This window comes from Thrips palmi, unplaced genomic scaffold (genome assembly GCF_012932325.1).
Source record: "Thrips palmi isolate BJ-2018 unplaced genomic scaffold, TpBJ-2018v1 HiC_scaffold_11, whole genome shotgun sequence".
Classification (NCBI taxonomy): Eukaryota; Metazoa; Arthropoda; class Insecta; order Thysanoptera; family Thripidae; genus Thrips; species Thrips palmi.
This window is the reverse complement of record NW_023144622.1, coordinates 7,381,856-7,450,993: the sequence shown is the minus strand read 5'-3', so window position 1 is coordinate 7,450,993 and position 69,138 is coordinate 7,381,856. Positions and strand designations below refer to the sequence as shown.

Sequence of the window (69,138 nt, the reverse complement as noted above, 5' to 3'; positions counted from 1 at the left end):
GTGTGAGAGAGAGAGAGAGAGAGAGAGAGAGAGAGAGAGAGAGAGAGAGAGAGAGAGAGAGAGAGCGGCCTACTGGTGTCGTGGGACTGTGTCCAGGATTTCCGCTGACCCCGTGCCTTCCTCCAGGGCTTAACCTCACTCCCGGGACAGGTGCCGCGGTGGAGGGGGGAGGAGTCCACCCCACCCCCTTAAAGGAGTCGTGGAAGTGCGAAGCAGCGAGCTCTGTCTCTCTCGCACTGACGCCAGGAATCCAGTACGCTAGGAATCCAGTACTCCAGGAATCCAGTACTCCAGGAATCCAGGACTCTAGAAGTCCAGGACCCAGGACTCCAGAACTCCAGGAATCCAGGACTCCAGGACTCAAGGACTCCAGGACTCAAGGACTCCAGGACGCCAGGACTCCAGGACTCCAGGAATCCAGGAATCCAGGACTCTAGGACTCCAGGAGGGCGCCACCCACCCCAGTGGGCCTGACGAGCCGTGATAAAGCAGGCCTAGGCTGAAGGAACGCGCCAAAAGGACCTCTTCCTTTTTCGGGCTGCCCTGGGGCCGTGCAGGGTGGGAGGGAGAGAGAGAGAAAGGGAAGCAGTCTTTTGTAGTGCCGCACACAGAGGATGTTATTACCATGCACCCCCGGGCCGGTATGGCTATGGGACACACTCACTCACACACACACGCACACACAAACATATACTCACACAGGGGAGGTGCAAAACGGCATATGCGACTTATCACGTCCGGACACACACACAAGCAACACACACACACACACACACACACACACATCAACAGCCAAACGGAGAGATGGCCCGGAGTAGCGAATTTGGGTTGAAAATAATCATCGGGCAGATGATTAATATTCGTAAAAACCACACCGTCAGAAAAAAAAACAGGCAAAAAAACTTATTGTCACTCCTTTAACCTGGATCTTTTGCTTTTGTCGGTTGAGACGGATGCTGCGATCAGTTGTGCGCGGGACGGCGACGAGACGCGAGGCGGGCTGGAGGCGGCCAGCTGAAGAGCGGTAACGAGTTGGAAACTGGCCGCTTCTTGATGGAGGCCCGGGCCGTCGGGCGGGGGCCTCATTAAGTGCTTCAACTAAACGTCATCGCCCGGGCCCGAGTCCCGGCGTCCCCGAGTCCGGGAGTCCCGTAGAACCAACGACAAGGCACGCGTTCCGGAATCGCCCAGCATGGAGTCGATGACGTCGCTCTGCCTCCCTCGCACTCTCAGGGCGTCCTGTATGGGTGCGAGAGAGACAGAGCAACGGGAACGACTCAGCCTGCTGCGCCGAGACCGCCAAAGCCCCAGCACCTCCTCCAGGTTTAACTCATTTTTGCCCGTTTTACAAGTTGTTGCTAAGTTGGTCCACGGGGTTCTCTTCCGCGGGAAAGGGCTAGCCAAGACGTGCGGTCAAGCTCCACGCAGTTGGCAGCGGTGCCGCGAAAAACGCGGCGCCAAGGTCGCGGTGGACTTCCGGCCTCCCCTTCCGGTCCCGCTGGCTGGCCGCTAGCCCCGCTAGCCTCGCTCCGGGCCCCGCGTCGTCCCGCCGCGTCCCGCGCCGCGTGCAACCCACTCGCGACGTAATTAACAACCTTGCCCAAGTTCACTACAACAAGTGTTTTGCTGTCGCCCTCTCGGAACACTGCTGCTGCGCCGAGAGAGAGAGAGAGAGAGAGAGAGAGAGGAGAGGGGGGGGGGATGGAGGGTTTTTGCCGAGGGTACCGCACCGTACAAAACGCAGGCCGAAACAATGTCGTCTTCAGAATTGTCACCAAGTTTAGAGCAACCCGCGCCGGCCCCCCTTCCCCCCTCCACGCTCCCTGCTCCAAGTTTACGATAGTTGGTCCAAGTTACGGCCCGGCGCTAGTAGCGCGACGCACCCTGCCCCCTAATACCCCCACCCCCTCCCCCTCCCCCTCCGGATCGGCCGCGCCCGAACCGCCACCGCCGGCCGGCCGTCAGCCGTCTCCGTCAGTCAGCAGCGGCGGGCAGCAGACTGACTGCGAGAGTCGTTTACGTCGCTCTGCCCCTCTCGCACTCCTGGGGCGTCCCGTACAGGTGCGAGGGAGACAGCTCTTTGAATCAGTGTAGGAAGGTGCGCGGTGTGTTCAGGCGCAGCCCGTGGGGGGGAGGGGGGGGCACGGGCGCCAATTGGAAGGGGGTGGGTGGGGGCACCACCGAGTTGGCTCGATGTGGATCGACGGTCCCTGATTGGCGCATTGATACGAAAACTAACGAGTCCTAATTGAGGCGGGCCGTGGCTGGCCTGGCTGGGCTGCCGAGCACCGCTGCCGCCGCTCCGCCAGGCCGCGGGTTCGAGTCCCGGCTGCGGCCGACCGTTTCCGGCATCGGCTTATCCAATCGACGACGAAGACGGATCGTTCGCGGCAAAGCGAAAAGGGAAGTAAAGGAAACAAAAGTGGTCGGTAGCGACCTCGCTGCCACGTTCGAAAATATTTAACAGTGCGCAGACGAGAAGCGCACAGGTACTGTCAGAGGAGTCACGTCGCCTCAGGCCGTCGTTCCGATTCGCCGTTACCTCTGACTTTTTTATTACTTTATTTTTTTTTGTTTCCTTTTCTTTCGTCCTTTTTATTGGATATGCTCATTCCAGGCGGATGGCGCTTCCTCTGCCACGTTGCCGCCTCCGCGACTCCACTCTAAATTGGGCCCGCCGGCGGGCCATATATATACACTACGCGTCTAAATTTACGTGTGTGTGTGTGTGTGGTGTGTGTGTGAACGCGTCATCGCCGCGACCTGCCCCTGGCCACGAGGGTTACCTCTGGCCGGGTCAGACAGACGTCGAGACCTGAAACACCCTCCTCTCACCCCGTCTCTTTTTCACCCCCCCCCCCCCGCCTTGTCACCGTGGCAGCGAGGGGCGGGAGAGGGAGGGGGTTGTTTGGGGGCCGCGCGACCAACATTAAACTCGAGAAGACCCTCCACAGACAGCAGCACCTCCCCCGCCCCGACTGCATACATGCTTACTGCAGCCCCACAACAGTCCACACACACACACACCTACACACACACACAAACACACACACCGGCAAGGACACCGAGCCGCGGCTCGGCGCGCGCGCGTTGCACTAGGCCGGTAGCGGCAGTGCTTTGTCCGTCTCGGCGTAAACCAGTGCATGACACGACGAAAAAAAAAACTGTCAATATTGCGCGCCGAAGCTTGCAGCCGGAGAGCCGTGCCGTTTTTCTTTCGAGCGCAAAATGGTTGTCAGCAACATTGCCTCCCAGTCACCAGCCTTCCAGCCTTCCAGTTTTGCTGCCTTCCAGCCTTCTAGCCTACCAGCCTTACAGCCTTCCAGCCTGCCAGCCCTCCAGCCCTCCAGCCCCTAACCTTCTAGCCCTCCATCCCTCCAGCCCTCCAGCCCTCCAGCCCTCCAGCCCTCCAGCCCTCCAGCCCCTAACCTTCTAGCCCTCCATCCCTCCAGCCCCTAACCTGCTAGCCCTCCAGCCCCTAACCTTCTAGCCCTCCAGCCCCTAACCTTCTAGCCCTCCAGCCCTCCAGCCCTCCAGCCCCTAACCTTCTAGCCCTCCAGCCCTCCAGCCCCTAACCTTCTAGCCCTCCAGCCCCTAACCTTCCAGCCCTCCAGCCCCTAACCTTCTAGCCCTCCAGCCCTCCAGCCCCTAACCTTCTAGCCCTCCAGCCCCTAACCTTCTAGCCCTCCAGCCCCTAACCTTCTAGCCCTCCAGTCCCTAACCTTCTAGCCCTCCAGCCCTCCAGCCCTCCAGCCCCTAACCTTCCAGCCCTCCAGCCCCTAACCTTCCAGCCCTCCAGCCCCCAACCTTTCAGCCTTCCAGCCTTCCAGCCTTCCAGCTGGAGCACGACAAGTCGGCTCACCCGGCTCGGGAAAGCAACGGCCCGTTTTCCCATTTTCCGACCAGTTTGGCGCAGGGCGGTGGCATGGCGGTGCCAGGGCGGTGCCAGGGCATGGCGGTGCATTGGATGCCGCACTGGCCGGTCAAGTTTGCGCAATAGACATGCAAATGCGACCAGCCCGCCCTTCTTCGGGGAGGCGGCAGTCTGTCTCTCTCTACGGCACGCCCCCCGAGCGCGAGTGAGACGGAGCGACGCGGCCTGTGGGCGCCCGCAGTGGCGCAGCCTACACACACGGCGACGGGGCCGTCTACCCCCGGAGGCTCCGTCTGCCAGACAGCTTCTACACTGCAAAAGCGGGGCGGCTGTGTGCACGGCGCACACACCGACGGACACACGGCCGCGTGCTTATGAGACTCGCTCACCGCGTGGGTGTGGCACGGCACCGCCATGGCGCGGCTCGCAGTGTACACGCTGTCTGCAGACTGTTTCCGAGAGTCGTTGCGCCCACACTCGTGGGAGGTGGAGGCCTGTGATTGGTCGAGGTTTTCCATGGACGTCGATGGTTGGTTTCCCTCCACCCGCTAACACAATTCTGTCGAGCCCTGCATACTGATTCCGAGAATCGTCGCTCTGTCTCTCTCGCACTGATGGGCCGTCACCTATAGGTGCGAGAGAGACAGAGCGACGAAGACGACTCTCGGAATCGGCCTGCTGTCCGGATTTCAGGGCTCCGAGCGCGGCTTCATACTTGCCCGCCAAAGTCTACCTTCTAGGCGCGCGGTGAGTGAGAGGCCGTATTTGCCACCGCCGCGCTCACTCCGCGGCTCGAGCCCTTCGTCGTGCCGTCTCTCTCACACTCGTGGGGCGGCCCGCTGGGGTGCGAGAGAGACGACTGAGAGCAGGCGGGGCCAAGATGGAGGGGACTCCATTTGCGAAGCGCCGCATCGGCTGCGCGCCGCACCAGCTGCACCCGCTAACTTCCCTGGAAAGCAGCCCGCCCTGGCCTAGCCTGCCTGCCCTGCCTGCCCTGCCTGCCCTGCCTGCCTTCGCTCGGAAACAATTCAATGAGTCGGGGATGCACCGCGCGCCAGAAGTGGCGACCGGAAGTGAGGGCCGTCCTCGCGAGTTTCCGGTGTGGCGGACGAGGGTGGACGCCGAAGCTCGAGGAATCGAGAGAGCACGAGGGAAACTGGAGGAAACAGGAGAAAGCACGACGGAGCACGAGGGAAGCACGCGAAACCACGAGGGAAGCACGAGAAAGCGCGAGGGAAGCACGAGAAAGCTCGCGACAGCACGAGAAAGCACGCGGAACCACGAGGAAGCAGAGCGGAACATCGCCGGATGCAAAGACGACGCAAAGAAAAGGGCGACGCGACTTTTATCTAGATCGGCGGATAGCGCGCGGGCCAGGCCAAGGGCCAGGCCCGAGGCCCCCACGCTTGGTTGGTGGCGTCAAAACAAGGCGATTCCCCGCCGCGATGCCAGGAGGCCGACCTCACTCGACTGTGGGGTCGCCCGGGTAAGGAGGCAGCGGCAGAAGATTAAAAGACTCGGAGTTTTCAAGGTTAAATTAGCTCCAGTGACAGCATGGGAAGAAAGGGGACGACCGGCTCCTGAATTAATTTCCTGGAATATTCATCTTCTTCTAAATTTCTTGGTTTTTGTTTAACGTACTCGAGGTTATACCCTTTTTCAAAATTGCAGATCAAAATTTTGAGCTGTCTTGATTGATTTTTCTCTGCTGAATTTCTTTTCTTTTTTTCAGACCGCTGACACTAAGTCAAACAGGCGCCCCTTTGCTGAATCACTCATAAAGACTTACGCACAAGTACCGCCTTTCGACCGAGTCTCTCGCCCCGAACGTACCTGAAACAAAGAGGAACGGCAATTGAGTCCAATTCATGTTGCCCCTTTGTTCTCCATTCGGGCCTCCCTTCGGGCTGACCATGCCCACGCGTCCTTTGAAGCCGACTCAACATGCCCAATCAGACTGCGCCCCGAGCGAGTCGTACTGGAACGGACCGACCAAACTTATTACTCTTTCTCTCTTCCTTTCCAGCCGAGCAGAAAAAAATCCGACGTATTTTCCTTGCCACTTCACTTTGGCTTACACACGCTTTTTTTCCCTTTCGCTGTCTTCGATTTCGCTTTTCATTTCCTTTGAATAACGCGGGAACCTCCTCGGCCTTGTCATAAATCTGCCGCCTGCGTCCTTCGTCCTCGCAGTCCTCGCCCCAATCCCTTTGTCTCCGGTCCATTCACGGCCTGAAGGTCCAGGAGGGTTTGCCCTAGAAGGTCGTAGAGGTTCTCTCAGGGTTCAGACGGAAGGTCCTGCAGGATTCTGACTGACCAGACATCTCATTTAACACGACCACTACGACCTCGTCGAAATCCAACGAGTCACAAACTATGCCAACCGACGTAGTAGTAAGATCCACCCCACGTCTCGCGCCGCCATCTTGGATCCTGCTGCCATCTAAGTACAAACCTTGTTTAAAAATATTTTCATACTTTTTATTTTGTAACATAAACAAACTAATTCATGAATTAGTTTGCGTTTGCGTTTGCAAGGTTAGGTTCAGCGAATCAGAAACGACGTATTGGGGGTATTCAATATGGCGGCGGGTGAGCGGACATCTCTTACTACTCATCGAAAATTCCCTGGGTGAAACTTCGTCTTTTGTACTTTCATCGGATACGTTATCTAGCTTTAGCTGGAATAAAAATGCCGTAGCCCATGCGAGAATTTTGGTGAGCGTGTGCATGCCAGGTTGCAGATACAATGAGAGGAGTGACGGTAGAGGGTTACGACCAGTGCGGCTGGAGAGGTCGCCGGGCGGCAGAGCCGGCACAGCCCTCGCGCTCCATTTTTCAGTACTAACGCGCACCGCACCGTACTTGTAAGTCTTAGCAGAGGGGTGGGGGTTTGGGGGGTGCGAGTGGGTGCGGATGGGGGGGGGGGGGGGGCGTCACACTGCTCCCACTCGGCCACAGGGGTTCCCATTTGAAAAATGCCTCCGGGTGAAAGCGTAAACAATGGGTCCGGCACATTTACGGGGAAGCCCCGCAGGGGGAAATGGCGGGTAACGAGAACGAGGAGGAGGAGGAGGGGGTGAGGGAAATAAAAAACACGCCCCGACAAACAAAGAGGCAAACACGGGATAAACACGGAGGCATTATCGCTGCATTCGCGCGGGCCCCTTGTGCAAAGGGAACTCCGGGGGGAACTCCGGCACCGCCCCGTGGGCCCAGGCACTAAACTCGGGGGCAAACCACTCACGTAATACCTGGGTCACCGATTCCTAGTATTCGACAAGACTAAGAAACTAGTCAAACAAAATTCGTGTGATTGTTGACATGTAGAGAGGGGGTCCATCCACCGGAACTCAAGCTGCACTGCGATGGATATGGGTTTGGATGAGCTAACAGTGGCCAAGCAGTCCTTCCAAGCAACTCGGGTCGGGGTGACAGGGTGGGAGTGCGACAGAGCTCTGTCTGCGAGACAGCCCGCGGTAAACCGGTTGCCCGGTTTAAGTTCCTGGTGGGGGGGGGGGGGGGGGCAGTAAAGAAAACGAGGCCGGCCGGCCAAGTACTGCCAAGCATTGCCGTCGGCTCGTTTCAAATTCAGCGCTCCGAATTTTTCATCACGCGAGGAGCTTTCTTTGGTGTTCCTTTCCCCTCCTGTGCCGCTTAAGGGGCAGTGCGCGACACTCGCTCGACGCGCCACCGCGCCGCGCACTTCGCTAGAACGCGCGTCTTTGGACGCAATGGTCGAGCAAGGCGAGGGCGAGGCGGGGGTCTTCAAACTGTGTTACCAAATAAATTTGCCGGGGTAACGGCTTGGGTCAGGCACAGCCGGGCGAGGCGCTCCCCCGCCCCTCCCCCGCGGCACTTCACATATTCGGTCGTCGTCGCCGCTGTACACTGGCACACTGTACACGCGCCAAAATCGCGGAGCCGCAGTCGTTGGAGCGCAGTAAGCGGGTGGACGTGCGAGGCCGGGTTACAACGTCCTGAACACGAGTAAACTGCAGGGAAGCCGGGTTAAAACGTCCTGAACACGAGTAAACTGTACGGAGGCCGGGTTAAAACGTCCTGAACACGAGTCAAAAGCACGGTGGTCGGGTTACAACGTTCTGGATACGAGTGAACAGCAAGGAGGCCGGGTTACAACGTCTTGAACACAAGTGAACAGCAAGGAGGCCGGGTTACATCGTCCTGAACACGACTAGCGCGGTCCGCCGTGCCCTCTGAACCGACTGCGAGCGGCGGCGCGGCGCAGGGTGGTCGGTGGGGGGCAGTCGGTGGGGGGTGATGGGTTTCGGGCGAGGGTGGGAAGTGGGAGGGATCTGGAGCTGGCCCGCCTGGGCCTGCCCTGGCTCATCGGCCGACTCGAGCAGCGGGGCGAGGCAAGCCGAGGCAAGGACCGCAAAGGCAGCTCGAGCGTCGCGCGTTCCTAGAGGGCTGACTAGGCTTCACTCGTCCGAGGGTAACGGTCGGGGAAAGAATGGAAGGAAGGCTGCGGCCCGGAGGGTCTGCCGGAGAGCTCCACCAGAGCGTCCCGCCAGAGGGCCCCGCAGAGGGCCCCGCCAGAGGGCCGCGCCAGAGGGCTCCGCCAGAGGGCCCCGCCAGAGGGCCCCGCCAGAGGGCCCCGCCAGAGGGCCCCGCCAGAGGGCCCCGCCAGAGGGCCCCGCCAGAGGGCCCCGCCAGAGGGCCCCGCCAGAGGGCCCCGCCAGAGGGCCCCGCCAGAGGGCCCCGCCAGAGGGCCCCGCCAGGGGGCCCCGCCAGAGGGCCCCGCCAGAGGGCCCCGCCAGAGGGCCCCGCCAGAGGGCTCCGCCAGAGGGCCCAGCCAGAGGACGTCTCGCCAGAGGACGGCTCCAAACGGCTGCGTCGCAGGTTGACAAAGAGCTTAGCCTTGACCGGGCCGGTGTACTCCGCTTCTCCCTGCCCCCCCCCCCTTTTGTCCGAATCCCCATTCTCTCTCTGTCTCTCTCTTGCTCTTCCTCCCCCTTCTCTCTCTCTCACTCTCACACACACAGCGACCGCTGAAGCTTCACGACTCACGCAACGCGACGGAAGGGAAGAGCGATAGTGGCTACAAAGTAGTGCGACAGAAGTGGCCCAGTTAAAGGCCTGTGCTGGCACTGCTGGCGCAGATACCCTGCAAAAAGGGGGAGGGGCAGGTGGCGGAGGCGGAGCGAGGCGGAGCGTGTGTCAGTTCCCCAAACTTGTTAGAGACGAGAATGCAAGTTATCTCGGCCCTTAATCAAAGGCGCCGTCTGCTTGGCACGAGTTCGTTACGAGGAGGGGCGAGAGGAAACAAAGAAAAAAAGATTGCGGATCTCGGTATTTGAACCCGCGACACGTGAGACGCGCGCTCGCGTCATCCGTCTCGATGATCCAGTGTGACGCGCCAAGGTCGGACTCGAAATACCGCGGCCACCGTGAATTCACAAAGACCCTCGTCACGGACGGCAGAACTTAATCCCGTTTCGCGGCGATAAAGTCAACAATAAAAGAGAAAAAGGGACGCGTAAAAAGAGACGGCCTATTTTTAGCCGGCCGGCCGCACGACGCGGCGCTTTCTCTAGGTCAGGGGCGGCGCGCTGCCGCCGAGGAGGGAGCTAGCGTGTCCGTCATGGCCGGCACGGACCCCGTCCAGTTTGTCTCTGTCCGCCGCGGTGCGAACTCCAAACAAAGAGGACTCAGGGAAAACGCGACAAAAACTGTGACACGTAACGGATTCGCGGATCGATGGCTGGGCGGATACACACGAGCTGCACTCCAAGCAGTACACCTGGCTGCCTGCCGCTGCGCAGTGGGTGGTCAGAAGACCGGCCCAGGTGGTCAAAACTCTACACGCGTTTCGAGCTCCAGAGTCACTAGGTGGGATTCAAACCTAACGTGTGACCCCAGCAATGGATTGCTCTCCGAACGAGGAACCCGTAGGTGGGGCCACATCGGCTTGAGTCCTATCTAGCGACCCTGGAGCTCAAAACGCGTCCGGGATTTTGACCGCCTCCACCGGTCCTCTGGCCCACTGTGCTGCAGCTGGCCGCACCTGCAGGTGTGTCGCTCCATTCATCGGTGGCTCGCAAACAAGCGGCGCGCTATTTATACGAGTGTTTGTCGGGCGGTGAGTGTTGTGGGCCTCCCGGCCGGGCGGACGTCTCAGTCCCTCTCTCTCTCTAGGTCAGGGACGCTAATTGGGGGAGGCGACCACCTCCCTCCCTCCCTCCCTCTCCTCCTCTCCCTCCCTCCCTCTCCTCCTCCCTCCCTCCCTCCTCCTCTCTCTCTCTCTCTCTCTCTCTCTCTCTCTCTCTCTCGCTCGCTCGCCCCCCGCCGGGACATGGCCAGGGGCCAGCAAAGTGCGAAGCCCACCAATGCACTGGCCCCGCCTGCGTTACGCGCGCGGGGCGACACAGCCCCACTTAACCCCTATGCCCGGCGCGCCCCGGCGTACAGTGTGCTGCCTCCTCGGCGTCCTCCAATCCGGCACCCCCACCGCCACTCAGTCATCCCCCCCCCCCCCCCCTCGCCCTTTCGGCCTGCCTCGCCTTCCTCGCGACTCCCGGGGGCTTCTAATGAGGTCCACTTTCCATTTCGCGGCACTGCTCAGTGTGTGTGTGTGTGTGTGTGTGTGTGTGTGTGTGTGTGTGTGTGTGTGTGTGTGTGTGTGTGTGTGTGTGTGTGGAAAGAGTGGGGGAAGCTGCAAGTAATATTTGCTGTGCGGCCGTGGCCGTGCTGCTTCGTTTCCGCATTTCCCCGCCGTCGTAGGGCTGCGTTCGGATAGGGCTGTCTTTCGCGACTGCTACACGCCAACTAGCTGCATCCCACACCGTAAACACGTGTGTGCCCTGCGGGGCGTCTCTCTCGCACCCACGGCCCCGTGGGTCGGATTGACTCATCGCCGGCAGAACCGGCAGCAGCGCCGGCAGCAGCGCCGGCAGCGTGGTGCAAATAGGGGGCGGCCGTCATTACGTCCACCTTTTCAGCAGCGCGCTCGTTCCAAAAGTCGTCTCATCCGTCTCTCCCACTCTCTCTCTCGCAATCCAAACAGCGTCCCGTATCGGTGCGGGAGAGACAGAGCGACGGAAGTGACTCTCGGAATCGGTCTGCAGCCTGAGAGCCGGAGAACCAGAGGGCCCCGCTAGGTGGATTCAGCCGCGTGTGCGAGCACTGTGAGCCTACCTGTGTTCGGTTGTCTGGGGCGTGGATGAGTGTGTCTGTCAGTGTGTGTGTGTGTCGGTGTGTGTGTGTGTGTGTGTGTGTGTGTGAGTGAGTGAAAGAGACGGAGGAGGGCCTGTTTGTGTGTGTGAGACGGAGAGAGAGAGCACTTGTCGGGATGCATGCATGTATGTATGCAAGGGCGCGTATTAGGTGCGTGTGTTTGTGAACGCTCGGTGTGTGTGCGTGGGAGTGAAGGGGAGGGGGGTTGTCCCTGCACTTGACGGGCCCATATGAAGGGCTCTAGGGAGCCTAGCATCACCGCTAGACGGATGGTCAGACCGCCAAGGCCACAGACGGACAGACGGACGACAGGCAGACTGCTAATTATTCACCGGGTAATATCGGAATCCGGGGTTCAGAACAATGGCCGCATCTTCCTCCAGAAAGGACAGTTAGAAAGCGGTCCTGCTGCACACGCCCCGTCGACAGAGGGGCGCGTGGCAGTGTCTGGCTGCCACCCCAGTCGGCCGCGTTGTCCCCCACCTCTTTTTCCAAGGCGCTCCAACATTCATGAATGCATACCTGCAGCGGTGCAGTCAATTCGCTACCCGCCCCACCTCTCCGCTCACTCCACCACCTGCCCGAGGGAGAGCCGCTTTTTTTCTCTCTCTCACTCGCTCTTTCTCTCCTTCTTCTTTACCCTTTTATTCCCGCATGATTGGATGGTACAATTCCCCCCCGAGATGAATATTTCATTACTCAAACGTGCGTTGTGTTTACACAAATTCCGGCTGGCTGGCAAGTTTCTGCTGGGAAGGAGGACGCCAGCGGATGAAAAGGGACAGGGTGGCGGGCGGGAGAGAGAGAGAGAGAGAGAGAGAGAGAGAGAGAGAGAGAGGATAGTGCAAGTGGAGGAGGGGGTAGGGTCCACGAGGCAGGAGAACTGCCCCCCCCCCTTTCCCCCAATCACCCCGGCAGCTACTTAACGCCCAGAATGTGAAAAGCCTGTCGTGTAGTGTGTGTGCACTGCAGTCAAGGCTGCATAAAAGAAACATTTAAACTTTTAACACACACACACCACACACACACACACAAACATGCATGAACATAGGGGAAAACTTCCATAGTATTAAAAAACTTAAAAGATTATCCCCACACAGTGACTGGGGCGGCCCGTCACCCCGCAGGAAGTTTCCCAACAACAGCAGCAACATCCACCACGGCGTTGTCTTCGGCGCCAGTGTCCTCGCTGCCGCGGCGTGGCGGCGTGGCGGCCTTCGCAGCGCCGGGCGAAATACTGCTCTCCAGGGTTCGATTGGGCGACAAAAGGCTGCGGCGGCTGCGGCCTGCGGGGCCGCACAAGGCGTCTGGGGGCGTCTCGGGGCGTCGCGCCACACAGCCAGCACCGCCAGCACGGCCAGCACGGCGAGCCGAGACGCAAAAAGGGGGCCGGCGGTAGTTGAACCCACCACTACTTCGACCCGACGGGCCCGACGCTGGTGGCTGTGGCGGCGGAGACGCCGGAGGAAATTCAACCCCCCGGCCCTATCCACGCGATACCCTCAAGGGCGAGTGCTTCACTGCTTCAGGTTTTGCAGGCCCGCTTGCGTGTTTAGGTGTTGGTGTGTGTTTTCGTGTGAGTGTGTGTGTGTGTGTGTGGTGTGTGTGTGTGTGTGTGTGTGTGTGTGTGACAGAGAGAGAGAGAGAGAGAGAGAGAGAGAGAGAGAGAGGCGTAGGGAGGGAGTGAAGTAAATCGGTGGCAAGAGGGGACGCCTCACCTCGCCTCCGCTCCTGGCTTCTTTCAAACAGGTGGCAGTTGGCGCGCGACTGACGCTGCCAACCTCAGCCCCCGACCATGCCCGGGTCAGCCCCAGGCCACGGGCCCCGGGCCCCATCCCTGGTTGGGAATTATTTTTGAGGGTCAAGCGCCGCGGGGCGGTCTGCCGGGCTGCGAGGGTCCGCCCGCGACTTACAGGTGGTCTATATGACTAGATTGACCTCTCGTCAGCGGCGCACTCGTTAGCGTTAGCCTGGCGTTAGCCGTGCCATTTAGAGCCGGAGCGAGCGGAAGGGGGGGGGGGGGGGGACACTGGCTCGATACCATCAAAGTACCCTCTCGTCATGAAAAGCACGGACACCACAGAGAAATCGGCCCGACAGTGTCCCCGCGCCTGTGACTGAACGAACGGGCTGGAGAGCTAGGCAGCAGTAAAAGTAACTTCATATGTGTGCGTGCGTGTCTGTGTGACGAGACAAAGCCTTCAAAGTTACAAACGTAGATACTGAACCATAAATATGCCGGAGCATAGGCGGACTGCTGTGGCAGTAGCGTTGGCTGGGACGGGCTGTTCCACCGGGCATGGACTGTAGCACACACACAGACAGACACACACACACACTGTCGCGCCTTGCTGGCTGCCTTGCCCCTCCATATTTCCTGGCGAGATCAAAGTTCAGTTGGCGGGGTCCTAGCTGCCACAACTACCCCGCAGGCCCCGCAGCGTCGCAGCGACGCCGCGCCACAGCTATCCATGCGTTATTCGCGACCCCCCTCCCCATTTCCCCCTCTTCCTACTCCTTCCCCCCCCCCCCCCTTCTCTCCTGCCCTTACATTCGTAAGAAAAGTGTCTGCAGCGGGACAGTCGTTAAAAAGGGCGGGGGAGCCACGCGAGGCGGCAAGGCGACCGGGGGGAGGGAGCCCCCCAGCGAGCGAAGCCAAGAGTCCTGCGCCGCTAGTCAGTCATTTCGGCTGCCCCCCTCTCGGCCATTCATTCCGCTTTAAAGCGATTTATGGGTGTTTGCTCGTCACTCAGCCGCGCTACTACCATACTCCATGCGGCCGCAAGGGGCCCTAGCACGGCGAAGCACGGCGAAGCACGGCGAAGCACCACTGTGAAGCAAGGCCCAAGCGCAACGCGAGGTGGGGCGGGGTCGGGCGGGGCACAACGCGAACAAACCAAGCAAAGCTCTATTTTCGTTCCGCGTTCGGGGCGGGTGTGGCCAGCCACAACACACACACAGACACACACACACGCGCGCGCGCACACACACACACACACACACACGGCCCCCTTCCACCTCTTTCTCTCTCGGGTTGGGCGCATGGATGCACAAACCGAATGCGAGCAAAACCAGCAGCACACCGCTGCACGGCGCATTGACCTACTAACCACAATGCCTCCACACACTCCCGACCGCACACACACACACACACACACACTGACAGAGAGCCCTGCTGATAAATTAAAAAACGCCCCGTACGTCTATGTTGTTCGTTGAGGCAAGCTTGTATCTTTTTGGATGGATAGCACCGCCTTCTGTGAAAGGTCTACGAAACATCTACCTTCGTAGTACAAAGAAAATGAAGGCATTGCGAAATCTATAAAGATAATGGCTCTCAACCGCTCTGTGGCATCAAAAACGATACGGGGAAGAAAATAAAAATGGCGCAAACTAGTATCTGGTAGCGGCCCCTGTCTGTGCGCTCTGGTTGTGCCCTTGCTTGCGCGGCGTCGGGGCGGGACTGGCGGGACTGGCGGGACCGGCGGGACGGAGGCCGTTTTGTGTGATTTGTCGCCTCCAAACGGCAAGACGGCCAGACGGAATGGTTCGAGAAGAAAGGACGCCCGCTTGGGGCAAACGGGCACACAGCGCAAAAAGAAGCGGCGAGGATTCACCCCCCCCCCCTCGAAATCAGCGCGGGGAGGCCCAGGCCCAAACCTTGTGCGCTGTCTCCGTCGCACCCCTAGGGAGGTGTGCAGTGGTGCGAGAGAGACGGATCATAGTTCGGAGGGCAGCCGAGGCTAAAGCGGCAAACACCATTATCCTGCCTTTCAACTTGGATTTCGCGCGGGTAAAAGTTTAACTAACACCGACCCGATGCGCCGCCCTTCCCCTCCGTCCTCCTCTCCAGCCCCCCCCCCCCCCACACACACACACACACACCGGGCAAGACATGCAACGCAGATTGCTTCACGGCCGACAACGAAAAAGAATAAAACATTTTTTAAATTCCCGGCGTTGCACGAGACACATTTCGCACAGCCAGCTCTACGCGTGCCCCTCGCCCCGACGGCGTGCCTCCACCCGAAACTGTTTTCCCGCGGCTCAAGGACGTGGATCACCTGCACGAAGAGATCTCCCGAAAACGCCGAGCACACCGTAAGACATCGCCCCCAAAGTTTCACGACAAACCATTACACGTCCATGTCACTGAGAGTAAGGTACTCCAGTTTTGAAATGGTTTGAATCTTATTCTTCGATATCATAGAACTACAATTAGTTTTTTTAATTTACAAAGGGCTTTTCCGCACAATTTTTTTTGTAACATGTATTTCGTTTGTGACGAATTTTTAATAAAACTAAGCTCCTTTTTTCCTTCAGTGCGCGCACACTGTGAGCGCTTCGCGCCGGCCTGTGCTGCTTCCGCCACCTCCACCCTCTCACCGCGGTCCGGCACGCGAGGGGCCCGGGTTCGAATACCGGCAAATGCCGGTGGCTTCGTCGGCTCCGTTGGCGTGACTCCCCGAAAGGCATAACTTGGGACACCTCCGGTCGCCTCCGGTCGCCTCCGGGGCGTAAAACCCTGGGCGGGCGGGCGGCGCGGCCGACGGATCCCTCGCCCCTCGATGCGAGATAAGCATCAGAATGCAACAAATGGAAGACAAGATGACCAATTTGCATAACTTGACCCTTTGCATGCATGGGGCCAGCAGGCTGCTTCCCAGCGCCGTCGCTCTGTCTCTCTCGCACGCCCGGGGCGTGGGGCACGGGTGCGAGAGAGACAGAGCGAAGGAATCATCCCGGCGCCGCAGACAAAGCGCTGCGGATCAATTCAGCGTAATGTGCCTAACTGGCCGGCAGAATTACACTTGGAAAGCAGGGCCGCCCTGCGCCGCCCGGGGCCCGCCGCCGGCTAGCCGCGATCATGCCGGGGAAAGAATAGACCGTGATGAGGTGGCCGAGTCCGGAAAGGAAAGGGCACTCCCAAAAAGGACTCGTTGAATCCGGAAGACAAGAGAAGTTCCAACTTGTGTCGCGGATAACGTCCAGTCAATTCAGATTTTTGTCATTTGCCGACTTAAAAAATCAAAACAGCAATTGTGGGTTTTGGTGTAGTTCTTTGTAGATGAAGGCGCGAATGGAGAGAGAGAGAGAGAGAGAGAGAGAGAGAGAGAGAGAGAGAGAGAGAGAGAGAGAGAGAGAGAGAGAGAGAGAGAGAGAGAGAGAGAGAGAGAGAGAGTAACCCTTCCCACGTAAGCTGAAACAAACTAATTAGGCCGCTTTTTTGCGCTTTGCACTGGACCGAATCGACATCACGACGTTTACTCTTCGAGGCACAATATTTGCCTCCGTTCTCAGAAACCGTGCAAATAACTCCCTGCTCGCTGCCGCTGCTGCCGCGGGCATGCGCGCTGTGCGGTGTGTTATTGCAACACCAACAGCCAGCAGGGGAAAAAAAGGGGGAAAAAGGAAAGCACCGCTTGCTGCCGAAACCCGAAATATGCCCTCGCCCCAAACGACCCTCGTTATTTCAAACCCGTGCCACGCACTTCAGGCAAGCAGGGGACAGGTCTTTCGGCGTTCTCTCTCTTTCTCTCTCTCTCTCTCTCTCTCTCTCTCTCTCTCTCTCTCTCTCTCTCTCTCTCTCTCTCTCTCTCTCTCATGGGGTGTCTCCAAGGCGTGCGAGAGAGGCGGAGCGACAAAACGACTTTTCGGGAATGGCGCGGCGGTCTCCAGAACGCCTGGCACGTAGGCCACACGGGGACAGGCGTGTGTTCGCGTTGCCTAACCTCCATTACCATTACCATTAAGGGCTAGACCAGGCGCTCCCCGCCTCTGCGTCGTCGCTTCGGACTCCAATGCTCCACACAACGAGTCACGCTTCTGCTAAACCTAAACGTGGATCCTGGTTGCCGGAATCCTGCCGGCGGAAAAGGAAAGACTTATGCAGCGAACGATGTGAGGGTGGGGAAAGATGTGGCGACCAGTAACAATGACCCGTCCATACTACTGACTCTCTGTCGTCTGCCTACCGTTAACCTAACATAGCTGTTTTGGCACGCGCTGCTGAATCGCAAGGAATGCATGACGTGTGTCAGTCCAGCGTCGTATGGACACAAAGAAATTAAAATGAAGAAAAAAAAGAGAAAGTCATTTGACAAGAGCAGTGCGGGATGGCTACATGCCTTTCCGCAACGTAGCGCTTCTTTCCGTCGGTGCTTCAATTCATTCTCTCGTTTCTCGTTCTCACTGCCACCCTGCTGCCGCCCTGCTGCCGACCCGCCGGGGCACTCTCATTCTCGCCCCCTGCCTCACCCAACGGCCGCCATTTTGTTTCCATGCAGGACTAGTTTCTCGTGCCTTCGCGTGGTTTGCGCTTCGCTGCAGAGTGGCGGTGAGGGGTGTGTGGTGTGTGTGTGTGTGTGTGTGTGTGTGTGTGTGTGTGTGTGTGTGGTGAGGAGAGAGGGGAGGCCCGAGGGTGGAGGGAGCAACTATGAACCCAGAGGGCGAGTGGGGTGAGTGAACAAGCGCTTGCCCAACGCGCGTGGGGAACTTTTATTTATAACGAACAGTGGTATTTTCCGCTTAAATTTGGGAAGCAGTTTTGCACCGACCCAGTCGGTCCGGCCAGCCAAAGCCGAGCCGAGCCGAGCCGAGCCGAGCCGAGCCGAGCCAAGCCGAGCCGAGGCGCCCCGCTGCTCGTCACGAAATGCGACCCGCGCCCCATGTATATGAGGCTCCACACTCAGTGAAAGCCAACGAGTTGAGAGTGCGGGGTGGGGTGGGGTGGGGTGGGGCGCGGCGCGGCGGGCACAGGTGGATTTGGGGCACAATCATCTGGGAGAGTGGTGACGCGCAGGTGACGCCTGCGACCAAGGGGTGCGGAACGGAGCGTGTTTTTTTTAAGGGGGAAAAACGAGAGTGAGGGAAATATTCGGCAATGATATTCGTCCCAGACCGCCCCGCTGCAAAGGACGAGGATGTCCTAATCGCCGTGGTGGATACGAAATAAAGCCCCGCCAATCACCCGGCCGTCACTTCCAATCACTTTGTTGTTGTTTTTGTTGATGTTTTTGTTGTTTCGCAGGCCAAGATGGGCCCTCACGTGCCCTGGCCCCGCCTCGCCCTCAGGGTACGCCTGTCAATAGCGAGTGCGCATTTCAACGGTAAGCGAAGAGTACAATGGAGGGGAAAAAATGAGCAGGGGGAAAAATGTGGAAATGAAAGCCACCATCTGCCACCGCTCTTGTCCACTTTTTTCACTCGCTCTCTCTCCTGCTCTCGCTCTCCCCGCACATTCTTCTCTCTCTGATCGTCTTTTTCGTTCAGTTCCTCTCTTTTCCGGGACACCTTCCTTTCCACCTTGCTGGGCTGCAGGGCGTGAGCGTGGAGGCTGAAAGCAGGCAGTAGGGTTGCACGACGCCATGGCAGTGACCTGCTGCCCGCCCTGCTGCCCGCCCTGCTGCCCGCCCTGCTGCCCGCCCACCCCTGCCTCGCCTGGCCCGTCCCTAAGGCCCGACCAGCGCGCTTCACCAGTGCCCCTGCCCACCCGTCCCCCGTCCGGGGCCCCTCCAGTAGCCACCCCTCTGCCACCCCTCCGCCACCCTTACCCGGCTCGCTGTGAGCGCCGACCTCCAGGCCACCCCACCGCCTCCCGCCCCTAAAAAAAGGCCCCCTCCGCGGAGTCCACCCCACCGCCCCAACCCTTCCCACCACTCACCCCCCGAGGCGGTGTGTTCCAAAAACCATCAAGTGTTTTACTTTAAAAAAAAAAGTTTATACGAAGAAGCCGAGATGAACAACGAGGCAAACCCAGAGTCAATAGTTGTTGTTGTTGCCACCTTGTTGGCCAGGGTGAGTCACGTGAGTCAGCTAGGTTGGGCCGATGTCGCAACGACAAGCCATCGGCCTCGTTTAAAAATGTCGCCTTCTATTTTTCAGGCCCCGCTAAATGGATCCCCGATGTCAATTTAAGTTCCTTGCGCTAGCCGGCCGGTCGGGCGACCACAACTCACACACTCACGCGTCTGGCGCGCCCCGCCCACCCCGCCCCCCCCCGCCCTGCCCGCCCCGCCCCGCCCCACCCCGCCACCGCAAATTTTATTTTCGCCTTGGAATAACGAGCCCGATTCGACACGGCCGCCGCCGCCCCCCAAAACATCTGAAAATAAGCATCGCAGCTCCGCTTATTCGCAGGCAGACGGGCGGGGCGGGGCTGCACACCATCACGGCGAGTCAATTTAAATCGGCGGTGTTGCCAGACAGTCGGCACGGCTGCGGTGTAAAACATTATCGGCCAGTTTGTTTACCACGCTCTCTCGCTCCCTCTCAATTTTTCTCGCCTCCCCCTCCCCCCTCCCCCTCTCACTCCCACACACGGGCGGGTCCGTATAAACCGTTGCACAAAGTTTCCCGTCCAGACCTAACCGGGAGCGGCGCTCGGAGGTGGCCACGCCGGCAGCCAGGCCCGGCCGCCTCTCCAGCCGGAGTGAACAAACAGCAGGCTGATTCCGAAGCAGCGGCGCTTCATCGCTCCGTCTCTCTCTCTCTCTCTCTCTCTCTCTCTCTCTCTCTCCCTCGCACCGGAGCGCAACGCCCCCGCGAGTGCGAGAGAGACAGAGCGACGAAAGCGCTCTTCGCTCCTGCGGGGGGAGAAACTCGCCCGCCGCGTTTGGTTCGGCCTAGTGGCTGCGAGAGTACGGCCCATGTTAAGGTTACTGTAAGGTGAAAAAACTATCTTCTAAAGTATAGGTGGCAGTGCTTTGGTTTTTGGTGATTTAGTTGCTTACTATGAAAAACTTTTACAGCCACAGACTGGACTCCCAACTCCCATTAGTTCCAAAGTTATGAGGGTTTTAGTGTTATTTTAGTCGTTTACTCAAAATTAATTCTCCTTGCGATGAACCAAAAAGTTTACGGAGGTGTGATTTTTTATTTTAAGGCCCAATGGACATGCAAACAGACTAGCAAAGCCGGATTTCACAATATATGCATAGATAAGCTGTAATTTCTATTTGGAAAATGCATTTTGAATTTTTTACTGAAATTTGGTAAAATTTTGCTATTTTTTGGTGTTTTTTTGTGTTTTTTGAGAAAAATTCCTGTTTCATGTTGGAATTTTGGAAATCCGGCTTTGCTACGAGATAGGCAAATCAATAAAGAACTTGTAGAACAAAAATCAAGTCTCGACAACTTTTGGTTCATCGCAAGGAGAATTTTTAGTTAACGACTAAATTTGTTACATAAACTTCAATAACTCAGAAAATAATGGGAGTTGAGTGCCTCAACTTTGGGTTTAAGTTCATCTTATAGTAAGCAACCTGAAACCTAAATACAAACATGATGCCACAATTATTTTGAAAAATGATATTTCACATTTTTTTCACTTTACAGTAACCTTAAGTGCAGAGCCACACGCAGTGCGCCCACACGGACGCGGGGGGAATTGTGAGCCAAAATGGAACAAATTTGAAAAAGGAAAATAAAAAGAGTTTATCTAGTTAAACATAAATATGTGGAAAAACTTTGAAAAATGAGAAAATGGCACGTGTTCCAAACATTCGTGGCGTGTGGCGGACACGATGACGCTCTCGCAGCCGCAGAGAGAGAGAGAGAGAGAGAGAGAGAGAGAGAGAGAGAGAGAGGCGCAACTGGCATTCGAAGAGATGGCGGGGATGGGCGCAATTAGGAAAATGGAGCTGGGCGAAAGCATCGCCGAGCACCGCGAGCGCCGCGCCCTGTGTATACATTTTGTTTCACCCTGCCGGCCGCGCGGCAACGAACGGCAACGAACGGCAACCAAGGGCTCCGAACGCCACAGGGATGAGGAAAGTTACACAAAAGGCCCCGACACGATAAAGTATTTTTCGGGATAGGCGACAGTAATGGCAACGATAAGGGTTTTTTCCTTTCTCTCTCTCTCTCTCTCTCTCTCTCTCTCTCTCTCTCTCTCTCTCTCTCTCTCTCTCTCTCTCTCTCTGTCTCTTTGGTCTTTTACATCGAACGTGATGTTTTGCTACGCGTTATCTCAGTTGCTTCGGTTGTTAGTCACGGATTATAATCGAACGCGTACACACACACATACACAAACACACAAAAACACACACACACACACACACGCACCGACTACCAAAGCGACAAGTAGTTGGCCTTTCCCTTTCGAGGGCGGGTTGCGGGTTCGGGTCGGGGAGGTACTCGCAGTGTTCCCGCCGCCCCGAAGTTGAGGCACGCGCACACTGCGGTGACCATGGCCGTGGCCCGGTCGCCCGGCGTGGCCGCAGCAGGGAAGCAGCAGGGTGCTCTCAAGCGGAGTGCTTTCCAGTCAGTCATCTCTCTCGCACTCCTTCGCGCGACGCCCCGACACTGCGAGGGAGCGAACTGTTCAGCACCAGCCCGCAGACGCGCAAGGGCCGATCACGCCCGTGTGGTTCCCACGGTGTGGTGGCGGGTTGGCGCGACCGCGCGGAAACAGTCACATTCTTTCCCCTCCCCACGGAGAGCCAGAAGGCCGGCGGAGGCGGCCAAAACAAGAGACGCGTTTTGAGCTCCAGAGTCGCTAAACGGGACTCGAACCGAACGTGTGACCCCACCGATGGATTGCTCTCCGAACGAGGACTCCATTCGTGGGGTCACACGTATTCGAGGCTCATTCAGCGACTCTGGAGTTCGAAACGCGCCTAGAGTTTCGGCCGCCTCCGCCGGTGTTCTGGCCCACTGTGTGTCGGCGGCCGCCACGAGGCGAGACGGAGGCAGGCTGCGAGGCGAGTGGCCAAAAGGCGGCTGGGAACGGCAACGCGCCGCTCTATGCATACGATACGCCCAGAAGTGGGTTACACAACGTACTCGCCGATCACGTACAAGAGGGGCTCCAGCGAGGCGGGGGGGGGGGGGCAGAGACGGCGCCAAGTTTTGTTCTCCTGGCCACAGAAGAGCAGACCAGAGCGAAGTTTGGGCAGGCGGGGTGGGGCGGGGTGGGGTGCGGCGGGCGCCCTTGTGGACAGCCGGTCCTTTGCAAAGCATCCTTCCACCCTCGGCAGCCTCAGCAGCACATCCCTCAAACATTGTTTCTGTCTCCCTTGCACCTTCATCCACCAAGGCCGGACTACCACGGCCACCGCCACGGCCGCTCATTTGCTGCCAAGCCGTTGGTCACGACAAAGGACTGGATTTCCATGGCAATCCCGCTCGCTGGCTGCGCGCCGCTTTCGCAAAACTTGACGCACCTTGACGCGTTTTCCCGACACTTTTCTTTAAATCCTCGTCCACGAAAAAAATGTGGTTTTGGCGTGTTTTCGGTCCGCGCACGTCGGGGTTCTGGTCCCAGCCACGTGCCACGCCACCACGCCGTGCCACGCCCAGCGAAATCCGGATTCCCTAAAGTCACGCCGCGTTGCCGCGTCGCCGCGTTGGGTTTTGCAGCCCCCTTTCATTTCATGGCCCGTGGCCCAATTTAAAAAGTGTCATACACGCTTGTACGTGACGTTGGAGACGCGCCGGGGGGCGGGGGGGGGGCGGGGGGCGGCCGAGGGGGAGGGGGAAGGGGGGGATAGGTGAACGTGACAGATCGGGGAGTAACGTTGATTCTGGATCCCTCCATCCATTTCCCGCTGGAAAGGGGCGGGTGCTGCTCGGCCTGGATGGGCTGTGGGGGCTGGGCCGGCTGGGCCGGCTTGCACAGTGGACCAGAAGGCCGGTGGAGGCGGCCAAAACTCTAGACGCGTTTTGAGCTCTAGAGTCGCTAAATGGGACTCAAACCGAACGTGTGACCCCACCAATGGATTCCTCGTTCGGAGAGCAATCCATTGGTGGGGTCACACGTTCGGTTCGAGTCCTATTTAGCGACTCCGGAGCTCACAGTTTTGGCCGCCTCCACCGGTCTTCTGGCCCACTGTGGCTTGGCTGCCCCGCGGGCTGCCCGGTGCAGAATGCAGGACAAACGACCCCGAATAGCGCGCGGCCCCACGGTGGCCCCACCGAGGGCCCCACGCCCCGTATGGCTCATATCGCGGGGCTAATTCACTAGCTTTAATGGGCTGGCCCTCGGCCCACCCTCGCCCTGCCCGCCCTGGACGCCCTGGGTCGGCCAGTTGGGCATCGAGGCCGAACACGGTGTAGGGCCTGCGTCCTGCGGACTCATTCCCCACGGTGCCTCTCCCTCTCTCTCTCTCTCTCTCTCTCTCTCTCTCTCTCTTCTCCCTCGGAATCCGTCTACAGGTTCATAAGGCTCGAGCCGACGGCGCCGACGGCGGCATGCCCTAGGTCAGGTCCTTGCAGGTACACGGCTAAAAATAACACACACGCTCGAGCGCCGCACGCCTTGGTCCCACCCTGTCCTATCCAAGAAGGCGGGGGGGGGGGCAAATCCGCTGTCACGAGAAGGTACGGCCACGACGTAGACGCAACAGCTGCACGCTGATGATCTATAATGTTCTTTTTTTGCGGTGGCGGGGAAGGCGGGCGATGCGAGGCCTGTCGCGAATAACATGAGGGCGTGCATGAACCCGCCTCGGCGCGGCATTCCCGTTCGTCGGCGTGCGGGCTCGGGTTCGACTCCCGGCGGCGGCGCGCCGCTTCCTTTTTCGTCGAGCGAAGACGCAACGCCGCGGTTTAAATTATGCAGTTGTTCGCTTCGCTCACTCCGAAAGGAAGTAGGAGCGAACAATGCGGGACAGTTGCCGTTCCGGGTCCAATTTTGACCCTCAGCCATCGCGGGGGCGAGCCTCACCCCTCCACCACCAGCAGACCGATTCCGCGAGTCGTTTTCGTCGCTGTCTCTCTCGCACCGATACGGGGCACCCCATAAGTGCGAGAGAGACAGAGCGACTCTCGAAATCAGGCTGCAGTGCCACGGCTAACCTCACCCCGCATTCAGAGCAGGGACGTGACCAAACAACCCCCCTCCTCTTTTCTGCCCTAAATTGCCCGCGTGGTTTATGAACACAACAGAGACACGGTGCGTTTCGAGTTGCACGCGGTTCTTTACCCCCACACTGAAAAAAAAACGACAACACTGTAAGCGTGTCGGAGGTAAATCTACCGGAGCGGGGCGCGGCCCCGCATCTTCGCCCCTCATTTTCCCCGCAATCCGTTCTCTTTTTCATCCACTCTCGCTTAACTCCCCCCCCCATAAAAATTGAAGAGAGGTTTGGTTTGTGGCGCCAAAGATTCGTTTCGGGGTACGCACTTTAACTTTTGCGCGTCGTGTACGCGACTAAACTTGACGAGACCGCTAAAATTTCTAGACGCCGTGTCAGAACCTTCCTCTGAGTGTGTAGCTCAAGTAGCCGTGAGGGTGCTCTCCGCTGCAAGGCCCCCCTCCCTCTCCTCGTCGTGTCTCTCTCCCCTCTCCCCACGTTCCTTTTCAACTTCCCCAGTTTAATTATGCGATCAACCCCCGCTTTTGTCTTGGGTATAAAGGCCAGGGCATACAGTGCAGAGACCCTGTTGGCAAGTGATAGTCGTTATTAGAGTACCCTCCAAAAAAAAGAAAAGACACAATGGCACGAAATAAACTCCTGGCCCCGGGAATGTGGTCTCGACAAGCATAACCGATCCATACACATTTCTTTCTTTTTTAGGTGTTTTTATTTTATTTATTTTTCTTATATTTTTTTAAATAAAAGATTGATTGGACCGTGTGAGAGCGCCTGCGAGGTGAGCAGCCCGGCGGAATGGCACGAAATAAACTTGCTGTTTGCTGTCCCCGGGAATGTGGTCTCGACAAGCATCACCCAGCTATCTCTCTCTTTATTAGATTTTCGTATTTTGTTTCGTTTTATATTTTTAAATAAAAGATTGATTGGGCGGGGGGTGCGAGGTGGGCAGCGCGTCGGAATCTGGACGCCGGAGTGGTGCGGGTTGCATACCCCGCGCACCGCAGGGGCTCCGAGCGAGCACTCCATCGCCTCCATTAACATCCCCTTATTAACATCTGAAAAGCATCATCTTCATTTCGCTCTTCCCCGACTAATTCCTCGCGTTCCCTGTTGGTTTTTCTATCTCTCCTTCCTGTCCTTCTCTTTCTTTCTGGTGTGCCTTCAGAGTCCAGCATGCCAGCGGGAAGGATCGCAGCCAACTGGCCGGCCGGGCTGGGCGAGGCTGGGCGAGGCTGGGCGCGCAAGGCCACTCCAATGTCGTGCTAATGGCGCTAACCACCGAATGATGGCACACTGCTAGTGCCCGCCTGTGAACGGACACCCCCCCCCCCCAATCCCTCGATAAAGCCTGCAGCTCAACTTCGGCAACCCTACCTTGCTTCCTAATGGACCTCGCCCCAGGTAAAAATGAGTTTTATAAAGTCAGACGGGAGTTTCTATAAATACACATTTATAAAACCATATCAAAAGGCTTATAAAAACTTATAAGTATAGTAACGTTCATACATATGATTTTATGAACTTGTATAAGAAATATAAATTCATAGGGATGGCCTTATATAGTTATATTAAACTGTTTATATGTGTCCAATATGTCTCTATAAGGAGAAGCTCTTTAGCTATGATTATATGGGAATCCATAGTTTATACGGCCATATACATCTTCTGTATAAAACTTTATATAACTGCACACATATCCCTTTAAAAACTCGTGTGATTGTATAAATCTTTATTCATATGACATTATTAAAATTTATAAAATTGGATAAAAAATCCTTATAAAATCATAAAAAACCTTATAATGGCCTTTATAAAGCCCATTTTTACCTGGGGCGGCGCATCCTCAGAGGCGGATCCAGGGCCGGTCTTTGGAGGGGGGTGGTACTTTTTGCCTACCAACGTGTGGCATTTTGCCTACCTTTCGGGCGGCTATCTAGGTGACGTGGGGGGCGGGGGTGCAAAAACGCATAAGCCATCTCTGTATCCGCACCTGTCCTAGCACCAGCAGTGTAGGTCCAGTGAAAAGGGAAAAGAAAAGGAGCTTTTGTTGTTGCTGTTTCGTTGTTTTGGCGGACTGTACGTACGCGGACTCGCTCGCTCTGAGCGCGAATCTGCGTGGCCGGGTCGTATTTGGTCACTCCAAACACCCAGGCGACTGGGCGTCCGATTCTCGGACCACGCCGGGCGTGGCGTGGGGCAGGGCAGGGCAGGGCGTGGCAGAGCGTGTCAGGGCGTGGCAGAGCGTGGCAGAGCGTGGCAGAGCGTGGCAGAGCGTGGCAGAGCGTGGCAGAGCGTGGCAGAGCGTGGCAGAGCGTGGCAGAGCGTGGCAGAGCGTGGCAGAGCGTGGCAGAGCGTGGCAGAGCGTGGGAGAGCGTGGCAGAGCGGGCAGAGCGTGGCAGAGCGTGGCAGAGCGTGGCAGAGCGGGCAGAGCGTGGCAGAGCGTGGCAGAGCGTGGCAGAGCGTGGCAGAGCGTGGCAGAGCGTGGCAGAGCGTGGCAGAGCGTGGCAGAGCGTGGCAGAGCGTGGCAGAGCGTGGCAGAGCGTGGCAGAGCGTGGGGCCAACACGCGGGGGGCAAAGACTGGGCAGCGCAAGCATCGCTTAACGCTGTTTGCGCGCCAGATAAGGGGAGGGGGGGGGGGGGGGCAGTCCTCCAGGTAAAGTGGCGTGGCCGAGGTGATGGATCGGTGGGGGGAGGGGGGAGGGGGAAGGGGAGGGGAGAGGGGAGAGGGAGGGGGAGGGGGGGGGGAGGGGGCACACGCCATGCTGATCAGGAAGCTGAGAATCGTGGGGAAACAAGCAAAGGCATGCTCGCGTGGCACGCGGCAAGACGCGAGAGAAAAAACTGATGCCTTGTGTACACTGTACAGACGTCTGCCGGTACTACTACTACTGCTACTTTCCGCGAGAGACAGCAGGAACTTTTCACGCAACCAGCCGCGCAACACGTGTTGGCGTGTTAACATGACTTTGCACGCCGTGAAGAATGGGCGTGTGCTCGGAGCGATGGGCTCGCCTTCGAGGGGGTAAACACTCCGGTGAACCTTGTACAGACTACTCCCTATTACGGGGTATTACACTTGTATTACGCATGTATTACGCCTCGATTCCATTGAAAAATGTAATTTTTTAATAAATTAGGTCCCAAAATGTATTACTATTACGCTTATTACGGCGTAATACCCGACTTTTGTGTACAGGGTATTACGCAAGTGTTTACCCCCTCGCTCGCCTTCGTCAATGCGCCCGTGCTGTGGTCCGACGAAGACCCACTTTTCCAGAGTGCGTCAATTTCCTATTTTGACTGTTCAAGGCAGTACTTTTCCGGGATCGAACTTCTTAGAATAATGCCACCGTGGGTGTACACAGTCGAAGTGCCTTGCGTGATAACCACAGCATGTTGTTAAAAAATTTTCAGTTTGAATTTTTTTTTTAATGTTGTTCAAACTAAACCATTTTGACAAGGTGCGACACAACATGCTAAACAGGGTGGACGACGTACCTTGGCCCGTATTCTGTCCACGTCCGGCAAGTTTTAAAACGCGTACTCTCTTTTTTTTTTAGTAAGGGTGAAGGGTCTGCGAGGAGGGTCTGCGAAGAGGTTGGCGGCATTGCCTGGTCATTGGCTGGTCATCGGGTGGCTGGTCGGGCGGGGCAGACGGGGCTGGCAGCGCGCCAAGCTTCATCAAAGAGCAAGGCCAGGGTTTCCATATAATTGCGAGCCAGCCAAATCAACAAATTCCTCAACACTTCTTTTGCAACTTCCACAAGCCACACACTCAAAAAAAAAGTTGCCTCTTTCTTTTTTTGCTTCTTTTAAGTTTTGCTTAACCTGCTGGCTGGCGGGTTGGAAAGGCGAGGCAAGCCGACAATACAGAAATCAGGCCGGTATGCACGCGGTACCAGGACCCCTGTTGTCGTCAAATCTTTCTCTGGGGGCCCATTCGCCCATTCGGAGGGTCATGTTGGGGGGTGGGGTGGTCATGACCCCTGCGTGCGAGGCAGTGCGCGGCAGTGCGCGGCAGGGCGCGGCAGGGCGCGGCAGTGCGCGGCAGGGCGACGCCGAGCGACGCCGTGCGTGCAGTGACACTGCTACCTGCCCACCGGGGACACACGCCACACCGCCACTGCTTCTGGAACCGCATTTGTCGCCCAGATTGTCTCGCCACAAAACAACAACAAAAGTTTTAAAGTTTTTGTTCTGAAATGCAAATTTTTGCGTGTGCTTATGCTAGGACTTCCAATCGAAATCCTGGGTTGTCTGGTGTGACTGGTGCTAAAATTCTATCAGTTCCAACTGGCCTTTTTTTCGGTAGCGACGACACAGTAATTGCATTTTATTTTCAACACAGCCGCTCGAGTCAACCCCGAGGCTTTGCTTCAGGCTTTGCCTCAGGCTTTGCCCCGCCAGCCGTTTGGGGGGGGGGGCGAATGGGGGCGGAGGCGGCCGCCGCCCTACCAGACGGCACAAGAAAAGCGCGCGTCAAAGGATGAGAAACTCCCGCGACCAGTATGAAAAATCGAGCGCTGCAGCCACGCCGCGGCGCGCCGACCAGCAGCAGACTGATTCCGAGGGTCGTTTTCGTCGCTCTGTCTCTCTCGCACGCATGGGGCGTTCCTTACGGGCGCGAGAGAGACAGAGCGACGAAAACGACTCTCGGAATCAGTCTGCAGCAGCGCCCCGGACGGCCTGGCCGGCATTCTTGCCTCGTGCATCATGCCCTCTATCTTATTTGGCACGGGTGGAAGAAAGCGCCAGAAGAGGGGGGGGGGGGGGGTAAGAAGCATTGCGTGATTTCGGCGGCATCGCAAGCATTGCAAGACACATCGCCTTACTAGCGATTCGGCGCTCCGTCTCTCTCAAGGGACGCCGGCGGCGCGCGAGTGCGACGAAGACAGACGAAGCTAACTGTCCGGGATCGGCCTCAAGCACCGCGCCTCATCGCCAACCCGCGGCCGGCCGCGGGCAGAAAGGATCGTGAAAGCAACACGAGCTGCTCTTGGAGCTCTTGGAGAGCGCCGTCCCGAAGGGCCCGAAGGTTGACGGCGTGCCAGCGCGGCAGGGCGCGGCACGGCGTGTGACCGCACTGCAAGGCGACAAGCCGACAGGTGGTGACAGTCATGCGACACCTACTCCACTCGGTGGCCAGGCTGCCAGCCAGGCTCCGATAGGCCAGGCTGCTGGCAAGGGCCGGGACTGCTGGGACGGCCGCCGGCTGGCCGCGTGGTGTGGGGCCACGTGGTGCGGGCCACGTGCACGAGTACTCACCCAAGCGTTGTCATGGTGACGATGGTGTACCAGAAGGCGGCGGGAATGGAAGTGAAGTTGGTGCCGTCCACGTTCTTCTCGGCGTAGAACATGACGGTGGCGAAGATGATGATGGCCATGGCGAGCGAGAAGACCAGGAAGCCCAGCTCGGACGCGCACGACTTGAGTGTGTAGCCGAGAATCCGCAACCCCTGCGAGTGGCGGGAGAATTTGAAAATTCGGAACACTCGGAACACCCTGAGGGTGACGAAGGCGCCCGACACATCGTCATTGTCCGTGATGCCGAGGCCGATGTAGTAGGGCAGGATGGCGACCACGTCGATGATGCTCATGACGGAGCCCACGAACTTGACGCGGTCCGGCGCGGCGAACAGTCGCAGCAGGTACTCGGCAGTGAAGATCATGACGCAGGCCGTGTCCAGGCAGAAGAAGACGATCTTGTAGCGCTCGCCGCAGGGCAGCGTGCCCGCGCGGCCCGGCCGGTGGCCGCACGGCACCGTCTCCACCACGTTGGCCATGACGGACACGGCGATGAAGAAGCCCGTCACGTAGTAGAAGACGAGCGCCGCCGTGGAGGTGTGCGGGTTCTCGAAGGCCCGCCACATCTTCTGCCGGATGTTGGTGAGCTGCGGCAGGTTCTGGTCGCCGTTCTCCGACAGCTTGTCGTCCATGAGGCGCTCGGCGTTCTCCCGCTTGCGGTCCCGGTAGTCCTCGTAGCAGCAGTCGCCGATGACGTCGGGCAGGATGCCGAAGAAGGCCAGCTCCTCGTCGTAGCTGGTCAGGCACTCGTGCTTGGGGTAGTGCAGCTTGCCCGTGCGGTAGTAGTTGAGGATGTGCCGGAAGATGTCCGGGTCCCGGTCGAAGAAGTACTCCTTGCACTCCTCGTCGTAGAAGAACTCGCGCTCGTTGGAGCCGAGCAGCGTGTCGGGGTACTTCTCCAGCGTGTTGCGCCATGTCTCGAAGCGTCTCCCCGACACGTTGATGAGCAGCTTCTCGTCGTCGGCTTTCCGCCGGTCCTTGGGGATCGGCGGCGGCGGCAGGGGGTGCGTGGCGATGGGCACCCACCCGATGGCCGCCGCGCGGGCGAACGGCAGCCACGCCGCGACCGAGGCCATGCTCAATGGAGGCTTGGACGGCGGCTTTCAGCGCTTTCAGCGCTTTCACGTCGTCGCCGAGCTTGGCGAGCTGGGCGAGCTTGCCGCCGCGCGCCTCCAGGACGGCCGGCGAGGCCGGCGAGGCCACCGAGTCCGCAGGGCGCGCAGGGCGGTCCGGGACGTCGGTCGGCACCCATCCTCGCCGTCACATGGCGGCACGGCCACCGCACCCACGCTCGCGACACGCACGCCACACGCCACGCACGCGCCACGCACGCGCACTCGACACGCGTAGCACGCGTAGCACTACCGGGGATCGTCGCTGTGGTGCCCCGCTATTTCGGGCACGCTGGCGGCGTCCTCCTCGGCCATGGTCCGGGCCCAGCACGCCTGCCGCAGTCCGCAGTCCGCACCACGCCGAGGACGACGAGGACGACGAGGACCTCCACTGCTGCCGGGCCGAGCCCTGGGCCGAGCCCTGGGCCGAGCCTTCGCCGTCGGCCCCTCGGCCAGCCCCTCGAGGCAGCCCCAGACCGACCGAACCACACCAGCCTCGCGTGGCCTCGCCCCGCTGTGCAGCGCTGTGCTCCGCGGTGCTCCGCGCTCGCGCGCCAGGGTCCAACCCGCAGCGCGGTGGCCCCAACCCGACCCGCACCACTCCCACACCGCTCCCTTGAACCGCACACTACCGACTGCGTTCTAAATTGATTTTTACCCGTGGAGCCCTGGCAGCCCCAGACCTCCGCCCCGCCTCGCTCCCCACCACCCACTACCGCCCCCTGCGCCGCCCCCTACACCGCCCCGTTCCCCGCGCCGCGCTCTCCACCCCCACCGCCTGGCGCCCGCCAACCCCCACCGCCCCCTCCGCTCCCCCCTCACTGCGCGCACAGCGCCAGCACAGCGCCAGCACAGCGCCACTAGGCCGGGGCAGGCGGCAGCGCGGCAGTCGAGGCCCCGTAGCGCGCAGAGCGCTGCTAGCGCCGCCAGCGCCGCCGGAGTCACCTAGCGGCTACCAGCTAACACTGCAGTTCGGCCCTCCGCCCGCTCCGGCCGTCGCGTTGCCATGGCGGCCGTGACGTCATGGCCCCCTCCCCAACCTGTTCCACGCGGGGCTGTTCGCTCCTCGTCGCTGGGCGCCGCTGGGCGCCGCTGGGCCACCCCCTGCCCTGGGCCCAGCCAGCCCGGCCTGCCTGGCCCAGCCCGCCTGGCGGTGCTGGAGGCTGGAGGGCTGGAGAGCCTGGAGGGGTTCGCTCTCCGACTCTCCCCGCCCCCGACCCGCCCCCGCCCCGCCCCCGCCCGGCCTCCTCTGCCGCCCCGCTAGTCCCGCTCTCCGCTCTCCGCCCCAGTGTGACGGAGACTGCTCCAGCTAGTCGTGCTAGTCGCTCCGGCGGCGCGATGCGGCGCGATGCGATGCCAGCATGCCAGCCCCGGGGTGGCGAAGCGGGCGAAGCGGGCGAAGCGGGCGAAGCGGGCGAAGCGGGCGAAGCAGCTTGGGCTCGGCGAGGGGGAGGGGACTGGGCTAGGGGGCGAAAGGGCGAGAGAGACAGAAGAGGCGGTACAGTAGTGGCGCGCGTACAGGGGCGGGGCGGGGAGGGGTGCGCATCACGTCGCAGCGCCCCGCCCCTACGCCCCGCCCCGCCCCGCCCCGCCCCCGCCCCTACGGCCCCCCCGCCCCCCGCCCGCCCGCCCCGCCCGCCCCCCACCCCAAAAAGTCACGCTGCTCTTACTACGTCCGGATCCGGGCCACGGCCGCCACGCCGTGCCGTGCCGTGCCGCTGCATGGACACGGCAGGCTCGCGCGAATCCGCGGCTCGTCGCGGACATAAAAATAAGAAATAAGGCTCAAAGGGCGCAAAGCCGGAGGTGCACACCTCGGCGGGGCACCACCAGCACCGCCAGCACCCCGAGCACGCCGTCAAGGCCGCCGCACTGCCGCGCCGCGCTCCTCGTCGGGAAGGGGATGAAGGGAAAGCCGACAGGGCGCGGCGCCGCGCGTCCGGGCCAGGCAGGCAGGCCAGGCAGCCAGTCCCAGCAGGCTTATTCCGAACAGTGCCTCCGTCTCTCTGTCTCCCTCGCACTCGCGAGGCGACCCCACGCGTGCGAGAGAGACAGAAAGACGAGGCACCGCTGCGGGATGCGCGGCCGCGGCACGCCGTCACGGAATGTTACGCCTTGCAGTGATGGAACAAGGCAGCCCGGGCGGGGTCCCCCCCCCCCAGCAACCCGAAGCAAGCTCACGTGAATGTGTAAGTGGCAGGGCAGCAGGGCAGGACGATTTATTCATAAGCCGCGCACAGTCACGGGTGTTCAAACAACCCAAAAGGGGCCAAAAGAGAGGCGCAGCGGCCCAGGCAGGCGAGGGGGAGAAGAGGAAAAATCGTCCGCGCGCAAACAACAACAGTGTAAAGAAAGCTTGCCAGCATCGCGGGGAATAAAGTCGAAACCGGGTGGCTGTGTGTGTGTGTGTGTGTGTGGATACAGTGCAGCCGCGCGTCCTCCCGGCTGCTCTGCCCTCCCAGAATAAGGCCGAGAGCACGATGGGTCGCCTACCCGCACGGCGCCCCGCGAGCGATTAAGAAGAGTCGTTTCTCTCTCTCTCGTTCATGGGACACTCCTTAAGAGCGTTGTGAGAGTGACACGCTGCTCTCCGAATGGCACGGATCCCAGATGTCGAGGCCAAACCAATTCGAGCTCATCATCGTGTTGTGGATGTGGCACTCCTGCCATCATCCCTTGCTCGGGCTAGAGAACTACATTACTTTCGGGCGGTCTATAGAGCTCCTCTAGAGCCTGCTAGTGTTTCATTGCTTGTGGCCGCACAAGAAGGCTGTGCTGCCCTTGGGTTTGGCGCACCGCCACGCGCGCAGCACGCGGACTGGAGCGCCTGCGAGGTAGGCCACCCACCCGTCCCGCAACACACTGGTGTGGAGACGCTGGCCTACCTTGCCCCTGTCGTCTTCACAGGGGCGGGGTAGGCCACCGTCTCCACTCCGGTGTACTGCGGGACGGGTGGGTGGCCTACCTCGCAGGCGCTAAAGCCTTGCTCGTCTTTCCGACGTATTTCCGGTATTTTGGACACCCCACCTGATTGACTGTGTGTGCGGGTTTTCATGGAGGTTTCAAAAAGATCAAAACAAACACATTATATACTTTTTATTAAATTACTGACAGTTTTATTTATTAATACTTCAAAATAGTAATACCTTGCCAGCCATACAAAAATACTATACAAGTATAAGTAAATTATATCACATATTTTTAAGCAAAGCAGTTGCCAATAGCAAAAATATTTACAAATTTTTTCTATAAATTGACACAATTATTGAGCCAAAAACTTATTGATGTGTGGGGCAACTCTTTCAGGGTTATTGAGGTGTACATGATGAGTTCCTTCAACATTAACTCTACTATAACTTGCTGCAGACTTTTCTACCAGCTTCTCTAGATGGAAATACGCTTTGCCTGCATCGGCATCAGAAAGCACATTTACAAATCCTTGGGTGCCCAGAACAGTCAACACATGGCACTTGATATTTTTAGCCGATTCTTGTAAAGTTTCAAGATTAGGACGACAAAAGTCACCATATCTGAGTTTAGAATCCCTGCTGAAGTAAAAGTTTTGAGGTTGCTGAGGGTGTGCCATTGAACCCCTCTGAAGCAGAGGTCCTGCATGCTCCTTCTCTACCGAGTCCTGGGTTGCCTTGCAAAATGCATCCACCATATTTTCATAAGTGTATGCTGGAGGGTCCTTACCTACATCTCGATCAGCCTTGATTGTAACTTCGCTTATCTTTTTAAGAAGTGACAGACCATACTTTCCTCTAGTGGGATAAAGAGCCATTAAGGTCCTTGCACAGTCCAAACTTACAAATTTGTCTACATTCGATGGGTACAGAGAAGAATAAATGTGGGTCGTAGCACTACCAAAGGAGTGCCCTATGATAGATAGTTTCGACCATCCATAATGTTGGACCACACGCCGCAAAGCAATGACGAAATCAATGAAGGTGTAAGCCATCCCGCATGGTGCATGTGAAGATTTTCCATGGCCTGGAGCATCTAACGCAAGGAAGCCCGGCACATCCAACAGCGAAGCCAGACCATCATATGTTCCGGCATTGTCTTCAAATCCATGCAAGCCAAGGACAGGGGTCACATCTCTACGTCCCCACCATTTACCTGTAAGAAAAATAGAATCTGTTGAAAAGTGGCAAAAGGAAGGACACTCTTTGGTAGATTTGAGTCAACTTGCCTGAGATATGCCCCCAAGGAACAGGGATCTGAACCTCCTCATAAGATTTCAGAGGAAGAGCTGCACTTGCTGTTGAGTGCAACTGGCTGCTGGTGAATGCACCAAATTTGCTTGAGCTGCTTCTATTTCTTAAAATGCTTTTAGCAGCATTGACACCCCGAACATTCATGTTGAATCTATGAAAGAAGTTAACCTCAAGTGACTATGTTTGCCAATGGTTTGATTAGAACTGACACTCTGGACTGGACCGAACTCAACTTACGATTTTGTTAAGAGCTCATAAGATAACTAATCATGAATGATGAAACTATCAGACTCAGAGCATCACTGCAAGTTTAGTGAACTTAGCAGACAAAATTGATAGGTAAAATCAAAAATTTTCCTCTAATGATGACAGACAGATGCTGATAGTTAAATATGCACTAAGACCGAACTATGATTCAACCTATGTGGAAACGATATACTGTAACAGTAATTCACTTAAATGTTTGTGTCAAAATAAACTCAACTCGAGTCAACCCGGACTTTAACCTTATCTTCCGATCTCTGCAGCAGACAGCAGACAAACAGCAGAAGAGGCCCACTATTGGCAGTTTGGAAACTGTGGTGCGAATAGTATGCACAACTGGCAGTAATACTATACACCCCTTTTGGTATTTTTCTGTAAAAATTGTAAGTATTGTTGCTAATTGATGGTGATTGTAGATCTGTGAAAGGGTTTGAGATTTTAAGTGTAAGACTCAAGAGAGAATATCAGAAGTGTCATATGTAATGTAGAAATTTTGGACTAAGGTTCAAAGGAAGCATAACAGGTTTCTTGTTGCAGGGCAAATGTTTTTTATTTGTTACATAAATTTTAATCGTTTATTAATATTTTATATAGATATATACAAACTATTGGATCCTACCATTTCTTCTTTAGTATTATTATAAAATGACAGCCAGCACAGTGTGAGAGCAGAAAAGCGCTGATGCACGTACCATGTACTTACGATAATTCTCAAAATTATATGTAAATCGGTCAATCTTCTAACAATATCACAAGGCCAATAATGTCCTATCTATACCTAATATTGGAGAAACAAAACGGTGTGTTTTCCACTAACTGACTTTGAATTTATCACACACACATAATGAAGGCAGCCAAACATGCTTGCAAGGTAAAACAACAACGGTATAATAACATTACAACCATGGACAATTTTTTCAGTTGTGTTTTGAGTGCATAACTTTAGTTTGTCATGAAAACAACAGCATTATCTGTCAGTCTTCCTTATTTACAAGTGTCATACAAAACATTTTGCATGCCTTTCTGAATCACATAGAAGTGATAAAGACTCCTAAACATTCTTTCAGTAGTCAAGACCTACTTTTAATTTAGCTGCATTCTGTTTGAAAAATAACTTTTGCTTTGTCCACAACATAAAAATGTCTGTTCGAAAAATTTGAGGGAACTCGTATTTTAGTTACACTCCTGTATTTACTTTTCCACAGAGCTATCAACAAATCATTGAAAACTGAAGCATGTGTAGTGATTGCCTACAGTGCAAATTGCAAACAAAACTACATGCCAATTTGAATCGTCCTACCATAATACAAAACCTAATGCAAGTCATTTAAATATGCAACAGTCACAACACACTGTGCCCAGTTGTTTTCCAATTGTTCGAAGTAATGGTCTTTCACAAACCAGTAACAGGCAATAGAAAAAAAATAAATCAAAATTTCAACACATTTACATCATAAAATTGTCTTTATTCAAATAAGGGAAAAGAATCAAGAGCACATTAAATGAAAATTTTACTGTTTAATGTTAGTTCCTTGATTGAACACTTGAACACATTAAAGGGTACAGAGGGAAAAATCACAGTCAGAAATTTTCCAACTGCACACTAGAATGCGCTAAAACACAATAAATTAAAGCCTTCTTAACACCACAACTGAATGAAATGACAATGTAAGTAGAACAACAAGCCACACATAAAATACAAAATATGTGGCTGAAAACCATGAACTAATTACAAAGAAACAAAATAATTTCAAACATATTTGGAAACAGAATACAGCACCTTGAAATATTTCCTTCTTGAGAAATAAAACAAAATGTTGCAGTGTTAATGAATATCAAAATATACAAGTTTGAGGTAGTATGTTTTGATGGCAACAATTTCAATGACTATTATTTGTACAAATCTTAGTATATACCTGACATATACAAAAATTAAAAGATACTCCTAGCCATCAAATTATGAACACAATGGAAACAAAAGTCAAATTAAACCTAATGCAGTACAAACTACAGGACAAAACCAATTGCTCCAAGAAATATAGAAACCCAGGCAGGTAATGGAAAAATATGTAATGAAAAATGTTACCTTATCCACTGCATTTGCGCAACAGTTGCATTTACATTTGTCTACATCATAATCTATAAAAAATTTCTATGCTTATGATTTGTCAATAGGGTACAAGATAGGAACTGTGAACACCTGTAAAAGCAGGCAAGTGTCTGTCTGTATACACAGCAGTAAACAATCACTACCCATACACATTTCCTATTGTTTCAAATGGATTAAAGACAACAGTAAACCTTTCCATCAAGCATTAGATGATTCCATTCATTTCTTAGGTGAAAATCCGAACATTACAATAGAATCATGAAAATACCCGTAATGTGCCACATTTCAGCCTTAATTACCATCATGCAATATGAGGACTAATAAATGCAAGTGCTCTATTAGCATTAAATTTTTGAAGGCACCCAGATCCTCAACAACAACCAACATCAGAATGTTTTAGTGGTTACTTCTAAAATCCTGCCGGATACTTTTTAAAAAAATAAAATACAAAAGTTTCAAAAAATTGTTGAGGAACCGCAGGCAACCTATAGGAACCATTTTTCATTTTGAAGATTACCTAACCAAAGCTTTCCAAGAGCAAGTTTTTAACACAGCATTGAGACACACTTGGATGTTTCTCTTACAGGTAAATGGTCAGTATGGCACTCAGTACTTTCTATAATGCTGTATATGTATAATAAATAAGCTTGCAACAATTTTATACTTCAGAGAGTCTTCCTACTCAAGTCAAAGCCCTTACGTTGTGGTGTTCACTAGGGGTATAAAAATTACCAAAAAGACTATGGCGGGTTGAGTGTTAAATTGGCAACATACCCCTAAATCAAAATAAAAGAACAAAAGATTGCATTAATAACAATAAGAGATTTACCCCATAATGCAACATGCACTAGAACTAAATAACTGGGCACCACAGACCTATGGACGACTATAGTGCCACGATCCACTTTGAATTTCGTTTTTCTTTTCACTAACATCGACTTATCTACAGTGGCAACAAAGCTACTCTCTGACACTAGAACAACTAACGAACTTATTTTTTTTATATCAATCAACCATATTCCAATTTTATTTGTATATACATATATTATCTCTGATTTACTCATAATAAAACCATCATACATAAACACATGGGAGCACCCTCTCGATGCCATCTATACAAAACATTTTCAGAAAGCACAAGTAACTCTGGCAACCTTTGCAAACCAAGCACAGCAGACATTCACATTAACATTTACATTACAAGCAAATTTTGTGAAGCACAGCTTCATGCTGTGATGGCTCTCAACAAATTAATAATAAAACAACAACAACAACAGTCCTAATGTCACATTCTATTAACACAATGACAAGAACACCTTTAACTCCCATCCTAGCTGGATTGCTCCATTAGACTTGGATTTTACCTCAGAAAATGTGTGTACTGAATTCAGCACACAACTTTCTAACCACTCATTCAAATCAAGAAAAATGACCCGTTTCTTATAATGGTTCTTAATGCTGCCCTGTTATTGACATAGCTTCTAAATGCACCCATTAGATAGGTAAAGTAAACAATTATCATAAAGTCATAATGTTTTGAATAACAAATCACAGAACAGTTTTGATTGGTAGTGCTTTATGCTACAAAGGATGTATGCAAGATAATACCTGACTATGGTACAAGTGTGAAATAATCTCTGACTGAAGTACATTGATATGGACAATATAACATTACGCAGAAATTTGTAACTGTAGAAAACAGCAAGAAGCTGCCGTAAAACCTACCCTCCAGTAGGCTCTCACAAATAAGGAGTTAGGTTTGGTCTGAAAAATATTTGTAGGATGCAAGATGACATGAGAGACAGGTACGCAGCAAATTACAGGAATGAACAGCTACAAAATGAGCAAACTAAAAAAAGAACAAGTATATATAAAAATATATAACGTGAATGGGACTCAATAACTGTATCAGTATATGGGTGGGTGATTTGAGCAGGAGGAGTATCACACGCCTTTTACCTGTAAAATCACAGGTTAATACTCCACTAGAAAATGGTACAGGAGAGACTCTTTACATCACATTATGTTATGAATGAGGTAGAACGGAATATGGGATCACATCCCTCGGAAGCGCTCTGACTACAACTATGAGAACAGTATGTGTGGAATGCATTTACCCGTATGAAATGATATATAGAAATGCAACTTCTTACCATTCTCCACCCTAAGCTATTAGAAAATTTAATACAAGGCACAATGACATGCCCAGTTGAAAAATGGTTCTCAAGATAAGAGGTTTCCGGATTACTGAAAAGAAGTGTTCTCACTTGTTAAAATGCTTCAAGGAGAAGGGTAAGAACTGCCACACTCCTGAGGACAAACTTCCTTCAGGAGTGTTCTGCAAAGATGCAAAGTTTGCATAAATATTGGAGCAAAAATGCTCCACCCTGTCTGCATCCACACTGAGGTAGTTAATAAAGGGAATGAGCCTCTCCCATAAAATAAAATAAGTGCAAAAGTGCACAGCTATTCATGACACTGACCAACTAACTATTTCTACTTCTGACCCGGTTTATATTCTTTGTACTTGAGGATGTAACACATTCATAAGTATGTATTGTGAAAGTGAACATACATATGGTTTTTAAACTATACAACAATAATGATACAAAACCTAATCTATGTTATGTACCAGTATGACTGTAATTGCAGATAGCAACCAGAACATATCCATTTTACTTTATAAATAAATACCAGTATTTCACATATTGTACTGAAATTGAGTGGTTTGACACAGGTTTGCATCAAAACCAACCTGAGTGGATTGATATATCATAGACGCAATATCAAGAATATCTTCGAACCCTGAGGTTTGTTGCATAGTTGTACTGTTATCATGCATGTACCAATAGGAAGGCACATAAATTTAAAAGAAAGATTTTTAAACAAAAATCCTTAAAAGAAACTTGAATTCTTAACCATCCAATAGGAAGGTAGAAAGGACAGAAAAAACAACAAAGTTTAACAACATCAGAACCTAACAGAGTGGCGCTTACATTATGCGTCACAATAAATACTATTAACTCCACAACAGTATAACACACCTACTGTGAACTGCAGTAAAACCACAGCCCATAGGAACCTAGTGGGCAGCATAAGATGGAGAAGTCGGATGGAATCTCAAGCAACAATACCCTGAATACTCCAGTAGAAACTGGCACACTTCACTAGACTGAATTTGAAAAAAAAAAATGTTCAATATTTCACAAAAGCTGTCTTTGGTTCAGTAATCCAGCTAACTAAAACAATTAAGTCATGGATTACTCCATAAAAATACAGAGTCACACTTATTCTGCTGTTATAGGCTCCGGTTCGTCCTCACTGAAGCCCTCTTCCTCCTCCCCAGCGGATGACTCGCCTGGATCACCTGGCATCATTTTCCGATCAACATCAACTTCATTGTTGTTTTTGTTGCGGAGTTCAGCAGACAGTTTGGCAGCATGAGCGTGGGCTGCGATTGCCGCAGCGTGTGCTGCCTGTTCGCTGTTCATGTTCAGTCCTTGACTTTCTGCAATCATTTGCAGGTAGGCGTCCAGGATGGCGCTGCTGCCCATGAGCCCTGGAGGTCCAGGAGGTCCAGTGGGAGCGTCTTGAACACCTCCCCGATTTCTCACAGAGTCCATTGACTTGGCAGCCAGGACCGCTCCATGCATCTGGTGGTGCTGAGACATGGTAGCGCCCGGAGGCGGGTGGTGTCGCGGAGAGGAGGGTGGTCCAATCTTCGTTATTGTTGCTTGGCCACCGCCCCTGTCGCGGTCTCGCTCTCTGTCTCTATCTCTGTCCCTGTCCCGTTCTCGGTCTAGGTGATGACTATTAATGTTATTTAAGGGGGGACTAACTGCTGTTATGTCGACGCCACCAAATCTGTGCGTAGGCACAGTGAGATCCTCTGGGTCGTCCATGTCATCACCACGCCCTATGCTGCTCCCTGTTTCAGAAGGTGCCCCTGGAAACCTCATGTTGTTCATGTTGTTTTCCAGCTTCAAGTCCAAACGCATGTCAGACCTACAAAAAGTGATTGAAAAATGAAGATTAGTACAATAGTTATTTTACAAATTGCCAATGATGAAAAGATATTAGTTACATTAGGTAACATACCTTCTTGGGGGACCAGTAGGAGAACTTCTAGCTCGAAGTTCAGCTGCAGTGACCTTGACACCAGCCTTAGCCAGCAGTCGGGATGCCAGTTCTGGATCGAATGGAGAGGGCATGGGAAGAACTGGTAAATCCTTTGTAGAAATACCACGATGTTGTCGGCTCATGTGAGAGTGAAGTGAATTTCGAGACTTGGCAACAGTGCCACAAAGAACACAACGGTATCCAGGGCACACTGTATGTTTGTCTTCTAGATGTGTGCGCAATGTATGCGCAGAACGATAGATCTTTCCACATTTGGGGCATGGCCTGGGGTCTGTAGCTCGTACTCTCATCATGTCCAGGCTGCGACGATTAACTGTAAATAGGAAGGAAAATAAAGGAAATATTAAACAGCTATTCTTCAGCAGATTTTCAAATATAACAAACACAAATGATGATTTATGCTGATAGTGATGTGTGCACGAGAGTTTGTGTTTGTGAGTGTAATGGTTGACAATTTTTATCCGTATTTCAACTTGCAAATGGAAAAAAAATACTAAGTGTACAAATGAACCTGAGCTGACACACAAATATGCTAATTATTGGAGAATGCGGTAGGTTGAAGAAAGACAAGAGAGAAGTAGGATTTGATTTTATATTACAAAGTTAAATATTACAATACAAAACATCAAATTTCTCAGGACACAAATCCAATTATCAACTTGGAAAAGATACAGACAGCAGCTACACACAATATAAATCTGCAGTATGCCTGATGCATTTCTTCATATCATATACTTAAAATTTTTGTAGTTCATATCACATTTATGAACTCTATATTCACAGGTCAACTATTTTAAATTCCCACTCAAATGTGACGAACATTAACATTTAGAGGAAACAATAAATTAACACCACAGCCATCACTTCCTTTCAAATGTTGTAAAAACTTACAAGGAAAAAAAAAGGATCAGTCAATAATACTTCTTTGGTTTTCAAATGTTTGCAAGAAGCTGCAAAATAATGGTGAAGCGCATAATTTAAGAAATTTAAACCCTTTTAACTAGGGACGAACATAGACTGGCTCCACTTTAAATACTTCATTTGCTCCCACACAGCTTTGTGTTTCATTCGCATATGATTTCGAACAGAGTTAGGATGAGCAAAATTTTTGTAACAAGCTGGACACGTTGGGGAGTCACGAGGATAATGTTGATCAAGATGTTCTCGAATGCTTAAGATTTGTGAGAATACTTGATCGCAGAGAGGACACTCGTACTTGTTAGGCCTGGTGTCCCACAAAGCTCCACCGTCACCAGCATCTGAAAAGACAGAGCAGCCACTGAAGTCCCTCTCGTTACTCAATGATAATCATGGAAATTCCATTCCAATTGTGATCAAATAGTGGTTTTTCCCGAACACTAACAGAAATATTTCCTTTCCAGTTAATTACTGTAAATAGCCATTAAATATTTATGCATCAGACCTACCCAGAAATTATTTTACAATAAAGATACATCATTCCAAATTCACAGCAGTAAAGAATTTTACTGTAGAACACAAACACAACAAAACTTTGTTACACCAAAATTTGTAACACCAAAATTCTATCAACAATGAAGCCAAAAGACAAGAAAAGGTCTGAGAAGAGAGAAAACTACTTCAGCATGGAACAATATACCGTGCAAGTCAATCAATACTGAATGAATAATTGGAATATGTAGTGCATGCACAGAAATTGTACATATACACGTAATTATATTTTTTTTTAAAATTTGGAACAAGAAATATCACATACCATAGTATCAGTAGTCTTGCCAAATCTCTTGGCTATTACAAATAGTGTACATTACACAGCAATTATAATGATGTCTTACGAATACCAAGCTACAACAAATACTGATGGTTATCCAAACTCAAGTGATAAAAATAAACTTCATTGTAAAACAGAGACTACAAAGAAAGGAAAGATGGGAAAATATATTTCTGTCTAGACACAAAGTGTAACTTAAAATCACTTAAGGATCTCTTTTGAGAAAAATAACATTCAAAAAAAAGTGAGAGAAATATTGAACAAATCACTCATGATCATAAGCAACACTTAATGGAACCAAAAACATCATTTAAGTCAAATATCTAAAGCTTAATTCAATTTTATTTCTGAAAGCAATTAAAACGGTTGTTCCGGCACAGGAAACTGTTGCTGTCGCTGTCGGATGCCATGGGCTTGGAGTTGGTGATTAATGAGGTAATGCTTCGTCTTGCAAGGCTTTCCACAAACATTGCAGTGCAGCCACTGGTCACGCGAGCATTCCATATGAACGTTCCGAATGTGCTGTCGCAGGTTGCTTGGAGAGCTGTATGCTCGCTCGCAGTAGGGACACACCGGCCGCTCTGCAACACACCAACACACACCGCCATCGCTTAGTGCGTGTTGGAGGCTGACAGTTTGTGCGAATCGAATGGTCCACATCGGATAATGGCCTTTAAAATCCCTTACAGCACACAAAAGACTGCACAAGAAAACATAGTACATAGTAGTTGGGAGTTTAATGAGCTACAGCTCTCCAAATGGTAACATTGCTCAAATCTAGATGAGAATCCCATGTTTTGCCCACACAAGCATTCTACAATACAAGAACTAACCAGAAACAATGTCAAAATATCACAAAGTAGAAAAAGTCTAAATTTAAAATTACAACAGTCATTGCCTTGGAAAACATTTGCAAATGTATCCTAAGATCGAACAATCAGGCATACAAATGTCCAATCAAGACGAGTATTTTAACTTACACAACATAATATACTATCGAGAAGAGGTTCAGACAATATGCCTGAAAACTACGATTCCTAAGATGACAAATTTCACAAAGAAGAATGGAAGGACTGCGCCCCAGTTTGGAAATTCTTGCGCTGTCTTATACCATGTGTAGACAGCATATGAACCTGCAGATATTGTCTTGTCTTGAACTGTTTGCTACAGACTGGACAAGTCTCCCAATACTGTGCTTCCATGTGAACATTAGCAATATGCTGCTTTAGATTTGAGTTGTTTGAGTATTCTTTCCCACATTCTGGGCACTTGGGCTTTGGTTGAAGAGATCGCGAAACCTGATGATGGAAGTATGGTTGATGAAGAGCCGAATCTTCCACTGATCCCTGACTTCCACCTTGGCTGAAGCTGTACTCGACAATACCGGGCATCCATGGTTGAGAACTTGGCATGGGGCCTGGCGCAGACATGGACCCACACGTGTTCCCTGGAAGCCCAGGCCAGCCGTTAGTTTCAATGGCCAGCCTGCAGCTCCACTGTACGTCACTCGTTTGAACATACTCATGCATTCATACAAAGCTAGAGAAACAAAAGCCGACCAAAGCTACTTCACTTTTACTAACAGTTATTATTGTTTTATCATCTTGCACAATGAGATGATATTGTTTCTTGAAAGCCAATGTTTACATTTTGAAAACAAATGAGCTAAATACGAACCACAGATTTTTTAAGAAATTGAAAACAATGTGCAGAAAATCAGAAAGTTCAAACCTAGGCAAACTTATGAATTTTTAGCTTCAGCTCTACTACAATCACAAAATTTAGAAGGCACTGACAATCTTAAAGAAGTGGGTACAATGGCCTTAAACATAGAACTGCTACGAAACTTCAGGTTGAGAAAGAAACAAGTATACTGCATTGATATGAAAGGTAGTTTGATATGTGTAAGTTTTTTTCAGCATAAATCATCACAAGTGGGGAGGAAACAAAAAAAAGCACTTGTAATAGTATGTAGCTCAAAGAAAATTAAAATGGATATACTGTAGTTCTAATAATGTGGAATCCTATGCCAAAAAAAATAAAATGGAAGAAAGTACTTCAAATCAGGCAAAATATTTATAAACCATAGCATTTGGAAAACAAAGATTTTTAGAGATTGAGAGAAAAGGCATTCTACAGCACTGTTTCTTAAAAGAAATGCTTCTAGTGTAGAAGAAAGAGTAAATTCAGAAAAATGAGAAAAAAATTTAAAAGGCAAAGAAACAAAACTTACCAAAGTTGTTTTCCTGACTGCCATGAAGTCCAGAGGGGCCTGGAAGAAGACCAGGAAGGCCTGCTGGTGAGAAAAAAATGAAAATATTTTAGACATACAGACAACACAAGCACATTAGATGGCAGAGGCTGAAAGTTTACAATCATTTACCTTGAAGTCCTAATAAGGCTGCGGGGAAGTTAGGTGATCGATGTGAGTCCATTCCTAAGGCACCATTGCCAGGTCCATGTCCGTTGTTGTCCTCCATACTGTAGTCTGAGGGTTCTGATTTGGGACGCACCATGTCAGTCAGACCACTAATGCCTCTCTCCGATATTCCAGTGTCACTGCCAGAGTTGCTTTCCTCATCGTCTTCACCCGTTGAATGTGAGGAAACATGAGCTGAGTCTCCACTTTTCATCTGAACAAAAAGGAAATGGTAAATTTCACTGACATTTAGGAAAACTATTAAACAAATTTTATAAAAAACTGATAACAAACCTGAGGGCCTCCCTCTAGAGCTTGGCCAAGAAGAGAATGGTGCTCAGGTCCTACACTGTTATTGAGCAAATGGTGAGGTGTTCGTCGAGCAGCAGGTGAGCAATCACGATCCTGGTCTCTTGCCTGGTCTCGCTCTCGCTCTTGGTCCCTCCTTTCAGTGTCTCGCTCCCTCTCCCTGTCTCTCTCTCTATGGTCTCGAGAAGAGTCTCTATCATGCTGAGGTGTATGCCTTTCCTCATTTGTTCTGCTTCTTTTTGAGGGAGGGGGGGAGAGAGAGCCATCAGCAGCAGATTCTCTGCTTGGCACCTCGTCACCAGGAGTGGGCCATGGCGAGTCATTTAACTGAAACAACACAAAATGATAAATTCCAAGAACTAGGCACAATATTAGTTACAAGTAAGATAAACTACCAACCATTGCAGGTACTCGGTTTTCTTTGTTGGGTACATCAGCAAGCCCTCTGACTTGTAATGTTTGAGCTGTTTTGAGAAAATCTGGTAATTGTTCATGACCCACATGGACTTCACCATTGTACATGAACCTTAACAAAGCTTCCATATCCTTTTCCTGCACATCTCTGAGAATGATAATTGGATGATTGCAGGGGTTGGCTTTGAGAAGCCTCCTGAAGTAGGGACTGCATGCTGAGAGAACCACCTGGGGGAGGGGGGAAAACAAATTAATTCGTACTCCAAGTTCCAATGTTGATGCAAAGACTTGATAAATACCTTGTGTGCGGTGAACGATCTCCCATCGCAGGCTAACGTGACATCGACAAAGTCCTCCTCGTCTCGCAGGTGTCGAAAGGACGACAGTATGCTCGCGTGGAAGTCATTCCAGCGCAAGCTGTACTGCTGCTCGGTGGCGGCGGTCAGGCCCCCCATCTGGATCATCTAAGGCCCCGATCACCGAAGGTTGGGTTGGAGTCTTTCAACTCATTCGGCCGCAACTGCAACCAGAAAACACACGCACACATGACGCACGGAAAGCAAGCACTCCGCGTTGCCGTCTCCACGAGCTTCCCAGTGTGGTAACATGACACGAAGACCAACAAGCCCGGGCAGACTAGCAGTGCAGTGCCGGCGGGGGAAGGAGCGGCCAACGGCTCGGTCCGGCCATACCCCGCGCGCGAGAGACTCTCCACGCTTCATAGACAAACTGCGGGCAGGGGGTATCGACACTCGCTACATAATCCTAGGTGTGTGAATCCAAGGGGCGAATCGGGAAATGGCGACACGGCAGGGCGGGCGACGCGGCGACGCGGCGACGCGGCCAGACACAACACCTTGGCCGTTTCCGCAAAAGCGGCGGCTTTGGAATGGCCACGTCCACGGCGGGGAGAAACATGACACTGTGCCGAGGAAGCCGCGGCGCGTGACGCGTTGTTGTGCCGTGCGCCGCTCGGCTGCAAAACAACACAGCGCCGCGCCGCCGAGAGCCGCCGCCGCCGCGCTCAGAGGAACCGACGGCCGCGGGGACTGGGAGCTAGCGGGCGGAAGCGAACGACGCGGGTTCGAATCCCCGATTCCGGGAAGCTGGGCGGCGAAACCGCACCGCCAGCACCGACTCGCTGACGGGCAGGGGGATTGTTCGCAGCTCGCGCGGCTCGCGACCACGACATGCAGCGCCGCCAGCACGCTCGACGCTCTGCCTCTCTCGCACCCACGTGACGCCTCGTGGAGGAGCGAGAGGGACGGCACAGCCGGCAGGGAAGTCCCCGCCGCCTGCCGCACGGACACGGCACGGCACGGCACGGACACGGCACGGCACGGCACGGCACGGCACGGCACGGCACGGACACGGCACGGCACGGACCGCGGGGGGCAGGTTGCAGGTCCGCGATGCAGGCGTCCCCGCCGCTCCGGCCCGCGCCCACGCCGCGCGCTAGCGACGCCGCGACGCCTCGCGGGCGCATTCCTCGCCGTCTCTCTCGCACCCACGGGGCGTCGCCTTGGCGTGCGAGAGAGACAGCGACGAACGCACCAGCCTGCGCCAGACGCCGCGCCGCCGTGCCCACGCACTTCTTGGCCGCCTTGCGCACTTTCCAGGGCGAGCGGAGGCGCGGGGTGCAGCACCTCGTGTACCTCGACGTGCAAGGCACGCGTGCGCACACACTAATAAAAACACACACACGTCGACATGGGACCGGGGCCGGCGACGTGTCATCGCGAAGCCTCTGCGCTGGCACCGCCACGGCGCCGTAGTAGCGGCCCCGGCCCGACATGCCCTGGCCCCTGGCACTACACTGCATGCACCGTCAACAATCGACGCGTCCTGCCGCACGCCGCCACGCATTTCGCATGGAAACGACGTCTCCCCTCTCTCTCGCACTCGTGGAGCGTCCCGCCGAGGCGCGAGAGAGACGAGCCGACGGCCCGCTGCCAACGCCCGGGGAAGTGCAACCCGTTTCCGGCCGCTGCCTCGTCTACCAAGGATCGTCGTTTCGTCGCTCTGTCTCTCTCGCACCGCCACGGGGCGCCCCACGAGTGCGAGAGAGACAGAAGCGACTTGGCCGGGACTTCCCTTCGGAGGCCAATGCGGCCGGGGAAGGACCACGATGTAGTGATTGGAATTCCCTAGTGCAGTGCCCTGGTGCACCATTCTAGTGCAGTGGTGCACATTCTAGTGCAGTGGTGCACCATTCTAGTGCAGTGGTGCACCATTCTAGTGCAGTGCCCCAGTGTTCTAGAGGCGGAAGCAGGGAGGCTATCGCGCCGTCGTGACACAAATATGCAAGCAGTGCAGTGCGGACGATGATACGCTTCTAGTTCGAGTTTATCGCGGTCTAGAGTAGTAGAGCGAACTGCAGGCTCATTCCGAGAGTCGTTTTCGCCGCTGTCTCTCTCGCGCGCGCTCATGGGGCGCCCCGAGTGGTGCGAGAGGGACGGCGGCCCGAGGGTCGCGGACGGTCGCGGACCGCGGGGGCAGCGCCATGCGATTGTCTTCCAATCCGCGGTGGAAAACGGAAATAGTGGAATCCGTTGACGGCGCCGGGCCAATCCTCGCTCCGTCTCTCTCGCACCGCGACGGCGCACTCCACGAGTGCGAGAGAGACGGAGCGAGAAGCGCGGGCAGCCGAATCGCTCGACGGGCCGGACTTGGCCGACTTCCCTGGCCATGCCATATCCTAAACCGACTAGCCGACTAGAGAAAGCGGATCCGGTGTGGACGTGCGGCGCGGCGACGCGCCGTGCGCACGCATGCACGCGCACGCATCAGCAGCGCGCCCAGACACGCCGAGGCTCTGTCTCTCTCGCGCGCACGGGGCGCACCGAGCTGGTGCGAGAGAGACAGAGCGACGAAAAGAGGCTGGGAAATTGTGGTCCGACCGCCGAATTGAATTAATTTTTGTACGAACCCGCCTGGCGGGGCCAGGACGGCGGGCGGGGTGGCGGCGGGGCGGGGCGGCCTTGCAGTGCACCTGCCCATTGTTGGCCTTGCAACAACACCGCCTGCCTGCCTGCCTGGCCGCCTGGCCGCCGACATACGGGGAGCCGATTATTGGTGGAGGGCCGGAGGAACACTCCACTCCACTGCCAACAAATAATCGCAGTTGCCGCGATCGGCACGCGATGGCGACGAAAAAGTGCCGAAAGTGCAGCCTGCTGACGCAACGGCCGCGAGAGTGCCTCTGTCTCTCTCGCACTCACGGGGCGTCCCACGGCGGCAAAACACTACTGCAAGTGCGGGCGGGGCGGGGGGAGCGCGGATTTGCTGGGCGTGACAGATCGGTCCTGAACCGCGGTGGTTGGCAAAAACGAGAGCTTTGAAAACAAGAGGCAACGGTGTGCTGCCTTCGGCGCGTGCAGGCGGCCCAACTGCAACTCGCTCCTCGCGGCGCCGCGGTGCATTCCTCGACGCGCTAAACGCTAAACGGCCGCGGGGCGCAGGGCTGCGCAGGGCGGAGGGGCAGTCACTGCGAGTACACTGCGAGTACGCGCACTTAGCGCTGCGAGAGGCGCAGGTACTGAAGGTGGTTACGCGGTGCGGTGGTGGCGGAGCGTCAGTCTCGCCGGGCATCGGGAGAAATCGGCAGGCAAGACACTCGCGAAAAAAATCACAATGCCGACAAAAAAAACGGAGGGACAACGGCGAAGCAAAGCGAAACACTAATTGAAGGAGCCATGCTCTCTGTGTCTCTCTTACTCACCTTTTCCACGAGAAGCGGCCAAGTCCGTTGTCAAAGTTTAAATCCCAACTAGTTGCAAAGGCGGCGTCGAAGCGATTGTTGCACTCACAATAATCACAGCTTGCTGCACTGCACTTTACTTTGCTTTGATTCGTTTGGTTTGGTAAAAACTAGTTGCTATCTTCTCGTGGCACTGGTCGCGGTCGTCGTCGTCGTCGTCGCCAACATCAACACAAACTGCAATGACTCCATAACTAGATCACTCGCGCACTGTGAAGGCGGCGGTGCCGCTCGCAGGCGATCCGGCCGGCCGTCCGCACTGGCGGTCTGGCGTCGCGACGCGTCGCTAGTTCACTGGACAGGGTTTGCGGGCGCGCGGTGTTCGCAAGCACAGATGACAACATTGGCCGGTGTTGCGGCGGTGCGGCGGTCTGCTACGCGATGCTACGCCTCTCCGTACGTCGTGCCGTCGCCGTCCGTGTCCGCCCCTCGTACTCTCCACGCCTCGACTGAGCGGCAGCCGCCGCCGCCGCACGCCGCGCCGCCTGCCGCGCGCCCCGCCCACCCCCACCACCCCCTCCGCCTCGCCGCCTCGCCGCCACCTCCGTGTTGTCCGGCCGCACAGACGAGGCAGCCGGCCAGCGCCGAGGGGAGGGGGCACGCCGAGGACCGGGGGGCTGCGGGGGCCCCGCGCTCACAATAGGCCAGCACTGGATGGATGCTTGCTGCCAGCCCGCCTGGCCGCCCGGCCGCGCAGCCAGCCAGCAGCGGACCACGCCGGCCCGACCGGCCCGACCCCCCGAGGGGCGCGGGGTAGCGGGGGGCGGGGTGGGGGCGGAAGGGCGGTCAAACAAAAATCCGCTCGACTCTTGCAATGTGTGTGACTGACTCTCCCACCTTCTTGAAGGAGCTCGCCTTACCTCCACCACCCCGCCCCGCCCCGCCCACCTCCCGTCGGCGAGGGATGACCGCACCTCCTCCCTGCACACGGGGCTGCCTTGGCTGCCTGGGACGCCGCGGGAGGCCCCACCCATCCACCGCACTGCATCCCGATCACCCTGTCCGCCGAGGGCAGCGCAGACTGAGGTTCGATCCCGGATGGCGGCCAAAATAGCGCCCGACAATGCAGCAACCCCTGTCTTACGGTGCACCACGGCGGAAGGCTGGCAATAATTGCACCGGCAGTCGCTCTGTCTCTCTCGCGCCCTCACGGTGAGAGCATGAGTGCGACAGAGACAGAGCGACGAAACGGCGGGGAAGGACGCGCAACGCGCACGGGACGCACACCTGCAGTGGGTGCGCCATGCTGCGCTGCGCGGTGGCTGCGCGCTGCGTCGATGGGCCGAAGCCTCGGCTACGCGGCTACGCCGATGCCCGCGGCGCTGCGGGGTGCGGGGGTGCGGCGCTGGGTGGGGTGCGCCCGGGGCGGGGCGGGGCGGGGCGGGGCGGTGGGGTCGCCGGCGTCGCTGGTGATTGTGCGCCGCGGCGGCAGCGGTGGCGCCGTGCCATTACGGCTGCTGATGATCCCCCACCCCGCCACCCGCCCCGCCCCGCCCCGCCCCGCCCCGCGAGGGCCGCGGATTGGTGAGGAAGGGGAGGGGGCCGCTCCGCCGCTCGCGGTTGCCTGCCGATTGACGTTCGATTGGAGCCCCATCCCGCCGACGCGTCGCCGCGCCCCCTTTCACTGCACCGCCGTCATACACCTTGAAGGCCCCGAAGGCCCTGAGGGCGGACGGGAAGCTCGCCGTCGACGTCATCCAGTCCATCATCGCGCCCAGCCTGGCAGACACCGGGATGTCCTGGTGGACATGCATCAGTCTTCTGAAGCACTGTGGTGACCGGTCCCGCGCTGCGACACGTTTAGCGCGTAAGAAACCCTTTACTCGTTGTCGAGGCCTCTCTCTCTCTCTCTCTCTCTCTCTCTCTCTCTCTCTCTCTCTCTCTCTCTCTCTCTCTCTCGCACTCACGCGGCGTCGCGTAAGGGTGCGAGAGAGACAGAGCGACGGGCCTGCCGGCGGCGTGGTCATCGACGAGGACGTGGTCGTCAGCGACAGGTGCGACGTGGCCGTCGCTTTCCGGTCGCGGGTCGTCCCTCACGTGACCGAAGTGGCCCGGGCGGCCTGGGCGTGGCGGTCGCGGAGTCGCAGTCGGAACGGAGCGGAGGGGTTGCTTATTCAGTGACGGCGTCGACGTCGACCGCGGGGAGCGCTGGCGGCGCTGCCGGCGCTGGCGTCACACGTCCACCGAGCGGCTAAGTCCAGAAGACAATCATCCGATTCATAATTCATCCCCGCCGCGGCCCGCCCCGCCCCGCCCCGCCCCAGCGCAGCGCCGCCCACGGAACTCCGCCCTTTTCCGCGTGTCCGCTGTCGGCCGGCGAGCGTCCCTTCAATTTTTAAGAATTAATTGGAATCGCAAAGAATGTCAAGTTCGCCGTCGGCGTCGCGGCGTCCACGTGCCAATGTCAGGCCGAACGTCGCTCTGTCTCGCTCGCCCCCGAGCGCCAGCGAGAGGGAGAGAGAGGGAGCGACCGCCCCCTCCCTCCCAGTGTGCAGGGCTGCGGTGGCGGTCCGTGGCGGTCCGCGGCGGCCCTGCTCCACGTGTAGCACGTGTACGGCGTGGGGCTGTAGGGTGTGGAGGCGTGAAGGGAGGCGGTAGTTGCGCGCCGCCCCCACCGGTGTCGCTGGCGCCGCCGTCGCGTGGCGGCAGCGGCGGCAAGGGGAAGTCCTACAGTGGTGCTGCGGGATTACACCAGCCAGGCGATGAAAGCCCGTGATTATTCCACCAATCCTCAGTCGCTCTGTCTCTCTCGCTCCCGCGCGGGCTGCCCTAAGAGTGCGAGAGAGACAGAGCGACGTAAGTACACGGCTCGGCGTTGGGCAGGGGTGCCGGTCGGGTGGTTTCGTCACGTGATGCGCGCACCGCACGCTCCGCTCGAGCCCTTGGGGTCCTTCGGGTCCTTCGGGTTTTGATCGGTTCCTTCGGGTTTCGATCGGGTCCTTCGGATTTTGATCGGTTCCTTCGGGTTTCGATCGGTTCCTTCAGGTTTCGACCGGGTCCTTCGGGTTTCGTTCGGGTCCTTCGGGTTTTGATCGGGTCCTTCGGGTTTCGTTCGGGTCCTTCGGGTTTCGATCGGGTCCTTCGGGTTTTGGTCGAGCTTCGCTGGCTGCACTCGGTGCCCCATTCACTCTCCGCGGATGCCCTTTCAACGACGCACCCTGCCCCAGTTCCGCGCCCCACCTGATTCGGGAGGCCCGCAGGGTAGGCAACCCGTTCCCCTCCCCCTTCCCCTTCCCCCACAAGAAGGCGGTCATGCACACCCCGCTCCCCGCGGGGCCCACTGCCTGCAGTGACGTCCCGACGTCAGCCCAACGTCAGTCAGAGCGACGTCAGTCCGGACGGCCCGGACGTCCCCGTGGCACTGTCGTGGCACGGCCAGCCTTCTGGAAACGCCGACGGCCATTGTCGGCTGCCTTTTGATTACCCACTGTCCCCTTCGGTCCGTCAGGACACCGGCAGGACACCGGCAGGTCCGTCGCTACACCGTATAGTATTGCGTGCGCCGCAGTGTCGCGCACGCGCTCCCGTATACTCATTGATGGGATAATTGGTATTGTCGTCTATGTTGTTGTTGTTTTTCCGGTGCTGCCGATATGGTTTAGTTTTTGTTGTTGTTGCCTTTTGTTTCTCAATGGTGGCGGCTACGTTGCCTACCCTGGGCTTTAGTTGACCACCCTGACTGTACTACACGCTCGGTTCGCGGAAAACTTCGCCACATGACTCTCTTACCTCATGCGCTATTTTTGCGTGCGATCCTCCACTCCGTATGCACTCACACACACGCGCGCACACACACATACACAGCGTTGCGAACCAATGCCGTGCCATGGTTTATAATGGTGGCGCTATCCCGCCACGCGATATGGATCCATCCTTTGCTGCTACACCGTCAGTTCCGTCTTCAAAGGTCGGAACACCCTGCGCCTTTTTTTACTCCCCCTTTTTGAAAATTTTCTCTTTCTGTTGTTTTTGTGACAAAAGTCGACGCGTTGTGCACCGAAATCTTTTCCAAACGCAGAAACCACACTGTGATCCGTGTTCCTCCTGGTGTAGTAGCGACGGTGGCAACAGCAACACCACACAGTGGGCCAGAAGACCGGTGGAGGCGGCCAAAACTCTAGACGCGTTTTCAGCTCCAGAGTCGCTAAATGGGACTCGAACCGAACGTGTGACCCCACCAATGGATTGCTCTCCCAACGAGGAATCCATTGGTGGGGTCGCACGTTCGTTTCGAGGCCTGTTTAGTGACTCTGGAGCTCAAAACGCGTCTAGAGTTTTGGTCGCCTCCACCGGTCTTCAGGCCCACTGTGCACCACCACCACGTCGTCGTCGTCCCCCTTCCCCCCGAGATGGAACCTGGAACCGCGTGGCGGCAGGCGGAAGGCGGTAGGCGGTTTGGTGCGGTGCCGCCTCGAACCTCGCGGTGCCATGATCGCCAGGCCTCGTCCAGCTGCATGATTGATGTGGGGGCAGGCCGGGCACGCCGGGCACGCCGGGAAGGTAGGGGGATCGTGTGCGAGGCTTATGTTGCGTGCGACACCGCGCCGCCTATTTCTGCCCTGCGCCGTGCAGACTGATTCCGAGAGTCGTTTTCGTCACCCTGTCTCTCTCTCTCCCACCTATAGGGGACGCCCCATGAGAGCGAGAGAGACAGACGACTCTCAGTCGGCTAGGGGTGGCATAGCGAGCGTGGCGAGGCGAGGCTATAGGGCGATGAGGTTCACTCTACATGCAGTTGCCACGCGTGCCTGACGATATTTTTCGGCGTGTTGGCGGAAATACCCCGCACGGAACTCACTCACTCACACTGACACACACGCACATGCACACTCACACTGACACACACATTCATACGCCCACACTGGAGCAAGGAACGAAACGCTTTGGCGTAACCGCGGCCCGCGGGTCGCAGTCGAGTGAGCCGAGTGGCAACCCTATCACGCGTACCGCCGCGCCCCGCCAGGGCCCCACCGGGGCAAGGCAGGCAAGGCAGGCCGGCCCCAGCGCCCTTTGATCTGGGTGTATCGCTCCGGTTGGCTGGCTGCCCGTCTGTCCGGCTGAGTAGCTGGCCAGGACCGCCGGGACCGCCGGGACTCGAGAGGCGGTGCGCTGCAGGTGGAGGTGGTGGTGGCGGCGTACTCGCGGCGCCGGGGTTGCTGCGCCACTGTAGGGGTGTAAGGGCTGGAGGCGGCTGGAGGGCCCAGGGCGGCTCAGAGGCTGCGGTCCTTGGCCGGCCCTTCACTCGGCCCTCCACCGCTTTGCGAACTCGCTTCGCGCAGTTGCCGTTTGTGGGACGAAAAGACAGCCTGCCGGGCTGGCTGCCTGCCGGGCTGACTGCCGGGCTGGCTGCCGGGATGGGATATTGGTAAGGGCGGTAGGGCCGCGCCGTACCGTGGCACTGACAGCCAGCCCTGCCGGCCCTTTGACTACGTCCAAGTACGATTGACCTCTCTCTCCCTCTCTGTCGCTCTCACAGCGCCGCCTCCGCATAGCCGATCCGAAAGTCGTGGTATGAAACCCCTCTCGCCTTGCGACCTAACCGCCGCCGTTCTGGACTTCTGACTCCCCCGCTTCGCTTCCACCACCCCGCGGTCTGTGCCCCCTCCCCCTCCCCCGCTGGGCCTACCGAGCTTAATGTCACCACCACCGCCACCCTGGCCGTCCACTACGCCCTTCCCGTTACCGCGTCGTACAGCCAACTTCACTTTATCGATTTTGTACTTGCAGTGGCACGGTGCTCCTTATGGCGGCTCCGAAGAAATAATGCAAGCGAGAAGGGGTGGCGAGGGGTGGCGGCGAATCGCTGGGGGCGGGGAGGGGGGGATTTCCTGACGATGGGGTAAAGTAAGTCAGAAGGCGTGGCACATGAATGTTTGACGGTCCAAAAGACAAGGGGAGGTTAATTAAAAATCCGATCTACCACATGGTGGGGAAAAACAGGTGAAAATTCGATAGGCTCATGAGCTCACGAACTTCGATCAACCAATTTAAAGTTTAACTTATTGAGAACCCAGAGGGCGTTTTTTTCTTGAACCAAGAAATACGTGAATTCTGGAAACATCCAAGTAAATTTTCTTGGTGGTTGAGAGACCCTTTTTTTGGGTGCACCTCACGTAAATTTAAATTGACCGCAAACCACGAAGGTGCGCGTAAATAACATGATCCCCTTCGCTCGGTTCCCCTTCCCCTCCACTCCACTCCGGGCGCGGGGCGGGGCGGGGTGGGGCGGGGCCGGGCGGGGCCGCCCACCGCGTGGTGTCCATCACTCAGGGCAGCGCGGCTCGGCGGCGCGGCGCAGCGCGCAGCACAGACTTGCCCGCGGCCAGTTGCTTTTGGCGTCCGTCCGGCGCGGTTCGAACTCTGCGGGGGTCCGGCGGTGGGGTGCAGGCCGCGGCGGCGGAGGGGAGGGGGAGGGGGGGAGGGGATGGGGCGCGGATAAAGAGAATTGAGGAAGAACGACGGGGGTGGTTGAGCGCGCCGTTAGCCGTGGGGGTGGGGCCGTCCTGAGCCGAAGGCCGACCAAGAAACGTAGAGCAGGTTGACTTGCGAACCGGAGGGGCAGAAGGGGAGGGGGGGGGGCAGATGGAGCGAGAATGGAACAGCGGAGAGGACGGCACGCAGAGAGAGGCCGAGCGAGAGGGGGGAGGTGTCTTGACGGGAAAGAACAGAAGACAAGGGAGAGTCGACGCGCACAGTGGGGGTAAGACTTGGCGCCGCCACCAATACTTTCACTTTCAGGACGTGGGCATTCTTGGGGTGCCTGGCGGCCTGGCTTGGGGGGGAGGGGGTGGGGGCTGATAGAGGACTTAGAGAGCCTCGCAGCCAAGAGGAATGAATCCCTGTGCGTGTGGGGGGAAGCCCGGCGTGTGTGAGTGTGCGTGTGTGTGTGTGTGTGTGTGTGTGCGCGTGGCGCTCTGCAGGTAAACAAGTTGCCTCCCCCCTTCACCCCTACCCCCTACGACACATCCCCAGCGCGGATTGGGGACGCCAGAGCGTGGCGTCGCGACGCCGCGGCACCAGTCTGTCTGTCTGTCTGTCTGTCTGTCTGTCTGTCTGTCTGTCTGTCTGTCTGTCTGTCTGTCTGTCTGTCTGTCTGTCTGTCTGTCTGTCTGTCTGTCCGTCTGTCCAGCGCGCTCCGTCAGGCCCCTACGTTTTCCTGCACAATAATTGATGCCGCTTCCTGATTCCTGCTCCGATGCCGTCGCTGTTACTCTATGTCACCGTGCCGTCGCTGTAGGCCCCTACACTGTCGCGGTGTCGCCGCGCCGTCGCGGTGCTGGCCGCCGCACCAGCCCCACCCCGCGGAGCACGCGGAGCACGCGAAGCAGGCCGCGAGCCGCGAAGCGAGGCGTGCGGCGTTCTCGTAAACTGGCTGAACACCCTCAAAGCACATACACGGCCCCTCGCCCCGCCCCGCCCCGCCCCGCCCCGCCCCGCCCCGCACGTCTCGCGTCCTCCGCGGGCCAACCCCACGGCCAGTGCGGCCCTCTACAGCCCATCGAAGCGTTAGTGCTCACTCGGACCGTCCAGCCCCGCCACCCCTCCACCGCGCCCCCCCGCCCCGCCCCGCCCCGCCTCGCGACCCCACATCGGTCCGCCCCGCCACCTCGGCACCTCGGCTCGGCACTCCGGCGGGCCACTCCAGCACTCACATCCCCAGGAGGCGTGGCGGCGTGGCGGGGCCGCGACCGGGGCTTTCGCGAGAGGCTTTGCCCACCTATGTATAAATAACCACATCCGCGTGGCCACCTCACCCCTGCCCCCACCCCCTACCCCCAGTGGGCCCTCGGCAATTACACACTCGGACCGCCACTCCCGGCCCCCGCGCCCCCGATGACGCCCCCAGATGCATTCCTGTAGGTGAGTGTCGTCGTCGTCCTGGTGGGCAGTGGAGGGGCGCGCCCTGGCGCCGTGCCCCGCAGCCCCGCCACGTGCGTTGGAGAGTGGATGCACTAGAAGGGCCAGAGGGGGTGGGGGCGTCGGGCTGGGCGGGCTGGGCGTAAGCCAAGTAGTTGTTTGTCTAGTGCGGCGGCGACGACGACCCGAGCTTCGCTGGGGGCGTCGGTCTCGGCGTCGGTCGCACGAGGCGCACGAGCGTCTAGGCCTGCGGACCGAGTCCGAGAGTCCGTCGCTCTGTCTCTCTCGCACTCATGGAGCGGTCCGCAGGGGTGCGAGAGAGACAGAGCGACAGGGTGCTCGGAATGAGCCTGCCCTGCGCGCCGTGCCCCCTGCGGCTGAGACTCTCCTTTGAGCTTCAGTCGCAGTTCGCGTGCAGACCGGCCGCCCCGGCGACAATCGCGTTCAATCAGGTCTTCGGCAGTCTGTCTCTGTCGCACTCGCGGGGCACCCCGTACGAGTGCGAGAGAGACAGATCCGCGCGAATCTCCGAATCTCGCTGCTTGAAATGGTTCCTGCGAGACAACACACTGTCAGGGCTCCGGGCCGCCGAGTGGACCGCCAACAGGGAAGGCCGAGCGGCCCGAACGGCGAGGCGAGGCGAGCACACATCGTTATTTTCCGACGAATATAAACGGGAGGGGCGCAGATAGGACGCGAGACAGAGCCATCACTCCAGATTCGGGGACGGCGTGGCAGCAGACTGATTCCGAGAGTCGTTTTCGGCGCTCTGTCTCTCTCGCACCCATACGGGACACCGCATGAGTGCGAGAGAGACAGAGCGACGAAAACGACTCTCGGAATCAGCCTGCAGGCGGCATCGAGGCGACGCGGTGGCGTGGCCCCGCCAGCCCCGCCAGCACTGCCGAAACGGGGGCAGTGGGGACTTTATGGGGGCCAGAGGCGGCCAGGGGTACGTTCGGTTCGGCCGGACGTAAATAGGGGCGGAACCGCGACACGCACTACAGGACGGCGGCACAGCCGCGGCGGCAAAGGCGCCGCTTCCAAATTCACAGAACGGCGGTTCGAACACCCACGCAGCGCAAACAGATTCCATGCCGCCGGGGCGACCGCAAACCTCGCATTTTATTTTGGCAAACAAAAACTGAGCAGGACTATTTGCGCTGGCCGCCAGGCCGTGAGCACAGCAGTCTCGGTCCACAGAGGGGGTGTCCTTCTCCTTCTCCTGGAGGGCGGAAACAGGGCGACGACTCGGCAAAACGCTGCAGAGTCCTGCTTCTATTCTTTCTGGACGGACGGCAGGAAGGCGGGCCGCCAAAAGGCCGCCAAAAGGCCGGCAACTTGCCCCCACCCCATCCCCTCCAGAAGGGTTTTGCCGTGGTCCGAAACTTGCCGATTTTGCCGCTGCCCCGACCCTCTCCCCGACGCGGTGACAGCGACAAGCCCAACGCATTAGGTGACTCCGTTTCAAAATCTCCAATTCGGACGCTGGCTCTCCGTGCACGTGTACGTAAACGTGTGAGACCGCGCTTTGGCGCTCAAATGGCGGAGAATAGAGGCGAGCACAGTGGGCCAGAAGACCGTTGGAGGCCGCCAAAATCCTAGACGCGTTTTCATCTCTAGAATCGTTAAATGTGACTCGAACCGAACGTGTGACCCCACCAATGGATTGCTCTCCGAACGAGGAATCCATTGGTCGGGTCACACGTTCGGTTCGAGTCCCATTTAGCGACGCTGGAGCTCGAAACACGTCCGGGATTTTGGCCGCCTCCGCCGGTCTTCTTCTCGCCCACTGTGTGGCCGTGCGGGATTTGAGCGCCACTCCAGCGGCCCTTGCGGTGGCGCGGTGGCGGCATGGGCGGCATCGACGCGGCGTGCAATTCACCGCGGGATGGGCTTTTGATCTGCTTTGAGCCGCACCGAGCGTCGCATCGAGCGGGCGGGGCAGCCCTGGGGCAGCGCGGGCCGGGCCGGGGGTCTTCTTGGCCTCCCATATACGACACCAATGATAGCTGTGTTTATGATATGCCATATCGGGCCCCGGCTCCACCAGGCTCCGCGGCTCCGCACTGCGCTCCGCGGAGTCCCCGCTGGGCCAAACTACGCCCCGCTAGCGGAGCTCCGCGCCACGCCGCTGCCGCTACGCCCCGAAAAGTCCCCACAAAGTGAAGCATGGCTCAATAAAAAGCCCGCGCGCCCCGAATGTCCCGAATGTCCCGAATCAACCGCCGGCACCGCCGGCCACGGGGTGTATATATATTCCCCCGGAACGCTTTTGCATCGACGCGTTGTCGTCGTCGTCGGCGGCGGCCTCCTCCTGGACGCCGTTCTCAAAGTCGCCGTTCGAAATCTGTTCCCCCTTCCCGTTCGGCCGCTGGTGGCGCTGCCCGCGATCGGCACCGGCGGACCCCGAACCGAGAGCCGAGCGGCCGAGCCCCGGGTCCTATTCGCACTTGGAGGAGAAAACGATACTATCCCTCACGAAGGAGGAGAAGAAGGTCGTCGCGGAGAACGACGGCCTGGCAGCGCGGAAGGAGCGAGGGAAGGGGCGGCGCCAGTCCAGTGCCCCGCCGCCCCTGCCGCCCCCGCCGCCCTCGGCGCCCACGCCGCCCCCGGCAAGGCAATGCCGTCCACGAGTCACACCGTCACACAGTGCGTCGCGGTGGCCGCGGCGGACGGTGGGCTTTTGCGGTGGGGGATGATCGCCCCGCCCCGCCCCGATACGGCCGTGCGCCGTAAAGCGCCCCTTATATCAGCCCGTGCCGGAGCCTCGCAGCGCCTCGCAGCGCTTCGCAGCCCCGTGCCGGCCACTGCCTCAAATGCCCCATCTTCACTCTATCCACCGCCGCCGCCGCGCGCGGCCCCGCGAACCACCTCACTCACTGACTCACTCCCTCACACACACACGCGCCCACACACGCACACCGAGAGAAGGAGAACAGCCAGCAAAATAAACTAATGAATGGATGCCAAATAAAATTAAAAGTCGCAAAGAAATACAAACCCATTGGAAAAGAAAATAACGAAACTCGGAATAGAGTAGTACAGAAGCCTCGTATTTTTATCACAAAAAGGTGCGCACATCGAGAGCCCTGCCAAGTGGCTAAAAACGTCATTTGGCGCTGTCGAGGTCGAGGTTACGGCGTGGGACCAGCCGGCCTGTGATCGGCGAGACAAGTGGACAGCCACACCGTAAAGGCGTGCCGTGGCGTGCCGTGGAGGGCGAAAGGGAGTGCATCCTGTTTGAAGGGCGTGGCGTGGCGGGGGTCGAGGAGGCCGACAGTAAAAACCTCCCCTCGCAGCCAGGGAATCGGCGAGGTCGTTGGCGATCGACTCTCTCAGTGTACGCCCGGAAACTTGCAGTACTGTTCTAGTAGTCCTAAAAGAGCGGGAACAAAAACGGTTCCTTATTTTTCTTGGCTATTATTTGTTGGTTATGGTGGCAAGCGGGAGTTAAAGCGAGTTAAAGTATGGGCGTGAGTTGCACTGAAAAAGAAGGTTCCACCGAGATTTGAACTCGGATCGCAGGATTCAGAGTCCTGAGTGCTAACCATTACACCATGGAACCTCGATAGAGGGGAGCAGTCTGCCCTCGACTCATAGAGCACGGCAGCTCTCTTTCGATAGATAGGAAACCGGTCCCACGCTCGAAAGGTCCGGTTCGTTGCCAGTGTTGGACAAAAGTACAGGTCCCACCGAGATTTGAACTCGGATCGCAGGATTCAGAGTCCTGAGTGCTAACCATTACACCATGGGGCCGCGGTGTGCGCTGTCCATCTCCCCTCGCTCTAGTAGAGCACGGCAGCTCTCTTCAGATAGAGAAGGAACCGGTTTCCTCTTCGTGACGAGACAAAAAGACACCGACGAGGATGAGATTCGAACTCACGCGGGCAGAGCCCATTGGATTAGCAGTCCAACGCCTTAACCACTCGGCCACCTCGTCGCTCTATCGAGAATCACGTGCGGTGGGATTTATAGTTGTGCGCGAAGCCACCACGCCACCGTCAGCAGTGCCCCCCCCCCCCAAAACCGCTGCTACATATCGCTTGGAAAGGCCTGCGTCGGCAAAATGGAGACATAAGAGACGAGCAATCACGAGTATGAAGTCAAGAAAAGACGGAAAAACACAATCGCATCTGCGCGCTGCCGTTGTCAGTGTGGGTCCCGCTGCCGCTAACATACTGCCCCACATGTACTCCGAGATATTGGTCACGATCTTTTCTGACAAGACTTGAAATTCGCGCCGTTACACCGAAACACGCACGAGGGAATGTGCGAGCAAAACGCGCGCCCGTTGTGTACTTTGCAACGATGACGCCACGCAGGCTGATGCTCTGTCTCTCTCGCGGCCCCGTGAGAGCGAGAGAGACAGAGCGACGAAACGGCCCTTCGAGAGAACCGCTCGGGCTCCGGCATTACGCGAAGGAAGTCGGCCAAGAATCCGAAAGAAGACTATTCCCTCTGCGACTCGTCCGTTAAATCGTGTGTGCGCGCCCCGCCCCGCCCCGCCCCGCCCCGCCCCGCCCCGCCCCCCCGCCCCGCCCCGCCCCGCGCCCCGCCCCGCCCCGCCGCGCCGTCGCCGAGCCCCGCGCCGTGAGCCGCGGCCACCAAAACTTACTACAAGGGGGAGGCGGCGCGGCGGCGGCAGCGAACTCGCAAAAACTATGCTTGTGTGGCTGTTGTCGCGTTTGCGTTCGCCGGGCCGCGGCCGCTGTCTCTAGCCGTCTCCGTCGCACCGCCGGCCGCGGGGCCCCGCGCGGGGCGCTCGGCGTCCTCGTCGCGGACGCCGCCCTGATAGGCTGGAGGCGAGGCCCCCGCAGCCCCCGCTCTTCCATTGCTCTCTTCCGATCCGACGACGGCGACGTCTAGTTTCCAGAGGCGCTCCTCCTGCAGGCCGAGTCCGCCGCGTCGCTCCGTCGCTCTGTCTCTGTCGCACTCGTGGGGCGCGCCGTAAGGGCGCGAGAGAGACAGAGCGACGAGAACGACTCTCGGAGTCGGTCTGCTGGCCCCGGCACGGCCGGGCATGGCCCACCAAGCCGAAGGCCCGACGGCCGAAGGGGGAAGTTGCGGGAAAAACAGGGCAGTGTCGCGCCGGCGTCGCTGTCTCCCTCGCACCGCGACGGCGCGCCCCATGAGAGCGACGGAGACAGGGCGACGCTCCACTCTGGGGGCCGTCGCGACCACCATTGACTGGATATGGAGCATAGGGCCGATGGCCGCGCCGCCACTACAAACAAATCTGTTCCAGGATAAAAGGGCTGCCGGATTGCGCCTGTAAATTCCAGCCGCATAAAAGAAGCGGCCCGCCGTTTCGCTGGAGGCTGAAAGCCGCGGAAAGCGGGAAGCTCCACTGCAAGCAGGCCAGCAGCGCCACGGACTTCATGTCCTCCTCCTCGCCGTGGCGCTGCCGCGCCGCCGCTGCCGCGCTCTGGCGGTAATAGGCAGACCGTGAAAGGTTTGTTTAATACATGAAGCGGACCGGGAGGAGTTTCCAAGACTGCAAAAAGCGAACCGCGCCCGCTAAGTTGGTAAGCCGAGTGTGCGCGCAGATTTTCCGTCTCCGCCTTTCCTATCCTCCGTCTCTCTCGCACTCGCGGGGCGTCCGCGGCGCGGCACTTTCAGCAGTCGTCAGAGGGCTTTGAGATCGGCGAGACAGCCGTCTCTGATTCCGCCTCTCTTTGTCTCTCTCGCACTCACGGGGCGGGCCGTGCAGGTGTGTGCGTGTGTGCGAGAGAGAGAAAGAGAGAGACTGCTCTGTGCGCTGCATTCGCTGCCGCACTGCAAACTGCAAGTGTGTCGAAACGTGATGAGCGGGTCCACAAAGGCAACGCCACGCTGGGCAACGCGAGTGTGGCGAAATGGGAATAGCGAATCGAGAAACTGCCTTGCCATGCCTCGCCTGGCTTCGGGCTTCGCTTTGCCTCGCCGCCCCGCTCCTTGTAATGAGGATGCAGGATGCACGATCAATCAGTCAAGACGAGGAAGAGGCTTTTTCGCTCTGCACATTGTGCACTGCGCGCGCTTCTTGGCCAATCAGAGTGCGCGTTCGTTTTTCGGCACTCATGGCAGTCGCTGCTCTTCTCCGCTGTTCGGAATCAAGCGGCATTTTCGCGGCGTGCCGACAACAACAACAACAACAACAGCAGCAGCAGCAGCAGCAGCAGCAGCAGCAGCAGCAACAACAACAACAACAACAACAACAACAACAACAACAACAACAACCAACACAACTTCGGCGTCCTCGTCCATCGGCCCGTGGGCCGCGTGGCGTGCGAGCGAGACGGACGCAAAGAAAATTAAGAGCGGCTTTCTGAAATCATTCCCGCGGGAGCGTGTACGAGCGGCCGGCCGAAGTCGGGGCCGAAGTCGGCGGCCCGGAGTTAGAGCTTGCCGCGAGCGATTGCGAAGAGTCTCGCTGCGTCCCTCTCGCACCCCTGCGGCGCTGCGGGGTGGCCTGCGAGTGCGAGGGAGACGGAGGCCGGGGGTTATTGGGGGTGGGGCGCCCCCTTCTCGCGCCCTCCTTCCTGGCGTGACGGCTAAGAAAGGGGGAAGATGCCCCCTCCGACCCTCCCCTCCCAGGGCGGGGTTTCATTCCCTAAGTCCTGGCCAGCTTATCAAGAACGTGCGTGCCTTGTGGGATGGCCTTCGCCAGGCCAGCCTTCGCAGCGTGGCGGCGCCTGGCAGGTACGCAGCCCGAATGGTATACGGCCGGGGCGGGGCGGGGCGGGGCGGGGGGGGTGTAACAAACAGAAAGAAAGTTTGGGCCGCAGGAGAGCGCGGTGCGGTTCGGCCCTTCGGAGTACGGGCCTAAGTGCGCAGCTCAGGCCGAGGCTGGCGCCCTGGCCGAGGCCCTGGCCGCCCTGGCCCTCCTCGACGTGATGATCGAACAGATTGGCCGGCTCGCCCCTTCGCCACGCCAGCGGCCCCGCGGCCCCCGCGGCCCCCGCACCTCCCCGTTGCAGCAGGGAGGAGGACATCGATTGTCGCCTCAGTGTCCTGGAGACTCCGAAGCTCCAGCGGGAATCAGACAGGACCACCCCGCCGCGCCGCGCCCCGCCCCGCATCGCCCCGCCCCGCCCCGCCACCCCCAGAGGCCCCGCCCCGGTGGCCAGGCATCGGCAGCGACCGTCAGAACGCGCAACGCGCCACTGCGGGCCCGCGGGCCTTCCTGGTCGGGTCGTCGATGCTCGGCCGGGGAGTCATCGGAATCACGCCTATCAGAGCCAGAGCCCCCGCCAAGGCACGGCGGGCCAGAAGACCGGCGCAGGCGGCCAATACTCTACCAGCAGAGTCGCTAAATGGGACTCGAACCGAACGTGTGACCCCACCAATGGATTGCTCTCCGAACGAGGAATCCATTGGTGGGGTCACACGATCGGTTCGAGTCCTGTTTAGCGACTCTGGAGCTCAAAACGCGCCTCAGCCGCCTCCACCGGTCTTCTGGCCCACTGTGGCCTCAGCTACGCCGCCGGCAACGCTGACAGGTGCATTGCGTCGCGACGCGCATCGCGCATATGAGTCCGCTGCTTCCGCCGGGCGCCGCCCTCAAAAAATAAAACAACATTCCCAGTCCGTCGGCAGACGGACGGGCGGGCGGGCAGACGGACCGGCAGTGGAAACGAATATTTGGTCCGCGGCGAAACTGAAGGGGACCCTCCCCCGCCATCACTTAGGCCGCTGCATCGGGGCGGAGGGGGGGGGGGAAGAGGCGCCACCGGTTTAACCCAATCACTGCCAGAAGAGATGGGAGATGGGTCGCCCATCCACGGGCAAAAGCAGAATTTTCTAGAAGAACATTTATATGACTTTGCTGACTGATCCACGATACCCTGCCACGGAACGCTCCAAAACGGAGTTACGTAATAACTGCACGCGTGCCGTCAAAATAACCCCGCGACTCGGCCGTTACGGACGCCCCCCCGCGGGAAAACGGTGCGGCGATTTGAACGGCTGCCAGCCGCCTGGCTCCGAAGGGTCGCTTTCGTCGCTCTGTCTCTCTCGCACACGCGGGGCGCTCCGTAGGGGTGCGAGAGAGACAGAGCGACGAACGGCCCCTCGGAACGGCTAGGCAGAATGCGTTTGAGGCGCTTTCGCGGGTCAGCGGCGCTAGCGCTCCCTAGTCCCTGGTCCCCAGTCCCTACAGTGTGCCGGTCGCGTTGCGTTTTGATCCTGCTTTCTTGCGCCTATTTCCGTCACCGAGTGCCGAGAGTCCCAGCGGGTCCCCGCGATGCGATCGCCGGCCGTCGTCACTGCCTCGGTGGCGCGTGGCTCGCCGACAGTGGCGCGGTGGCGGTTTTCCGACGGGCCGAAGTCACCGCGCCACGCCACTTCCGCTGACTTTCCGAATCTTCCGACCCTAGCAACGTGCACGGCCGAGGTACCCAGCTCCGGCGGTGGCTGAGGGGGGCCCGCTCCGCCCCGCCCCCCCCGCCCCACCCCGCCCGCCCCCCCGCCCCGCCCCCCCCCCCGCCCCCCCGCCCCCCCCCCCCGCCCCCCCCGCCCACCCCGCCCCCCCCGCCCGGAGCGGCCGGCCTGGCCCCGCGCAGCGGCAACCCTCTAGAAGTGTCTATAAGCCGTTGGAGGGAAGGGGACTGGCTCAACGCTGGCCGTGAATCTCAATCAAGGATTTGCCCAGTAACAGTCCAGCTACCCCCGGCCTGGCCCGGCCCGGCCTCGGGGCCGGCTGACCTCATACGCCCTGCACGACCGACAGCCGACAGACAGAGCGGAGACCTGCTAACGTGCCACAACACTGCATGCACAAGCAGTAGTGAGGGAAGCCCTAAGACCTGTCCTGTGTGCGTACGCCCCCCCCCCCCAACGCAGGGGTCAGCGCACAAGGCGAGCGTGGTGACGCAACGGAAGGCCAAGCGGCGGCAGCATTGATCCTTTTAGGGGAAGAAAAAAAAACTGTGATGGGGGATTGGAACCCGCGACCTGGTCGCAGGGCGTCTACTGAAGTGAAGACGAGTACGGGTTACACTGCTACCCCCAAGGAGAGGGGTCACTGCACCCCCGGGCCTACCCCGTGTCAATTTCTGTATTTGTCACCATGGCTTATACGTAATCCTGACCAATTCTCTCATCTATTTCACGTGATTGAGTTCGTATATTTCAACGTTTGAGCATTTTCAACGGTTTCGAACCAATTTTCGAAAATCTCCGCAACCCGTGGAATCCCTAAAATGCCCGTAACCTGGGCGACCCGATGAACCGGGTGACCGGCGCCGGACCCGAAGAGGTGGCACCCTGAGCCCCGGTGGCACTTTTTCGGTACTTTTTTTTCACACCCGACTGTGCCCTTTTTCTCGTATGTTGCCCAACCTGGTCCTCTATAGCGGAAAGTTGGCGCTCGCGCATGAGTTGCTCTTCTATACTCGGTCGATGGTCACGCTGAGTAGAGGCAAGAGGGTTCGGTATAGAGTTGCCACCACGCGTGGAAGGCCCAGCCAGCGAGGGGACGCCGCGAGGGACCACACCGAAAATAACGTCGCGCAGCAAAACAAACGTGTGGCAACCCTAAAACGCGCCTCGCGAACCGGCAGCGGCCGGGATTCGAACCCGGGCTGATCGGCGGCACGCACTGACAGCCGTGTCCTCCGCGACGGACGTGGACACTCCTTGACGGCGAGCTTGACGGGGTAGACCGCGGCGCGCGTGAGTTAGTGATAAGGGCCGGAATGGGCACGTGTGCCACGGCGCGGCACGGCGCGGCACGGCGAGCGATCGCACGGAATCGCAGGTGACACAGAGACACGCGGACAGCGGGCCGTGCACGTCTGCGGGAAAGCACGTGGTCTGATGAATTAGGGATGAAATAATAACCCTGCCATCGAGTTAGTTCTGCTGCACGCCACACCCCGCCCCGCCACGCCGCGTCAGCCAAATTGGGCGAACGGACGCCGCGACACACGCTCAATCATTGAACAGGACGGAGCTACGCGCTACGCGCTACGCACTCAGGCATTATTGAAAGCCAGAAGGCAAAAAGGCTGCCCTGGCTAGCCATGACTAGTTCTGACCACTCGGCGCCCCCCTGGTGGATCGTTCGGACCCGATCTGGACGCAAAGATGGCGTCTGCTTGCCGTCCGTGAGGTCCTGGGGGGTCCATAACTAGTCCGAACTGAGTCCAGTGCGTCCTTCCTGGTCCACAGTCAGTCCTGCTGTAGTCTGCGACGTCCGGAGCCTTCAGTCCATTCGCCGTCCCGGCGCGTCCACGGTCTCACGTCGTCCGATAAGGGTCCCAAGCGTCCTTTCGGAGTCCACTCGAGTCCGAAGTTGGTCCACTCTGCGTCTGCTTGGTCCACGCACAGAAAACAGCGTCTGTCAAGCGTCCGCATTGGGTCACCTGCCGTCCGCCAAACTTCATAGAAAACTTTACGAAGTCCGCAATACGTCCTTGAAGTCCGTGAATGGTCACCAGAGGGTCCGCCAGTGGTCCGGCGGGAGACGCCGCGAGAGTTTTGCCTGAGAGTCCCTGGTAAGTCCGTTGGGTCCGAAGCCGGTCAAAAAAGGAAGTCCAGGATATGTCCCCAGTGCGTCCGTCCAGTCCGCCCCAAAAGGGCCGCTAGTGGTCCGAAGTGCGACGCCGCTTGAGTTTTGCCTTAGAGTCCCTGGTACGTCCGTGCTAGGTCCGTTGGGGTCAGTGTGGCGTCCCTACTACGTCCGTTTTGGGGCCGTGGGGGGTCCTTTCTACGTCCGTTTGGGCCGTCTCCGTACTGCGTCCGTACTGGTCTGTTGGGGTCCGTGGGGCGTCCGTACCGGTCCGTTGGGATCACTGGGGCGTCCGTACTGCGTCCGTTGGGACCCGTGGGGGGTCCGTGATGCGTCCGTTATGGTCCGCACGGCGTTATGTAACTGGGGGGCAAAGGGCTCTTATAGGCGCTTATGGACGCTAACGGACGCACTTCGGACTTTGGATGCGTGGACCCATAAGGGCGCACTTAGGACCCTGGTTGCGACCACTCGTTGGAAAGGTCTCACCAAGCCTGTTCGAATCTGCAATAAAAAAAAATTGTTGGTCACCCCCTTTTTTCAAAATAGATTTTAAAAAAAAAATTTTGAAAAAAGGGGGTGACCAACAATTTTTTTTTTTTGCAGATTCGAACAGGTCTTGGTGAGACCTTTCCAACGAGTGGTCGCAACCAGGGTCCTAAGTGCGTCCTTATGGGTCCACACATCCAAAGTCCGAAGTGCGTCCGTTAGCGTCCCTAAGCGCCTATAAGAGCCCTTTGGCCCCAGTTAGTAACGCCGTGCGGACCCTAACGGACGCATCGCGGACCCCCACGGGTCCCAAGGACGCAGTACGGCGCCCCAGGGATCCCAAGGACGCAGTACGGACGCCCCACGGATCCCCAAAGGACAGTACGGACGCATACGGACCCCTACGGGACCCAACGGGCGCAGTATGGACGCCACACTGACCCCAACGGACGCAGTATGGACGCCACCTGACCCCCAAAGGACCTAGCACGGACGCCCCACGGACCCCCACGGACCCCCAAAGGACCCACATGGACCCTTTGTGGACCCTTTATGGACCTTGCGCGGCGTACTGGACGATAATTGGACGCCGGTGGACCTCGCAG

General features: G+C 56.8%; 3 protein-coding genes and 3 non-coding genes across 16 annotated transcripts; all 6 read right to left on the bottom strand.

Moving 5' to 3' along the window:
- Positions 1-29,151: 29,151 nt before the first annotated feature.
- On the bottom strand, positions 29,152-30,275 carry LOC117639319 (potassium voltage-gated channel protein Shal). The gene has a single exon (XM_034374867.1). The coding sequence runs from the start codon at positions 30,268-30,270 to the stop codon at positions 29,152-29,154; it is 1,119 nt and encodes a 372-aa protein (XP_034230758.1). The 5' UTR covers positions 30,271-30,275.
- Positions 30,276-33,387: 3,112 nt separating this feature from the next.
- LOC117639806 (probable serine hydrolase) lies at positions 33,388-35,120 on the bottom strand. Of its 3 annotated transcripts, XM_034375736.1 has the most exons (4): positions 35,033-35,120; positions 34,764-34,946; positions 34,502-34,677; positions 33,388-34,428 (listed from the first exon to the last, which is right to left on the bottom strand). In XM_034375736.1, the coding sequence occupies exons 3-4, from the start codon at positions 34,668-34,670 to the stop codon at positions 33,569-33,571; spliced, it is 1,029 nt and encodes a 342-aa protein (XP_034231627.1). In that variant the 5' UTR covers positions 34,671-34,677; positions 34,764-34,946; positions 35,033-35,120; the 3' UTR covers positions 33,388-33,568. The 3 variants fall into 3 exon arrangements, with proteins under 3 accessions (XP_034231627.1, XP_034231625.1, XP_034231626.1); XM_034375734.1 differs by having other exon boundaries at positions 34,764-35,042; XM_034375735.1 differs by having other exon boundaries at positions 34,502-35,043.
- A 1,105-nt stretch (positions 35,121-36,225) lies between these two features.
- LOC117639804 (protein abrupt) lies at positions 36,226-50,142 on the bottom strand. 9 transcript variants are annotated; one of them, XM_034375725.1, is made up of 8 exons: positions 49,654-50,142; positions 46,232-46,452; positions 45,918-46,160; positions 45,504-45,845; positions 45,174-45,423; positions 45,024-45,086; positions 40,999-41,353; positions 36,226-40,905 (listed from the first exon to the last, which is right to left on the bottom strand). In XM_034375725.1, the coding sequence occupies exons 2-8, from the start codon at positions 46,394-46,396 to the stop codon at positions 40,188-40,190; spliced, it is 2,136 nt and encodes a 711-aa protein (XP_034231616.1). In that variant the 5' UTR covers positions 46,397-46,452; positions 49,654-50,142; the 3' UTR covers positions 36,226-40,187. The 9 variants fall into 9 exon arrangements, with proteins under 9 accessions (XP_034231616.1, XP_034231618.1, XP_034231617.1 ...); XM_034375727.1 differs by having other exon boundaries at positions 45,024-45,083; XM_034375726.1 differs by lacking the exon at positions 49,654-50,142 and adding an exon at positions 46,789-46,806.
- A 10,903-nt stretch (positions 50,143-61,045) lies between these two features.
- On the bottom strand, positions 61,046-61,117 carry Trnaq-cug. Its single transcript has one exon. It is a non-coding gene; the product is annotated as a tRNA-Gln (tRNA).
- A 119-nt stretch (positions 61,118-61,236) lies between these two features.
- Positions 61,237-61,308, bottom strand: Trnaq-cug. The gene has a single exon. It is a non-coding gene; the product is annotated as a tRNA-Gln (tRNA).
- Positions 61,309-61,410: 102 nt separating this feature from the next.
- Positions 61,411-61,492, bottom strand: Trnas-gcu. The gene has a single exon. It is a non-coding gene; the product is annotated as a tRNA-Ser (tRNA).
- Between the last annotated feature and the right edge of the window lie 7,646 nt (positions 61,493-69,138).

What these genes read in the sequence shown, in the direction of transcription:
- LOC117639319 (XM_034374867.1), bottom strand. Translation starts at nt 30,270, where the DNA reads ATGGCCTCGGTCGCGGCGTGGCTGCCGTTCGCCCGCGCGGCGGCCATC.
- LOC117639806 (XM_034375736.1), bottom strand. Translation starts at nt 34,670, where the DNA reads ATGAATGTTCGGGGTGTCAATGCTGCTAAAAGCATTTTAAGAAATAGA. An exon ending in TCCTTGGGGGCATATCTCAG is followed by an intron (nt 34,429 to 34,501) that starts GCAAGTTGACTC and finishes TTTTTCTTACAG; the next exon opens with GTAAATGGTGGGGACGTAGA.
- LOC117639804 (XM_034375725.1), bottom strand. Translation starts at nt 46,396, where the DNA reads ATGATCCAGATGGGGGGCCTGACCGCCGCCACCGAGCAGCAGTACAGC. An exon ending in CTCTAGAGGGAGGCCCTCAG is followed by an intron (nt 45,424 to 45,503) that starts GTTTGTTATCAG and finishes CTTTTTGTTCAG; the next exon opens with ATGAAAAGTGGAGACTCAGC. An exon ending in CCTACTGGTCCCCCAAGAAG is followed by an intron (nt 40,906 to 40,998) that starts GTATGTTACCTA and finishes CACTTTTTGTAG; the next exon opens with GTCTGACATGCGTTTGGACT.